The 71,300-nt window shown below is 43.9% G+C and overlaps 3 protein-coding genes, 1 long non-coding RNA gene and 1 pseudogene across 16 annotated transcripts; 1 reads left to right on the plus strand and 4 right to left on the minus strand.

The window, feature by feature from the left end:
* Positions 1-10,984: 10,984 nt before the first annotated feature.
* Positions 10,985-11,492, minus strand: LOC127298242 (uncharacterized). The gene is made up of 3 exons (XR_007849677.2): positions 11,337-11,492; positions 11,174-11,246; positions 10,985-11,073 (listed from the first exon to the last, which is right to left on the minus strand). It is a non-coding gene; the product is annotated as an uncharacterized lncRNA (long non-coding RNA).
* Positions 11,493-20,070: 8,578 nt separating this feature from the next.
* LOC127301985 (uncharacterized) lies at positions 20,071-32,066 on the plus strand. 13 transcript variants are annotated; one of them, XR_007852555.2, is made up of 25 exons: positions 20,080-20,296; positions 20,403-20,453; positions 20,566-20,619; positions 20,913-20,963; positions 21,034-21,084; positions 21,220-21,374; positions 21,685-21,798; positions 21,903-21,968; positions 22,523-22,606; positions 22,684-22,770; positions 23,186-23,277; positions 23,363-23,423; positions 23,754-23,810; positions 24,374-24,434; positions 24,669-24,776; positions 25,309-25,427; positions 25,640-25,711; positions 25,842-25,927; positions 26,019-26,115; positions 26,499-26,648; positions 26,769-26,830; positions 31,060-31,109; positions 31,187-31,291; positions 31,432-31,483; positions 31,760-32,066. XR_007852555.2 is itself a non-coding variant. In XM_051332309.2 (21 exons), the coding sequence occupies exons 1-20, from the start codon at positions 20,197-20,199 to the stop codon at positions 26,631-26,633; spliced, it is 1,701 nt and encodes a 566-aa protein (XP_051188269.1). In that variant the 5' UTR covers positions 20,080-20,196; the 3' UTR covers positions 26,634-26,648; positions 26,769-27,019. The 13 variants fall into 13 exon arrangements, 2 of the variants coding, with proteins under 2 accessions (XP_071676408.1, XP_051188269.1); XR_011745515.1 differs by adding an exon at positions 30,595-30,644 and having other exon boundaries at positions 31,187-32,066; XR_011745518.1 differs by having other exon boundaries at positions 31,060-31,257.
* Positions 30,587-32,746, minus strand: LOC127304110 (cellulose synthase-like protein E6; annotated as a pseudogene).
* A 1,610-nt stretch (positions 32,747-34,356) lies between these two features.
* LOC127301983 (cellulose synthase-like protein E6) lies at positions 34,357-40,538 on the minus strand. Its single transcript, XM_051332307.2, has 7 exons — positions 40,016-40,538; positions 37,390-37,704; positions 37,059-37,199; positions 36,820-36,951; positions 35,868-36,080; positions 35,192-35,764; positions 34,357-35,072 (listed from the first exon to the last, which is right to left on the minus strand). The coding sequence occupies exons 1-7, from the start codon at positions 40,286-40,288 to the stop codon at positions 34,515-34,517; spliced, it is 2,205 nt and encodes a 734-aa protein (XP_051188267.1). The 5' UTR covers positions 40,289-40,538; the 3' UTR covers positions 34,357-34,514.
* Positions 40,539-42,584: 2,046 nt separating this feature from the next.
* LOC127301984 (cellulose synthase-like protein E6) lies at positions 42,585-49,512 on the minus strand. The gene is made up of 7 exons (XM_051332308.2): positions 49,131-49,512; positions 45,425-45,743; positions 45,101-45,241; positions 44,886-45,017; positions 44,117-44,329; positions 43,460-44,035; positions 42,585-43,369 (listed from the first exon to the last, which is right to left on the minus strand). The coding sequence occupies exons 1-7, from the start codon at positions 49,391-49,393 to the stop codon at positions 42,812-42,814; spliced, it is 2,202 nt and encodes a 733-aa protein (XP_051188268.1). The 5' UTR covers positions 49,394-49,512; the 3' UTR covers positions 42,585-42,811.
* Between the last annotated feature and the right edge of the window lie 21,788 nt (positions 49,513-71,300).

A 71,300-nucleotide genomic window follows, 5' to 3' on the forward strand; every position in this document is an offset into this window, starting at 1 on the left:
GAACTCAACAACTTCAAGCGCAACAAAGTGTGGACCTTAGTAGAGAAGCCAAAGGAGTGCCGCAATGTTATTGGCACTAAATGGATATTCAAGAACAAGCAAGATGAGTTTGGCAATGTTGTGAGGAACAAGGCAAGATTGGTGGCTCAAGGGTTCTCTCAAGTTGAGGGAATTGACTTTGGAGAAACCTATGCTCCCGTGGCTCGCCTTGAGTCCATCCGTATCCTTCTTGCTTATGCATCGCATCATAACTTTAAGTTACAACAAATGGATGTGAAAAGTGCATTTCTTAATGGTCCTTTGCATGAAGAGGTTTATGTTAAGCAACCCCCGGGGTTCGAGGATCTCAACTTCCCTAACCATGTCTACAAGCTTGATAAAGCTCTTTATGGTCTCAAACAAGCTCCTAGAGCTTGGTATGAGCACCTTAAAGAATTATTGGTAGACCGTGGGTTTGATGTTGGGCTAATCGATCCCACTCTTTTTACTAAGAGGGTCAATGGGGAGCTTTTCGTTTGCCAATTATATGTTGATGATATTATCTTTGGCTCTACTAACAAAGCTTTCAATGATGAATTCTCAAAGCTTATGACCGAGTAGGTTTGAGATGTCTATGATGGGAGAGATGAAGTTCTTCCTTGGTTTTGAGATCAAGCAATTGAGAGGAGGAACCTTCATCAACCAAGCAAAATATCTCCAAGACATGCTCAAGAGGTTCAAGATGACCGAGATGAAAGGTGTTGCCACTACTATGGTTACCAAATGTCATGTTGCACTTGATCCCAATGGTAAAGAGGTGGATCAAAAGGTATATCGCTCCATGATTGGATCCTTGCTTTACCTTTGTGCATCTAGACCGGACATAGTGTTGAGTGTTGGTGTGTGTGCAAGGTATCAAGCTTCTCCTAAGGAGAGCCACATGATAGCTCTCAAGAGAATCTTTCGATATTTGGTTGATACCCCAAGATATGGTATTTGGTACCCCAAAGGCTCAAGTTTTATTCTCAATGGATACACCGATGCGGATTGGGCGGGAGACAAGGATGATAGGAAATCAACCTCCTGGGCTTGCCAATTTCTTGGTAGGTCCTTGGTGTGTTGGTCATCTAAGAAGCAAAATTGTATATCTCTCTCCACCGCCGAAGCCGAATATGTTGCCGCCGCAAGTGGATGCACTCAATTGTTATGGATGAGGCAAACTTTAAAGGAATACGGTGTCATTTGTGACAAAGTGCCTCTATTATGTGACAATGAAAGTGCTATCAAGATTGCCTATAATCCGGTGCAACATTCAAGAACGAAGCATATTGAGATCCGGAATCATTTCATTAGGGATCATGTTGCCCGGGGTGATATTGAGCTTATCTATGTTCCTACCAAAGATCAACTTACCGATATATTCACGAAGCCTCTTGATGAAGCAAGGTTCACTTATTTGAGGAATGAGCTAAATATCATTGATTCAAGGAGTATAGCTTGACCATCTTGCAAACACACCTTCGTCTCAAAACTTTATTTGGTTTAGATGTAGGCATGGAAATAGGGGGAGTGCGGTTTAAATTATTGAGCTATCCCTCCCCCCATAATGCCAACATTAAAGATTTCATTCTCGTTATATCATATGTTGATATGTGAGCTTAAATGATGAGTATTGGTTTGGACCCAAGATATATCTTCGCGGTGCCATACCTTAACACTCATATATGGTGGCCTAGGCCACCACACTCTTCTTTGTGAAGAGTTGTAGTAATTTGGATCTTCATTGGATTTTATTGACACCTCCTTGTTCTTATGGGAATTGGCTCAATGTTTGGCTTTCTCTTGTGTTGATCCTTGCAAACTTGAGTTCATAGTACCATTGACATAGGCATCCCAAATGGGCCTGCCAAAGATGGTACCCGGGGTTTACTGGAGGCCCAATACCCGAAGAATAAGAAGATTCGGGAGCCCAAGATTTACTAAGGAAAGATAGAGTTGTAATAGGAAGTGTTGTTTGTAATCTGGCGGGACGAGTTAGAAAACGTCCCGGACTCTGTAAACTTGTATAGCACGAATCCCTCGGCTTCACCTCATATATAAGGGGGAGTCGAGGGACAAAAGAATCAATCGAATCATTGTCTGCAAACCCTAGTTTTCATAGTCGTCGAGTACTTTTCGGCTGAAACCTTCGAGATCTACTTGCCCTCTACTTCTAACTAAACCCTAGCCTACAATCCATAGGCATTGACAAGTTAATCCCTTGTCAATTGGCGCCGTCTGTGGGAATTAGAGGCGTAAGGAGCTGATCTCGATGGCACGCTCAAGATCTTCGACATCGTCAACCGCAAGCAACACAATGGATCGAGGTAAACAGATCGCTACTGGTCTTGTCGATTTTGTTCCTCACCCACCCTCCCGTTTGGATGCATATGCGTATCTGGCGGAGCCCATGGAGATGACGTTCGGAAGGTTCCACTTTCGCGTCGAGAAGGAAGGATCGTATCGTGTCGAGATTCCGATTTCGTCGGGATCATCAGTGGCCGATTCCGATTTTTCAAGCTATGCATCGTCAAACGAGTCAGGAGAAGAAGAAACCTCGGCGACACGCTACGTCGCATCGAGCAAGAGAGAAACTCGCCAAGATCTTCAACGACATATCGTTTGAGTCATCTGCGGACTCGTATATAAGCGATGGCTCAAGCGATGTCGGCAGTCATGACTTCATCGACAAATCTCTCACAGTGGGCAAGGTCTTCATCAATCTCAACGATGATGTCACCAAACCCAACATAGATCTGAGTACAAGGTATCATCAGATTTACGCCATTGAAAATCAAGAGGAGACATCTGAGGCTTTCGACAGTTTGGGAAATCCATACGTCGATCCCTCCAATCTGCGACAAGGCTTGGGCAACAAATACGTCGGGCCGTAGCCGCGAGATAGAGTTCAACTTTCACAAGCAGCGTGGGACGAGCTGCGAGAGCTATGAACGGCACGAGAACCAATGGCTACCACAGCCACACCGGAAGAATTGCAAGCATATCAATATAGGCTCGCACGAGCTGCCAGGAATTGGAAAACAGACAATTGAGTTGAACAGGAGAAAGGAGGCAGCTTCGCATCCAGCAGGAGAAGGGCAGATTTAAGTCGACAATCTAGAACTACGGGTGATAGCCATCGGGAGGCGCGAACGAGCAAGATCAAGGCTGCAACACATACCCGAGGCAGAAAGAGAACACTTGGTTCAAAACCTCGACATGTCCTTTATGTCGATAGATACAAGAGGAAACATCATCCCTAAGACACCGGAGAGGCTGGGTATATGGCGACACACGCTTTTATCCTTGCATCTAAACCACCTCCGGGTGACCCAAGGGAAACACTGTACAATATGGCGGTAGCAGGAGTTGGAGCTATGGGGACAGCGTTTATATCAACGCCTCCCGAAGGAGTGGCAAGGCAAAATAGTCCGCGACCCGCAGCGGCAACAGCGGCAAAGACTCGAAGGGCCAAGTGGAGCAAGAGACACAGCAGCACAAGCAAGAGTCGACAGAGCGCGGCAAGCGAAGGGATCATCGGCAATCCCCGAGAACTTAACGACGAAGATATGTGCGGCTTACCATGCTTCACGAGGAGAGTCCGAAAACGCGAGTCCCCTCGGGATTCAAGTTACCCGATAATTTCAAGAAATTCGACGGCCTTCAAGATCCGGAGGATTGGCTAGTCGACTATCTGGAGACGGTGAAGGCGACGGGGAGGAACTAGGGCAACAGCCATGCAAAGCATCCAGGTGCACCCGAGTGGTGCCGCACGATCATGGATAAAGAAACTCGCTCCAGGATCCATCGACAGTGGGAAAGTTTCGAGGACGTGTTCGTCAAGAACTTCAGATCCACGTGCAAAAAACCCGCATCGTTAGAGGAGTTGAGAGCGTGTCGACAAAAGCCAGATGAGCCAATGAGAAAGTACATCCAGAGGTGGAATATCATCAAAAACTCGGCAGAAAACATATCTGACGAGAGAGCAATAGATGCGTTTGTCGCAGGAGTCAGGCGTGGAGACTTTGTCGAGGATTTGGGAAGGACCAATCCAAGGACAAGATCCGCGTTGATGGAGATAGCAAATAAATGGGCAGATGGAGAAGACGCTGTCCACAACAAACGACACGGGTCGCCGAGAGGAGGACCGTGGTCGAAACTATCAACCGAGGCGAAGATTTCCTCGGACGTACTCGTAACTACGACGCCCAGGGACAAATTTCGGCAGGTTTTCGGACAAATACAGGAGGCAACGAGAGATGATTACCGGAGAAGCGATGAACAGCGAGGTGATAATAGGGATGATTCACGCAACGGGCAAAATAGTGGGCCGAGGTTTCCAAGACCTTTCGTGTCCCCCGAGGAAATGCTGAACGGACCGTGCCGGATGCACTTCTTCCTCGACGAACGGGAAAAGACGGTCAGGGCACTGCCGCAGAAGACTGTCGAAATTTTCAGGCAATGTTCGGATACGCGAGAAAATGCTCACGCTCGAGCAGCACGGAGAAACCCTCGGGAGCCTAGGAGCGAGGTTCATCTACCGCCACCTCCCGCGATTACAGAGGACAATCGACACCAGCTAAGAATAGCGGCAGCACTGCACCACCACCCTATGTTGATCCTAACTCCAACGGAGCAAAGTTGTTGATGATTCGGAAGGGAAGGCCGTCCAATAGAGCTCAAAAAGTAATCTCACGACGGTGTTTATGGCAGAGAAAATGCCTCCACCAACGATTGAGTACCTTAATTGGTCGGGACAAGATATCGGCTTCACAATAGCAGATCATCCGCGACAAGTTCCTCGACCAGGGCGATCGGCACTTATTACGCGGCGGATTATCGCAGGATTTGATGTCTCTCGAGTGTTCATAGACGGCGGCAGCAGCTTGAACCTCATGTATGCAGATACATTGAGGAAGATGAACATATCCTTAGCAAACTTAAAACCAACAGACACAAGATTCCACGGCATCACACCAGAGAAACCAAGTTATCCATTGGGAAAAATCAATCTCGATGTTCAATTTGGGACCCGAGAAAATTATAGAATCGAGAAGCTCGAATTTGAAGTCGTGGATTTTCCATCACAATACCACGCTCCGTTGGGACGACCAGCATATGCTAGATTTATGGCAGTACCACACTATACATACCTGTTGTGGAGGTTGCCGGACCAAGAGGACCAATCACGGTCAAGGGAAGCTTTGCCTTAGCCGATAAGTGCGACAAGGATTTTCACAGGTTGGCAGAAACTTTTTGGGATGCAAGCCGAGTACTTGGCGTCAAAAAGCATGACTGATTACGACGTCTTGCGGACGCTGGAAGGGCAAATAAAGAATCAACTTTCAACACAGAGAAAAATTCTAAGGAGGTGCAGATTCACCCGACAGATCCAAAAGACGACATCTATCGCAAACGATATGGATATCGCATAGGAAAGCGCGCTCGTCAAGTTCCTCCGTGAGAACTGGAAAATCTTTGCATGGTGTCCAGTGACATGCCAGGAGTACCCAGGGAACTTGCCGAGCACCACCTAAATTTGGACCCAACAAATAAACCAATCGAGACAACCTTTGCGGCGTTTTTCGAACCAAACCGCAAAGCCATGCTTTCAGAAATAAATCGACTCGAAGAAGCTGGTTTTATCAGAGAAATATCTACGAAGCCACATGGGTAGCTAACCCGATGATGGTGCCGAAGAAAAACACGACAGTCCTTCGCATGTGCGTCGACTTTACGTGCCTCAATAAACATTGTCCTAAGGATCACTTTCCTCCCAAGGATCGATCAAATTATCGACTCCACGGCCGGTTGCGAACGTCTTTCCTTCTTGGATGCATACTCTGGTTATAACCAGATCAGATTAAAAGAAGATGATGAAGCCAAGACAGCGTTTATTACACCTTACGGCGTGTTTTGCTACAAGACAATGCCCTTTGGTCTAAAAAATGCGGGAGCAACATATCAGAGGATGATGCGAAGTGTTTAGCAACACAGATCGGGAAAACGTGCAAGTATACATCGATGATGTCGTCATAACATCAAAAAAGGGGACAACATTGATCGAGGATCTCAAAGAAACTTTTGACAACCTCGACAAATTCTGCCTCAAAGCGAACCCGACGAAGTGTTCTTTTGGCGTCCCAAATAGGAGAACTTCGGGGTTTCTAGTTTCGGCAAGAGGGATTGAAGCAAATCCCGAAAAAATACAAGCCATAGTAACAATGAGAAAGCCAACAAAGTTGAAAGAAATACAGCAGCTAACTGGGCGAGTCGCAGCTTTGAGCAGGTTCGTCGCCAGGTTAGGAGAAAAAGCGTTACCATTTTATGCGCTGATAAAACAAGGAGATAAATTCCGGTGGAACGAAGAGGCCGACAGAGCTTTCGAGGATCTGAAGCGAAAAATCTCGACACCACCAATCCTGGTGGCTCCAAAGGAAAAGGAACCTCTCCTCGCTATATATCGCAGCCACGCCCCAAGTGGTTAGCACGGTATTAGTTGTCGAAAGAGAAGAAGAAGGGAAAATCCATGGAGTGCAGCGCAAGATACTTCGTGAGCGAAGTCTTGTCACCTTCAAAACAAAGGTACCCTCGGTACCAAAAACTAGCATATGGAGTGTTCACGACAAAGACGAAAATTGCGCCACTATTTTTCGGCACACCCGATCATAGTGGTCAATGAAGCTCCCTTATCAAATATACCGAATAACCTGAAGCTACGGGTCGTGTCTCCCTTTGGGGAATAGAACTTTCCCCTCGGGACATCACGTATGAAAAAGAAAAGCAATAAAGTCGCAAATACCGCCGGACTTCATCGCAGAATGGATGGAGTTGCAAAATACGGGACCTCGGTTTATCGAGAACTTGGACCATGAACTTTGATGGGTCCAAGAGACTAGAAGGAGCTGGCGCAGGAGTAGTACTCATATCACCCGAAGGCGACAAATTGAAGTACATCCTCCGGATGACGTTCCTTAACGCATCTAACAATGAAGCAGAATATGAGGCTCTCATACACGGGATGAAGATGGCAAAAGCTCGGAGCAACTCGATTAAAAATCTTTGGCGACTCACAGTTGGTGGCTCAGCCAAGTTATGAACCAATGTGATGCAATCAATGATAGCATGATGGCATACAAGGAGGTGTACAACGAGCTTGAGAAGTTATTCGATGGATGCGAAGTAAATCATATTAGCAGGTTGAGCAACGACGAAGCCGACGTTCTTGCAAACATCGGGTCACAAAGGTGCCTTCCGGTCCCCGCCGTGTGTATTCGGGGAAGAGATAACAGAGAGATCCACTAAGCCAACAAAGTCAAAAAAGAAGGAGAAGAAACCCTCGGGAGCTGCCAAGGAAAAGCAACAGGACGAAGAAGAGGATCAGGACTTGGTCATGGTGATACAGATACCATGGATGCAGCCGTACATATCATACATCATGAGGAAAGAAATACCCGATGATCCAGTTGAAGCAAGGCGAGTAATTCGACGCTCCAAAGCTTTTACGGTGGTCAAGGGAGAATTGTATAAGCGAAGTATTTCAGGCGTTTTGCAAAGGTGCGTTACACCCGAAGAAGGAAGAATAATCTGAAGGATGTACACGAAGGAATATGTGGCCACCACGCAAGTAGTCGAGCTATCGCAGCCAAGGTTTTTCGGGCAGGATTCTACTGGTTGACAAGAATCGAGGACGCCAAGGACATAGTAAGAACTTGCGACGCATGTCAAAGGTTCGCCGCAAAACCTCACTCTCCAGCCAGAGCTAGCACCAATACCATTGTCTTGGCCCTTTGCTCAATGGGGACTTGATATGGTGGGTAAGTTACACAAATCCTGGCCAGGAGGAAAGGAGTACATGCTAGTAGTGTCGATAAGTTTACAAAGTGGATAGAAGCGAAGCCGATAAATTCACCAGATGGAGCATCCGCAGATAAAATTTGTAAAAGGCCTCGTCTTCAGATTTGGAGTGCCCCACAAAGATCGTCACAGACAACGGCAGCAACTTCACATCCCATGAATTCAAAGATTATTGCGAAGAGGTGGGTATTAAGCTGAACTTTGCGTCAGTTGCACATCCTTAAACCAATGGGCAAGTCGAGAAAGCCAATGGCATCATCTGCAATGGTATCAAGAAGCGCTTGTTAGGACCACTGGAAAAAGCTCGACATACCTGGCCAGAAGAACTACCAAGCGTGTTGTGGAGCATCCGAACAACACCAAACACAAAGAACGCAGAAACTCCGTTTTCCTGGTTCATGGAGCAGAGGCAAGACTACCAATCGAGATAGAGCACAACTCTCCACGTGTCGCTGAATATGATGAAGAAACGTCGAGAAGAGTGCTAGAAGACGACGTCGACGCACTTGATGAAGCTCGAGATGAAGTATTATCTCGGGTAACCAAATATCAACAGGACTTGAAGAATTACCACAGTCGACGTTTGCGGCCAAGATCTTTTCAGGTGGGAGACCTAGTTCTTCGGCTCACGCAAAAAAGTCATGAAAAACTCGAGTCACCATGGCTTGGCCCTTACATTGTCACGGAAGTAATTGGAGGAGGAGCATACAGAATAAAGGACAAGAAGACAGGGGTGGAGGAGCCAAACCCCTGGAACGTGGCGCAACTTAGGCGTTTTTACGCCTAGAGTCAAAATATAGTCTTTGTAAAGCTTCAATGTACTGAAACGCCCGCGAGTTTTCAGACGCACTCTTTTCCTTTTTCGGGGCACCGAGTGGGGCCGGAGAAGGTTTTTAATGAGGCGGGCTCGCGGTGCTGCAATATAATAAAGATAGTGACAATATAACTTTTCTTCTTTATCGACATAACCAAAGTCTTCGCTCCGACGAATTTCAATATAGTTCATCGACAAAAGGAAAAGCTTGCCTTGGTATTCAAATACCTCGTGAGTCAACAAAAATACAAAATAGTGCTCAATAAAAAGCTTGGGGGCTCATATTCGCCTTAAATATATAAATGCCTTGGTTCAAAACCTCGCAAGTATACAAATATAGTAAAGAGTCACCGAAACACTGGGGCTAAACAAACAGAGAAATATAATGATTGCTTTACAATATAGTCATGGATTACAAAGAAGAAATATCTACAAGAAGAAACTAACTAGTCTTGATTCAATATGTCATCAAGAGTAACCTGTTTTCCTCGGGAGCAGCACCAAGAAAATCGGCATAATGGCCATCGGCAAAAAGTCGGCATCCATCCGAAGTAGGTCCTCAATCATTTCTTCGGCTATAGGCGTAACCTTCGTGTTAATCCTGTCAACACCAACTCTCCGCCGTTTTACTTTTTGGTGAACCTTCTCGACAACCTGGGTAAGGTCAAGCTTCGAGTGGCAGATTTGGAGCATGATAAGAGCAAATCTGGCGCCAGCTACTAGTTGAGCTTTGACAAAATCATGGATCTGCGAGCATCCTTGAACCTTTCCATCAATTCAGGAAGAGTTTTTGGTTGGACGTTGCGAGGAAACATGGAGTTGTAAACCATGGACAAGGTCTTGGTACGAAGTCGAGGAAATCGCGAGTTTGAGAGGCGCGATCTTGAAATCGACAATTTGGCGGGTCCTTTCCGGGGTAGCCCAAAACAAAGAACCATGGTCCAAGGAGAGATTAACAAGGAGGGTTGTCCTAGCATTCACCCTTTCTTCCTCGGCAGCAGCATCGCAAAGGCACCTATCAAAACAAAAAAGCGGAAACCTTCAAAGAAACAATAGTATGCGAGATAAAGGATATCAGCGGATGAAACAGGCATACCCGACATATCTGCACTGGCTTCATTCATTAATTCGAGCATGAAATTTTCTCGAATAGTCGCCTTTTCAGCCTCGGAAGCAGCAATTTCCTTAGCAGCTACGGCCTCGCGAGCTTGTTGAAGAGCAATTTTTCGGCTTCGGATGACTTACGAGATTGCTCCATCATCACAAGTGTTTGCTTCTTCGCATACCGAAGTTGTTGCCGAAGTTCATCCAGTTCTTGCGACAAGGTATCGTCGAGGAGAGCGGTATCACCAAAAGCTTTCCTCGCGCGGGAAGAAGAAGGCGAAACATTGGAAGGAGCAGAAGATGCGGTATAGTTATCAAATATCAATCGAAAAATAAACAAGACAACATCAAATAACAAGCAAAGATAGAAGTCTTCATTAATCTCTTGGAATAATTACAAGGGCATTACAGTGGAGTTAAGAAAGTACGTGTCGCCAAATGACTACTTTGGCGACAGAAGCAAAAGAAACAGAAAGAAAAACAGAGGCATGCAACTAGACCTCCGGCCTCGAGGAGCTAGGAGTTGAAGTCGGCTTGACCCCAGATACGCCAAGATCTTCTTCGTGTTGGGCTTGGCCGCCTTGATCAGCGACCTCCATCTTGATCGCTCTATCTCGACCGGTGTCGCCAACCTTCATCCAATCAAGCGTCCGTTGGCTGTCAAGACAACCAGGGCAACAGTACTCTCGACAGCAACCTTCATATTCTCCTGACGCATCTTCAATCCCAGGTCTTCCGAAGCATTAAACATCTTGGCGAGGTTAAGGAAAGTTGCGGGTTCTTCTTTCTTCGGAAAGAAATAAGGGAACAACGCTGACAATCCTGCATTAGCATTTGCCACGCCTTCACGAATTTCGCGCCCGTGAAACTCCAGAAGAGAAAGTGCGTCAAGGAGAGGATCGTTGACAGGATTATCCAGATCAAAATCCTGGTTTGTTTGGGCTGCCACACGAGACAAGACATCAGTCAAACAACCAAGAAACAGGAAGTGCAGTAAAATAAAAGGGATTGATAATATTACTCGAGTACGTCGACTTTGCGACTTCAAACGCTTGAGGATTCCTTCGTCACGAGAAGCTTGTGCAGCTTTGAGCTCATCCAAGGCGATTGTCGCATCCTCAAGTTTCTTCTGCAGTTCCTCGACACCGCAGCTTTCGCCTTAGCTTCATCGGCTTCGACCTTGGCTTTGCTAGCGAGTTCGGCTTTCTTGCGAGCCGCCTCACTTTGCTCAAGTTTTTGAGCCAGTGCGTCGGCGCGTTCGTTAGCCTCTGCAAATTTCTCTGTCGAGATATGGAAAAAAGAGAGAAGAAAGATCAAAAAATCGCGGCAAGCAACAGGAGTGACAAATTAAGGAAAAACGACAAGTATGACAGTCGTTACCTTCGGCTCTATTAGCATATTCACGGTACCCAATAAATTGGGAACCGATGCGGAGAAGATCCTTGATCATAGGCTGTTCAACGTGAACACGAAGAGAAACATCGGCATAAAAAAGAGATGGGAAGAAATAAAATAAAGAAAATATAGATGTCGACAAACTTACATCATCTAGGAGCGGGGGCGACGAACTGCCCAACTGAGGGGCAGGATCAACAATCTTTTCAACCCGTGCCCTTTTTGGTGAAGGGGCACGGGGGCTCGAAGGAGTAGATGTATCAACATTTTGTTGAGGAGGCGACGATTCCTCCCCTTCAACTGGTTTTTCAAATTACTAAAGTATGTGATGTGCTCGTTCGAGCAGCCACATCTAAAGTTGGAGTTTCTTCATCATCACTGTGACAAAATAGTGGCAGCATAAAAAGCAAGGCAAAATAAAATTCTTCAAATAAAAAAGGAAAAGAGCAAGGAACCTACGAGCTGATGATACTCTCGATGTATGGATCATAAGCTGCTTTTCGAGGTGCAGGAGCAGTTTCTTCGGGTTTCGAGGTCCGGAATCTTCGGCATTGCTCCTTTTCCTTTTGCTCTTCGGAGAAACAGCAGGAGGAGGAGATTGTGCTGATGTTGTATCTTCAGAGGCAGCATCCTTCTCAGTAGATCCTGCAGATTTTCGAGAATCTGCGGGTTCATTCACAAAAGAGGGGTCTCCTGGTTGACATCATCGACAACGGCTCTTTCTTCGACCTCTCCATCCTCAGGAAGAGGAGGAAGGGAAGCCATAGTAGGATGATTCTACAAAGAAATAGTGACAAAAGAGAATAAGTGAGATACCACTGCAAATAAGATACGAGGAACAGTTCAAAACAAGATAAAACTTCGAGAAGACAAAATACCTCGGGAAGAGGATTGGAAGCACTTTGTATGGTTCCACTCGACAGAGGAGGGAATAGGATCCTTCTTGCCTAATCGAGAAATTCTTCGAACCAATTTTTCCAAGTCCTTTACAGAAAGATCACTTTGGAGATTCTGTTGGCGTCATTTTCACCGAATACGTCCAAAGGGGATTTTTGCGAGCACGAAGAGGCTGCACTCTAATCCTAAGGAAGTAGGCAAGATAATTTGAACACCGAGATAGCTCTTTGCCTCGAGTGTTTTGAAGATGACGGATACGAGCCATGAGCGCCTCTGTCGCTTTTTCTCTTCTTCGAAGCTTCGGCATCCCAGGAACGGCGACGCTGAATCTGGCACTTCCGTCGAAAGGAACTATGTTGTGCTCCACAGAATTGGCGCTTTCTTCGTGGATGTAGAGCCACTTTTGCGCCATCCTTGGACAGAATCGGGAAACTTGACGTCGAAATAATCGACATCAGTCCGAACACAGATAACAACGCCACCTATGTTATAAGTGACGTTGTGGGAGCCATTACGGCGGAGACAGAAAATGCGCTTCCACAGAGCCCAATTGGGAGTGATTCCGAGGAAGCATTCGCAAAGTGTGATAAAAATAGAAATGTGAAGGATGGAATTGGGAGTCAACTGGTGCAGTTGAATCCCATAAACAAAAAGAAGGCCGCGGAGGAAATCGTGGATTGGGGTTGAAAGGCCGCGGATCAGGTGATCAACAAAACTAACCCGATACTCCATTGGAGGCTTGGGGTAGCTTTCTTCGCTAGGAAAGCGGATGGCGTCCTCCTTCGTCATGAGGCCGAGCCTCTTCAGCGTGTTGATGTCTTGATTGGAGATTTTGGATCTCTCCCACTCAAGATCCTCGGCGGCCATCTTGGATTCCGGCGTGCTGTGGCGAGTCAGACGCGTGCGCGGTGGCATCAACGGCAGTGGGCAGAGCAATGTATGTACGTACGGAAGATTGGAGAGAGTTGGGCGCAGGGGAAGTTTTGCGAAGAGGAACAGGTGAGCGGCGCAAGCGAGGGGATGAACGAAGGTTGAAGAAGGGTTTATATAAGATTCGGGTGAAGCAGTGTGCCGTTGGATGAAGAAATCGTGTGGTGAGGATGGATCTTCTAGACACAAGGGCAAAAGAGTATTTTTACCGAAATAGGCGTTACCGTACGTGCGCCAGAAAGCGGAGGACGTGTGTCCACTACTTGCACGACGTGTCAACGTAGTCGAAGCAATGGACCCACAGGTCATAAAAATCACGACTATTCGAGGAGGATGAATTAAATTGGATTAAGGGAAGTATGTCGCCAAGCAAAACGGCGACAGAAAGAATTATTCAATACCTCGGGAACCTTTGGTCAAATACAAGTTTTTGCCCAAATGCTCGGGGGCTACTTCAGAAAAAAGTAAATTTTCGAGTATGATAAATATAGAAATTGCGGGAGCCTACAACCAAGCACAAGTCCTTGGCTGTAGCCTCGGGGGCTACTCCCATCGAGAACGCTGTTCGCGCACCCGAGAGATAAAAAAAAAAGAGAGAAGAAGAAAGAGATCATATTGGGAAGTAATGAAAATATAGCGACAAGGTGGACTAAAATGTTGAGCCTACAACCAAGCACAAGTTCTTGGTTGTAGCCTCGGGGGCTACTCCCATCGGGAACGCTGTTCGCGTGCCCGATGAAATTAACAAAAATAGAAAAACAAGAGAGTATATTTCGAGTTATAATTAACTCTACATATACTCCCATCGGGAAGAACAATATAAGTCATATATGACTCGATAAAATGTGCCATTCCAACAGCCGGAAAAGCACTCGACAATATATTCTCAGAACGCCGAAGTTGCGATCAATTTACTGAATGCCGCAAATTTGCGAAGGTAAGACCAGATCCGTTCTGCTGGGCGTGGCATCGCCAAAGACTGCGCTCTGCTACTTTTATCCGTATCAACGAGATACGAAGAAAAATCTAACGGACGCGTTAGGTACCGATAAATTTGTTCGGGACTCGACGAGAATGGTAAGACCTTAAGCGGCACTGTCGACGTTTACACCAGTATCCCGAGATCATGTCCGGGGACGTGATTTTGAAGTAGGTTTTGCGGATTGCCACTAGAGCAGTTAACTAGTACGATCCGTCGGATGAACTAGCCCCAATTACCGGTATCCTGTACAATATAGAATTTTATGTGAGGAAATATAAAAGGTTAAAGCTTTCGAGTAAAAATAAACAATGGAGATTTTCCCTGACTCTACGATTCAAGCAAAATCTCGGGGGCTACTGACATAGGCATCCCAAATGGGCCTGCCAAAGATGGTACCCGGGGTTTACTGGAGGCCCAATACCCGAAGAATAAGAAGATTCGGGAGCCCAAGATTTACTAAGGAAAGATAGAGTTGTAATAGGAAGTGTTGTTTGTAATCTGGCGGGACGAGTTAGAAAACGTCCGGACTACGTAAACTTGTATAGCACGAATCCCTCGGCTTCACCTCATATATAAGGGGGAGTCGAGGGACAAAAGAATCAATCGAATCATTGTCTGCAAACCCTAGTTTTCATAGTCGTCGAGTACTTTTCGGCTGAAACCTTCGAGATCTACTTGCCCTCTACTTCTAACTAAACCCTAGCCTACAATCCATAGGCATTGACAAGTTAATCCCTTGTCAACCATACCCCTCTTTGTGTCCATCCTATGCCATTCTCTCATCTCTAAAAACTTTCTATGTCTTGCACAAGCTCGTTTCAAACAAAAAAAAATTTGCATACCAAAACTCATGTTTATCATTGACCAAATTGTGTTTTTTTTAAAAAATAGGGGTGTTTAAAAAAAAGGAGGAGGCTGGCCGACCCGGGCCTAACCAGGCCGGTAGTACCGCCTGTGGCCTGGCCGGTACTACCGCCGGCCTCGGGCCGGTACCTCCAAGGAGGTCGGGTCGAGCCCCCGCTCCCCATCTCCTCCCCACTCGCCCTCCTCTCCAAACCGCCAGCCGCCCAACCGCCCCTGCCGCCCTGCCGCCTCCCCCGCTCCCCCGGCCACTCTCCGGCCCCCTCCGGCCGGATCGGCTCCGTGGGAGCCTTCCCCCACCCCTCCTCCTCCATGGCTCCCGGTATTAGCCTCTCCCTCCGTGTATTTTGCTCGTATTTTGGCTCACATGTTTGTTGGTTGTCGGTTCTACAAGCTTCGATTTTTGGCTAAATCTTACACTAAGAGGTTGTATCTATTGCTGATCTATGTCCTCTAGTATGTAGCACCGTTAATCTCTACTATGTAGCATTTTTTTTACCCATTGTGTGTGGCCATTTTTTTTCATCATGCATGTGTATTTTGGGTCAAAATTTTGTTTCATAGAGATGAGCTTGTGCCCTTATCCCCTATTTCCCTCGGCTCTGTTCGTCTATTTCACAGGTGCTAGTCGGAAGCGGCGAGGGGATCCGACCCTTGAGGATGATTTTGTTGAACAAGATGAAGTGTTACCCCGTGCCACTACTGCGCGTGGTGCTTCTTTGGCAAATAAAAAGAAAGGGAAAAAGGCTATTGAGTCCTATGGCAGCGTCCGCCTTCATGAATACATGGCTATTCGCACTGCTAACCCCTATTTGGGGCCTCGGTCTTCTCGCGCTCGCAACCGCCACTTCTACACCGAGGTTCAAGAGCGCATATTCAATGAAGTCTATCCTCCCAAGATGAAGGTTGTTGATCAACGGTATATCAACATTGACCATTTGAAGAAGAATGCCTACTTTCATGAAGCTCTTGGGATTTGCGAGGAGTTTGGTTTGCTTCCCATCATGACTTTCCAATGCAACTATGATCCGTACCTTGTGACTCAGTTCTTTGCCACAGTCTATTTTCATGAGGATAAAGCTCGCTCCATTACTTGGATGACTCGTGATGAGGTACTCACTACCACTTGGAGCAACTTTGGACGGATTCTTGGTTATCCTATTCCGAAAAATTGTGAAGATGACCGTTCTAGTGGTTGGAGGTTTCACGAGGAGTCTAATGCAAGCACCAAAGATGTTCTTGCGCCGCTCTATATGCCCGGTCGATGCAAGCTTGGATTCACTTCCGGTCTCCAACCCGTATATGATATTATGCTTCGTATCTACCGTGAGACCGTTGCCGTCAGAGTTGGTAATGTTGATGAGATCCATTCTTTTGTCATTGACTTGATGCTTCAAACTCATCTCCTGAAGGGCAAAGGTAAGAAAATGGATGTCATGGATTGCCTCTGGAACCAGATCTTCGGGCGTATGGTGGAGAAGAGGTCTCCTTCCTTTGCTCCTTTCATCATGAAGCTTATTTCTGAGGTGTGGCGTCAGAAATTTGAGGGCGCTATTCTGGAACCATACTCACCCCTCATTGAGCATCGTCGCAAGAACATTCTTATCAAAGATCATGGGCTCCCAGCTTCTACCTCAGCCCCTGCAGCTCCTTCTGCCTCAGCAGCTCATACCTCGGCGGCTCCTTGACGAGTCTGCAGATCCTTCCACTGATCGCCGGTTTGCTGGCCTCAGACTCATTGATGGTTTTACTCCTCATATGGCCCTTGGGGGGCCTCCGGCTCACTCCGCATATGATCCCATGCTCGAGCCCTCTTGGTACACCAAACTCAAGATCAAGGTAAAGAAGACCTTCTGCCTCCAGCTGGATATTCAGGAGCGTATGTATGACACCTATGTGGCAGAGAAGAAAGCTCGTCGCCGTCAGAAGAGCATCATGGCAAAGCTTGGTGTGGAAGTGTCTCCTCCAGGATCTGAAGAGAATATCCTTCTGAAGCCTCAGTGGATTTCTGCTCATAGCCAGTGGTCTGATGGCGAGGATGGACCCTCCTACGATGTCGACTCCGATATTGCCGGGGACTTCCTTGATGGCTAGGGACGATAGCATCGCTCTTCAACCTTTTTGGCATCTTGATGTCAAAGGGAGAGAAGAGTTCTATTAGGTTCGGGATTTGCATGGGAAGTCACAAGCTTGCGTTTTCTTTGACTCTTTATGCTTGTGACTTATGGTTATCTATTGTTGAGAACTACTTATTATGCTTTATGAACCTTATCTATGTGTGTGAGTCATAGGGGCTATCTATTTATGTATGAGACATTATCTATCTATCTATCTATGGTAAAGACTAAGTGAACTTCATGTGGTATGATCTCTAAACTCAACACTTGTCTTTACTCACATATGGTTGTCTCTTCTCTATACAAGTGATGAATTTATTTGCCTACTCGGTATCTTTGCACTTGTTGGTGAATCATATTTACTTGAGTATTTTGATCCTAGATTATGTGCCTTTTATTCAAATGTTAATTCTATTGGATGCACATGTCTAGGGGGAGCTTATTATATTGTCTTATATTTTCTTTGCTCAAATACTCACATCTTATGCAAATCTTATGTTGTCATCAAGAAACCAAAAAGGGGGAGATTGAAAGAACATATCTCATTTTATATATAGTTTTGGTGTTGATGACAATGATGATATATGAACATTCCAATATATAAGATTTGTAGGGTACTACATTCTCTAGATGCCCAAGGTGTGAAGAGCGTGCAAGATATCGGAAGAGAAAAGAAAGAAAAGAAGAAAGGAAGAAATAAGAAGAAGAAGAGAAAAACAAAGAGAAGAAGGAGCCGGAGGCTTGGGCGGTACCTCCGGCCTGGCCACGGCCGGAGGCTCCGGCCTTGGTACCGCCCAAGGTACCGGATGGGGCGGGGCGGCTCAGTATACAAGCCAGGGAGGTTGGAGCCCCGGCGGTACCTCGGCCGGTACCCCGGCCGGAGGCTCCGGCCTCCCCTCCCGGCCCGAGCTCCCCTGGCCACGTGGCCTCCTCCTGTTGGCCGCGCTCGTCGCCTAGGAGCGGTAGTACTGGCCCAACCTGGCCGGTACTATCGGCCACCCCTCTCCAACGGCTCCAACGGCTGCATCGGCAGCTTCTATTTAAAGTCTTCTTCTCCAAAGTGCTAGGGTTGCTCACTTTCTCCCCAAAAAGACATACACCATTGTTGAGCCACCAAGAACACCAAATCCATCGGATCTCCTCCCTCAACCACCCAAATCCCTTGTGCTTTGGAGAAACGAAGGAGAAGACCCCGATCTACATCTTCACCAAAGCAATTTGCATTTCCCCCTCATTTTGTTGAGGGCCCCCTTGCTAGTGTTCCTCTTTGGATCCCTAGTTGATTTGTGTTGATGTATTGTTGTTGATTGTTGTGTTGTAACAGATTTGGGAGCCTCCAATTCGGTTGTGGATGTGTGCCCCAAGAACCTTGTAAAGGCCCGGTTTCCGCCTCGAGGAAATCCCTTAGTGGAAGTGGGCTAGGCCTTCGTGGCGTTGCTCACCGGAGATCTGAGTGAAGCCTTCGTGGCTGTTGGTTTGGCTTTCGTAGCAACCACACTCCTCCAAACGTAGACGTACCTTCTTGCAAAGGAAGGGAACTACGGGAATCATCTCCGTGTCATCGCGTGCTCCACTCTCGGTTACCTCTATCCTATTCTATCTCCTATATTGCTTAGCTATATCTTGCTTAGTTGTTAGCCTTGTCATATAGGTAAATTCACTTAGTTGCATATCTAGAGAATTTACCTTTTGTGTCAAGCCTAAATTGAAAAAGAACTAAAAATTGGTTAGCACCTATTCACCCCCCCCTCTAGGTGCGGCATACGATCCTTTCAGGTGTGGCGAGACTCCAATCTCTCAACGTGGGAAGGCTCGCCGTTTCGTCTTTTAGATTTTTTCTATGTCTTCTTGGGAATGGTGAGGCAACAATGATATCCTGAAGTCAGAATAAGATCATGTCCTCTCTATCCTCGCTCTGGTGGTGCTCCTAGCACCGACGGAGGGTGAGTGGAGTTGTGTGTCCAACGGATCACCTAGGATCAAGTCAGTGTTTGTGTTCGTTGGTGTGGTTTTAGGTCAAGGTCTTTCGATCTACCATTTTTTATCATTGGATGGTTTTTGCTTTGATGCATTTGTCTATTGGGGTCTTGCACAAAGTGCTCCGTGCGGGGACTTTTTAAAGCATGTGTATTGCATACTTTTTTGGTGCACTTTTCTGTATGTGGTACTTTATTGTATGTGCATATGCACATGTACTTTACAGTGCACCGGGCGAAATAAGAGTACATATAAGTTAAAAGGAAACATGTTACAAGTACACTAGAAACCTGGCCAAGTATAGGTACAATAAAAACCGGAGCACAAGTATACATAAAAATCAATTATAGGTGTACTAGTTTAGAAGTACAAATACAAAATTTATCGAAACCTACCAATACAAGTTCTAATTTTAAAGATCCCTACGCGGGGAACGCAATGGTATAAATTGTTCTTAATTTGGACAAACAGTTCAAAATATATTTTCGTTTAAAATTTAGTAGCTACAAGAACCCCAAAATATGGGAATTCCCACTCTTCTGCCACCTACCTCCCTAATTATGCAACGTGTCATTACCAGATCAGCGGCATATTATCCATGCATAAGAGGAAGTACTCCCTCTCCCTCTGTCCAAAAATAAGTGTCTCAATTTTTTCTAGATACGGATGTATCTACGATTAAAATATGTTATTCGTATCTAGATAAAACTAAAACGCTTATTTTAGGATGAAGGTAGTACATTAAAAACCGGAGTACATATACACTTAGAACTGAGTACAAGCACACAAAAAACTGGAGAACAAAGGTACCTGATGTAGAAGTACTAATATGAATTTCATCGAAACCTATCGACGCAAGATCTATTTTTGAAATCTCGACGCGGGAAATGCAACGGTTGGAACCATTCTAAAGATATTTTATTTTGAAATTTTATATCTCGAAAATAAATGCAGGTGCAACCTGCCACCTTCCACGTGTCGCAATTATATAGAGAAAACAAACAAATCTTTGAAAAGACTGTTTTTCAGAAAAAAAGCTACCAACGTCTTAGAACAGTGTGCCACCAAACTATTCAGGGGCCATTTAAAGGAAAAAACTATTCAGGGCCTCCACGAAGACGAGCCCGGCCCAGGCCCATGCTCATATTATCCTCTTCTACTTCTACCGTCGCCTTCCTTCTTCCTCGTCGCCATCTCCTCTCTCACCCTCCACCACGCCCCGCTCCCTCCAAAACCCCAGCAGAATGGAGGGGAACGCGCTCGCCCTCTCGCAATTCCGCACGCGGCTCGGCTCGCCGCTCCACCTCTCCGCGGACGCCAGCTCCGTCGCGCGCAGCAGCTCAGGTGCGTGCGTCAGTCACTCCGCATTTTTCTTTTCCACGGGATTGCAGGTTCTTGTTTGCGTAGCTGCGGCTAATTGGGGGCTGTTTCGCTGTTTGTTTTTTGGAAGGGAGGAGCATGGCCTCGAGGTACGACACGGGAGCGCCTCCGAGCAGAGCAGGTACAATGGGGGAACTGATGTCGCAGCTTAATTTTGTGCTGCCTGATTGGTCAGTTACTACTCTGAATGCAGTTCATCTGATGAATACCTTTGAAACTTCCATTTTCTGTAGGGAGGGGCAGGGTTTGGAAGCGTGATGATCCGGAGTCCTCACCTCGCCGAGCAGGTGACACATGCTAATGCTACTAGGATGTATTCAGATTACTTTACATGTGCAACAGATTAGTATATAATGACTCAGAGTCTCAACCAATGCGGATTCTCATCTTATCCCTACTCAATGTACGCTTGACATATCTCTCCTTTTCTTTTCTCCTTTGGAGAATATCCAAAAGATGTGTGCATTGGCGCAGATCAAACAAACTACAATATCGATTCTGCCTAGTGCAAATGCAATATTATCTCACTTCATCTCTTTGTTGGTCTGATTGACCGATCCAAATATCTTACTCTATGCAGGGATTAGTGGAATTCCAAAGCTCGATCCCAAATTCTCTAATAAAGGAGCAGGTACATAGCACCGCTTGAAATACTATAGCTTATAGTTGCTCGCTTTTACCAATTATCCGTGTTCTCATAGGGACAAATAAGGCTCCAATTATTAATTTCGAGGTTTCGCATCACAGAGCAGGTAAAATGATAATGTTATGATTTTTCTGATGTTATTTGGTTTACTTGTATGAATCTCTACTGGCGAGCGATGATCTAATTTATTGGATTTTTTCTAATCGTTCATAATGTTTGTGCATTTGCCTCGCTGGAGCAGTTGCTGCGGTGAGGTTGCTAAGAGCTGACAAGGGGAAGGCGTTTGTTGATCTTTTAAATGAGAAAGCAAACGATTCTGCGGAGAATGAGATGGGCTATGTAGAAAGGACGTTAGGATTCAGTACACGGAATTTGGATGACAGGGATATAAGACTGGTAAACTTTACATATCGCACATGCTGAAATGGTTGTTCTGTTTATGACTTTCAATTTGTTCGGAGCCAACAATGTTGGGTTTTTGCTGGGAAATGTGATGGTGTGAGAAACACAACTCTTTTGTCGCGGTGGCATAATGGTGTTATTTTATTTGATGACCATTTAGCTAACTATCTTTCACCTTTGTTTCTTGATTTTCTCTACGAATGGCTCAGTAACACTATCACAGTATAACAAACCTAAGACCGCCTCTATATATATGCCTTCGTAGGAATTCAAACTTCTGACTCTCTTATGCTTGGATTGTTAGGTTACTGTCATAGTAGCTGGAACTGTACGTTGGAAACGCTACATCGATTTTCTTATCATGTCACTCTGTAGTGACGAGAAGGTGTTCAGCAAAATGGAACCACTGCTGCTGCAGGTTTGTCCTATACTTCTTATATAGCATATAATCTCATTGAATACCCATAATAAAAGTTAAGTCGTGCTTGTAATATATTTGAAGGTTAGCACTTCTGATTTCAGATACTGCGAATTGGCTTCTTTGAAATTCTCAAACTTAATGTACCAGCTTATGCAGTTGTTGATGAGGTATGCTGATACTACTTGACAATTTGACATGTACTGAAATTAAGTTACCCCTTTGTTTGGGTTTTAGTTGACCAGAACGTTAAATGCGGCAACGGGTATCTCTTAATTGAAGTGATCTCCTTCTGTTAAGTTCCAAAGAACAAGGAGATGTAATACGGAGCTAATAATGCAACTATTTTCTGATCATTCTATAACTTAGAAGTTTTGTTAAATGACGTAGATGGCTATGTTTCTGTTCTTTGTTAGTTATTTAGTATGTTAGATATAATTTATTATTATAAGAGCCAGTATGTTACATGCAAATCCCCCAAAAAGGATTATGTGGTTATATTCCTGTTTTAATTTTTTGAAGATCTACGTTGCATACTGATCTTCGTTATATGTTGATTCTGAAACTTGGTGTGTCTGTTATTTGAGGTTCACAACTTGACATGTACTATTACACCTTTGTTGTCAGCTCTATTGAAGTGTAGAGTTATATTACTAGACAACTTATTTGCGCATCTTCTTTTTTTTAAATTGACCTGATATTTGTCCTGCAAAACCAACTTTAGAATGTAAGACTTGCGAAAGTAGCTTTAAGGCCTGGTGCCGGGAACATGGTGAACGCAATTCTGCGCAAACTTCTATCACTGAAGGTAAAACCTGGTCTACTGAGACTAGTCAGTAGGATTTCTGTAAGCCTTTAACATCATTCTGTTGCTTTTATAATTAGGAGACGGACTCTCTTCCTCTTCCAAAGATAGAAGGTGATGATCGTGCCCAAGCTCGTGCACTTTCCATAATTTATTCTCATCCTGTTGTAAGTTTGCTTTACTTCCTATACTTTTGTTCTCATCCTGTTGTAAGTTTGCTTTATACTTCCTAAACTTTAGTTCTCATCCTGTTGTAAGTTTGCTTTACTTCCTAAACTTTAGTTCTCATCCTGTTGTAAGTTTGCTTTACTTCCTGAGTCTTAGTCGACTTCCTTTTCTTTGATCTAATGTGTCAAATTCTTTGACCGGGTAATCAATAAACTTACTGTACTGTTGATAACGTTCCACTTGAACTCATTCCCAATTCCCCATTGTCAACCAATGTCCTTGTTAACTAGGGTAATGCACCTATGGGCAGTTCAATGTACTTGCTCTGTCTGGCGATTCTTAAGAGCATAACATAGAATATTGGTAGCAAATACTGTATGTTTTGTAAACTGTACTTTGTTTTCTTCTTTGCAGTGGATGGTGAGAAGATGGATTCGATTTCTTGGAAAAGAAGAAGCTCTAAAATTGATGGATTGGAATAACAGTGACCCTTATTTCAGTCTAAGGTTTTAACTTATGCTCTTCCGCAAACTGCAAATTACCTGCCATGTTCATGCATGTGTTCCTGGTTGACTGATCTTTGTTCCATAGGGTGAACACAACAAATGGCTATACAAGGGATGACCTTATTAACCGATTGGACGATTTGCAGGTACTTCTGTTATTATTTTTAGTACCTTAGTTCAATCCTATTTATTTGTAAGGTTTGAGTATACTGTCTTGGGAACCATGCTCCATGAGTGTATATTGATGATAGAGACATGCCGGTTGCGATGTATTTGTTTGGGTGTGTTGGTATGGTCCGCAATTACAATCTGTAGACCCCTTTTGGACTGAGATGACATTAGTATTATATCCATGAATGCCAGAATGAGTAATATAAATCCATGCTATTTAGCTACATAGGAATTATCCATGTTGGGGTCGTACTCTGACTTGAGTATTTGCATTGAGTTCCATCACTCGATTTTCTTTTGTGTAGGTTCATTACGAAAAGTCAATTATGGATGAATTTGTCCGCATTCGTGAGGGCATGCAGGTGAGGAAACTGAATAGCTCCGTGTTCACTGCTTAACTGGTGTTTGCCAGACCAATGTGCTCTATTCATATCCTCTTAATTTCTCTTGAAACACCTTGTTTATATGCTTACACAAGGGCACTGTTTTGAAGCCTACTAAACTGAACATGGACAACAAGATACCAAGCTTACTTTCAGTCCAAGGAAGTGAGACACTAAGAGCTAATAAAAAATGGATGTTTAAGAAACAAACCTGAAATACTGCAGTTTGATGTTATTATTGTAGTAAGCAGGAAAGGATAACTCTGCATTTCTCATATCTTCAGATATTAGTTTGATGCTATTACTATGGAGCACTATTACCCACCATGCATTTCATTTTAGAAAATTTAGATGTATATATCATACAAGTTCATTTGTAATCAAGAAGTACCCTGTGCAGCACTTGTGGGTCTGCCGATTTCCCATTTTGCTTTCTAGCCATAAGAAACTCTGACTTTTTCTAATTGCATTAAGTGTACACTTCTTTTAATGCTTCTCGAGATACTGGCTGGTATCTTGATATCTTAATTTCTTCCATGCAGGCAGTCTTACAAGCTGGATTACTGAAAGAAGGCATGTGTGCTGTGCAGGATGAGAGCGCAGGCAAGTTACAAACGTTATTGCCACCAAGCATATCCTTTTATTTGTTTTAAATGGGATCATGACACTGAAACGGTTTTCACTGCAACTCCATGCTGTTGGCTCTCTTATGCTTTACACTCCATAAAGTTAAATATTTACCCTTTCCTTATATGGTTCCATGTCTTGGTAACAAGGGAAGTTTCATTGAAGAAAGTTTTTGACAGCTCTTACTAAGATTCACAGAACTTAGTGCAGGTCTTGTTGTGTCTGTGGTCGATCCACAACCTGGCGAAACAATCATGGATTGTTGTGCTGCACCTGGCGGCAAAACTTTGTTCATGGCATCCCGACTGGCAGGACAAGGTGAGTGAATGAGGGGGTTTGATTTTCTTTTGATATTGCAACTGGAGAACTGTAGGAGCTTCCTGTGCTAGTGTCTTATTTTTTCCTTTCTGGCCATGCATCTATCTTCTATAATGTGTTTTGTTAGCATGTTATGATTCTTTTAAAAACATGTGAGCAAATGCTCAAATGAATCACCTTTCACATGTTATTCTTAACAGCCTTATTGGGGTGCTGGGCTGCTGGCAAACATTGTTTGTTATGACCTAGTACCAGTGGCTATCATGGTCATCACTAACTTTATTTGTCAGATATAGATCAACCAATGTAGTATATCCATGTCCTTCAAATGTAGTATCTGATGGCTATTTAACAGTTAATTGGTTAGAAGAAATTTTTCATCCTTTCATCTCCACTTGAAGCTAGCATTTGTGAAGGCATATATTCAACACTGACAAGCAAATAATGCTCACAAGTCCAAAATAGTTTAGTTTTACCAGATCTGATCTTATTAACACTATTAGACTTCACATTATGATATACTCCGTTACAGGGAAGATATGGGCTCTTGACATAAACAAAGGTCGCTTGAGAATTCTCATGGAGGCAGCAAAGTGCCACAACCTTGATGATATAATCACTGATGTCCACGGTGATCTTCGACTATATGCTGTAAGATTTTAAGCAAGTTCATAGTTCCTAATCGATAAAAAGGTTGGAGAAGTAAGAGAAGGTCCCATATATCCAAGAATAATGCACCTCCAGTGAAATTATTTTATAGAAATATTTGATAGAAATACGGCTTTCGGCTGTTATGGACTCATGTGTAATGATTTATCTACACATGCTAAGGATGCTTACGCGCATATAGAATTATATTTCAGAAGGAAAGCACTGCCAAATATGACAAGGTATTGTTGGATGCTCCATGCTCTGGGCTGGGCGTCCTTTCCAAGGTAGCTCTCTTTATTAAGTTCACTTTTTCCAAAAATTTCATCGCCACTGAGCAATGTACTAAAATACGAATCTGGAATTACAAGTTGGCACATTTTGTGATGAACTAAAGTCACCCTTTTCTGCTCCCAGAGGGCAGACTTGCGTTGGAATCGACAATTTGAAGATCTGGAGGAGTTGATATGTTTGCAAGATGAGCTCCTTGATTCAGCGTCACTGTGAGATTCGTTCTGTTACAAGTTTAAAACTTTACGAAATCAAATTCATCTTGACAGCATCTAAGATTACTTTCAATGACTTCACTTACAGGTTGGTAAAGCCTGGTGGTGTACTAATCTACAGTACATGTTCCATTGATCATGAAGAAAACGAGAACCGGATTACTGCTTTTGTTCAGAGGCATCCGGTACTAGTTCATCTTTAAACTAAGAATTGATCCTCATTCCCAACTATATGTTAGCCTACTAGTGCAGGTTTAACAAATTGTATAGCTTTTCATGCACATTGAACTCTCCAAAAAGTTTACACATTTCACTCTCACATTGACCTCTCTAAAAAGTTCACATTTCACTCTCTGTAGCACTTGTTTTATTTTTGACTGAACAGCATGTATCATTTCTGCAACCTTGCCAGTTGGTTATGTTCACTAATCTTCAGATCAGTTATACAGATGTACAATCAAAAGAATCACAATGAAACGTTTTTGTTTATATTCTGTTGTTGCATTTTAGCCAACATTCGCAGATGGCTAATCATGTTGTATATTAATTCTACTGTGATATGCTACAGGAGTTTATCCCGCAGAGTGTACATGGATATGTTCCTGCAGAATTTATCACAGATGAAGGTTTCTATTCCTCAACTCCAACTAAACACACTCTGGATGGGGCATTTGCTGCTCGTCTTGTCCGGTCATTGCACTAGGACTCCTAGAACTAGGTGAGCATGTGATAAGCAGAACTAAAAGAACAAATATGTTCCTAACGTTTCTATGAACTGAATTGCCCCTTCAAGATGTTTACCTGACTCATGCTATATGATTTCTCTTGCCTCCTACAGTTTCTTAGAGGAGGATAACCTTATGCGCTCTGCGGTGCATATTGCTTCTTGGACTGCATTCAGTAAGTTGTATCGTAGACAAGATAATGCTGAGGCCGTCCTTATAGGCACACTATCATTTTGAAGTTGAGTGCCACAGTAATATGTGTTGTGAGCTAGATGTACCTGGAGTTGAGCCTGCCGGATACCTGAGCTTGTCTATTAGTTAGGCCCTGTAAAATTATCTGATAAAGTAAGTTTGTTATGCATTATGTCTCTTCTTGTGCAGTAACAAGCAATAATCTCAAGGTAGATGATCATACATAGAAGTACGTCTAGAAATTTATCAGATGGAGTGTATTTCAAGAGAAACACAATTCCATAAATATACTACTTCGTTAGACACTGATGCCTCTTGTGGGACCTTAAACTATTGGTATCAGGAGGGCCAACGTCGAAAAGCCAATAGAAGCTAATGTAATTGAGAATGGTATTCTGCCTTTGTCCTTCCTCATGAACATTGCTTCATAGAATGGAATATTGGTGACCACTAGCATTCCACATAGAATAAGCTGGGGGAAGAAGACATTCAAGAGTATAGTCCAGCCACCTGTGATGATTTGACTAAGCCCTCTGACCAAACAAATAAGGTTGAGTAATGCGGCAGTTACAATGATCACATATTCTGGACTTGCTGACCCAAATTCCATTATTTCTTGCTCGTACCTTTTAGATTCATCTTCTTCACTTACCTTGTAACTGCAAATGCCATCTTCGACAGTCCTAGTAACTTCCGGGCAGTTCCACCATTCCTTTAATGTGTCTCCACATGATAATGCCTCATATAGGCTGTACATGTTCTTCACACAGAAGACATACATGAAGGGCGTGATCCATGGACTCGTAATCTGAATGACACAGGAGCATCATGTTAGTTTTAATACAAAGCATAATAAACTAAAATGAGGCTTTTCTTACTAGTGTAGTAGTATGAATCATTTTACCTCTGGGAACAAGGAGGTGCCTTTGAGCAAGTGTTGTTGGAGCTACACCCAGAAATGCTGGCCTTGGAGGATTGTTATGGACTGACATCCATCCTCTGCAATGTATTGCCAATCCGGTGATTATATCCTCTGCTGGGTAACCATATTTCAACCCAATCTCATATCCCCACAGCGTTCCATGTTCATACATGCAGGCTGCCAAAGACTTCGCTTTCTCTTCAATCTCATCTATGCTCTCTTGTGTTTTGTCCATTGTTCCTCTCTTCCAGTCTTCTTGGTAGTCTTCGGTGAACCTCCTTCCACAAAGGATCTCCCTTCTGTGGAAACATCCAGTGCCAACATACATAGGGCCACCCACACTGTCCATACCACCCATCAACACCTTAAGATTGAGTAGTTATGTTAGTGTCAGAACATGCACAATGAACAAGCTGGATAATGGTTACTTATATCATGGAGAACAGAACTGGAGCTACAATTTAATACCACTGACCTGATTGGTGACTTGGTGGGAATTCCCGTATATGTTATTCTTGGTCAAATTGTTATAGTTCTGAGGGTATTTTTTTCGCGAAAACGCAAAAGCCTTGCGTTTCGATGCATTGATAGAAAAGAAGGTTATAATTACAAGTCCTCGAGAGGACACACCCCGCCATACAACTCGACCCAAGAAAGAGAGCCTATCCTAGGGGAGGAGTTGGCGAACACCTCGGGCCCCCGCGTCCGCCCATTGCCGCGCTTTAGAACAAATGTCGTTGAACAGGATGCCACTGACGGACGTGCGTTGTCAAAGACCGCAGCATTCCGGTGCTTCCATATCCACCACGCCGTGAGCATGATTATCAACGAGGTGCCTTTGCGCAGCTGGCGAGGGGCGGTCCGCACCACCAGCGACCACCACTCCGCGAAGTCGCCCTCAACTGTGGGAGGACCTGAGGTGGATCGAATCCACGAGAGGACCTCATACCAAATCGTCCTGGAGAAGGAGCACCCAGTGAGGAGGTGCGTCATGGTTTCCACCGACTGGTCACAGAGCGGACACCTAGGCGCATGTGGTAAACCACGTCGCGCCAGTCTCTCACCCGTCCAACATCTGTCTAGGCAAGCCAGCCATATGAAGAACTTCACCCGCGGCGGCGCCCAAGACTTCCAATTCAACCTCCAGGAACCTGAGATGATGGCCCCTTGGAAGAGGGTGTCATAAGAGGAACGAGAGGTGTATTGACCATCCCTCGTCCAGCGCCAAAGCAGCCGATCCTGGTCCGGAGACAGATGTATGTCTCTGAGCTTCCCCCATAGCTGCACGTACTGCCAAAGTGCGAGGGCGCTTGGCGCACCAGCAATATCGGGGATCCAGGCGCGATCCGCAAGCGCTTCCCGTGCTTCCCGTACCGTACGCGCCTTCCTGCGGCGTTTAGGTACTAGCGCGTACACCTCAGGCGCCATCTCCTTGATGGATCTGCCCTCCAGCCATCTGTCCTCCCAGAAGAGGGCGGATTCTCCATTGCCCACCACCATCGAGGTGGAGGCTGTGAAGGCATCCAGCTCCACCTTCGAGAACTGCATATTGAGCCCGCGCCATGGTCGCAAGGGATCTGTACGCATCCTCCAAATCCAACGCACCCTCAGGCTAATCGCGGTGCGCGCTAGATCGGGGATCCCCACCCCCCCAACCGCTGCGGCCGGCACACCCTTGCCCAGTTAACGTGGCAGTGGCCACCATTGGCGTCTGCCCTGCCAGCCCAAAGGAACCCGCGTAGGATCTTGTTAACTTGTTTTAGCGTTTTCTTGTCGAGGCCTAGCACCATCAGCTGGTGCAAAGGGATAGCAGCGAGAACCGCGCGTCTTAGCGCCAAGCGCCCTGCCCGCGGCATCATGGATGCCCGCCAGGTCGGAAGTTTGTCAGCTATTCTGTCCACCAAGGGCTATAGTTCTGAGGTTATTGCACAAATCCAATCTTGTGACTCATTTCTTCGTCAAGGAAGAAGCACAGTGCATCTTTGATCGTATTGCAATTGTTGGAATACATATCACAGTCCACATTCATGATGATAGGGCTGTTGCTTATCACCGATGATACTCTTATCTGCATTTCAATAAAAAAAATTACACATTTTAGAAATAAATTCATTATGGTCAACGAATTTCAACCTTTCATGGAACATTTTTAATTTAACTGGCGTGATGTTGAAAATGTTAGGAGTACCATAAAGACAGACGTGGTAGTTGGTACTAGTGTTTAGCAGTGGTGAATAAATATTTATATGCAAAACCAACATTTTTAAGCGTACATTCATTGCAGTTTTTCACAACATGCTGGAGAAGGGGAGATTTTGTATTTCCTCAACTCTGTTAACTGATGATCCAATGACACAAAGTGAATTATAAGGGAGTCAACTCTATGCTATGATTTTCTCAAAGGACAAGAAAGCACATTACATCATTTGTGTAGTTTGGTAACTCTTGTCTAACATAGGTCTTTACTGGAAATAAATTATGACTTCTAATATGGTGCAACCAGTACAATGCTAAGAATCAGTATAAGAGAATAGGCATTTACTAATCAAAACTACGAGCTTAACAGTAAATTGTATACTTAGTATAAGGGGCAAGGTTAGTGAGTGCACCAAAGCATTTATTGCCCCAGCTTTGAAGTTATGGTGGTACTGAGGTCGCTTCTCTCGGGACATGTACACAAGTGTTGGTAGCACATTTCCTTCACTATTAACTGCATTTCCGTTTATTCCATCTATCAGAAGCTAGCAAAAGAAAGAAGTTCAGAACTTAAAACTCCCAACCAGCATCTAAGTTATTTACTCCAGAATCATGAAATCTTTACTCAGATTTAGAGGGCAGGAAAGGTACCTGAACAGTTGGCTGGTGATTTTTGGAGGTAGTTTCTTGATTCCATTCGTGAAATCCTTTATGATTTGCTTTGATTTCTTCAGGAATTTTACCTGACATGGCAGCTGTATCTATTCGCTCAGTCATTTCTTCATACATGTCATGTCCAAAATATGAAAAAAGTATTTAATCTAGCTACATGTTTGCACCATGCCAAAAGTTGAAAACTATGGATAGGCTGTGTAACCTCCATAATATCATCATCTAATCTAGTTACCTGTGAGCGTCATGTCATTCCCTGTTAAATAGGCATTCGATTGCACATGTTTGAAATAAGAGGATGTTTGGGAAATCTGCTTACCCTGATAAATGACCATTCTTTTGGGGTGCACAAATCTTGATGCCTATCTGACTCTTAAAAGTAAGCAGCTGGTGACCTTGGCTCAATGTTATATCTCTTGCAGAATGTAGCCAATGCTTTGCAAACAAGGAAGCCTCCCAGAGGGCATGGAAAGTGAGTACTGAACCTCTGTCGTCAGAAAGATACACACTTATTTGCTCGGCTGGGTAATTATATGCCATGACCGATAGGACGGTGGAGATGACAAGACTCGGTGGCTCTGAATCTGGGTCTGCGGTGCATACAAAGATATCCACAGAAGGTAGCCTTTCTCCGTACCTTCCTCAAATGACATGGTAAGTGTGTTAATGCGCAGCTAGGGGGAAATGCATGCTTTAATGCTGGCGTATATGTCCGGAAACAGTAGGCCCATACACTTGAAAGCACCCTTCAACTATCAAAGCAGACCCCTACTTTTTTTTCTGTTTTCCGGCAGGTAGGACTGTGAACTGCCTGGTTTATCAGTTGAAGATTTATTCCAGAATCAGGTAAGAGTTGAGGTGTTAAAATGGACTTTTTCTTACAAGAAACGACCCCGCGATCTAGCCCCTACTTTTATCATCCATACACCTTTTGTTAGATATAAAAGGCCACTTGGACCGGCTTATTTATTTATTTATTTATTCATGTTCTAGGTTAGTGATCTCCAATCATTTGGAATTTATGACCTTTAGCCTTGATATTGCCTTATATTTTTGGTTAGTGACCTCCCACCAGTTTGAATTTTTCCCTTTGGCCTTAGTATTGCCTTCTATCTTTGACAGTCATTATTCGAACCAAAACCATTTTCTTTTGACGATTGCGTGTTCAATGGAGCTCAACCCTTCATCAGCACCGTCGTCAACAACATCAAGGAGGAGGCTGCCTTATGGGCAAGGGCAGGAGCGCAGGGGCTACGCCTGATCCTCCCTCAGACTTGGGATGTACACTAGTCCATCGCTTTTTGTTCCTTCTGTGTTGTATCGCCTCTTAGGGGGCATGTAACCGTAAACCTTCTATCTATCCAATGAAATGAAACACAAAGGCTTTTTGCGTTTTCTCGAAAAAAATAATAATAGAGACCCTTGTACAGTTGTACTGGACTCAAAGCTCAAAAGCATCAAACTTTTTGTTTAAATTGTTAACAGGAGATAGTTCTCTTTTTGGCCCGCACCACTTCAAAGGTAGCCTAAAATGTAGATTCGCAGTGCACTTAAGTATTATTGGGGTTTGAAACTCATTGGCTACCATCTTGTTGAAGTACAATATGAATAAAACTGATGGTAATTAGAAGTATATAGTACAGCATTCAGAAAATTAGAATAGAAAAACTCCTATCTATGCAAATAACTCGTTAGAGTGCTTCTTTTGTTAGATTTGACTATTTCTTTTCTTGAATGTGTGGTGTTGATGGGCTCATGTACCAAATCTGAGTCACACTCCCGACTTGCTAATTGCATTTGCTCTACTTTAAGATATCTCGTTGAATATATAACAGGCCAAATATGCATCACCATCAGCTCCATCGTTTTCACATGACTAACTTTGCATTAAAAGAAGATAAATTTAATTAATGCCACTTGTACAAAGTTTCCGGATTTTAAAACTAGGAAGCTCTGCAGTGGCAGATGTCCTTCGCCGGCGGCTGGCACAAACGTCGCCCGGTAGCAGAGCACCAGGAGTATCCCCGTGGCCATCGTGAAGGCGTGGAGTCTGTATACCGCCCTGCCACCCAAACTCTCCGTCACAGACAGCCGGCGGTCCGTCTCCATCTCACAGCCGGGCCTCTGTTTCTTCTCTCTCGTCAGTCCCAAACTGCTGGGCAGAATCGATCGTGACGGTGACGGTGTGGAGCCTGTACACCGCCCTTGCCGCCCACCCTCTCCGTCGCGAAGAGCTGCCTTCTCTCCATCGTCTCTCTCAAATTTCCCAGGCCTGGGGCCGCTGAACGAAAGCACACATTTTTTTGGAAGGCTCCCAGCCCCTGCTATGGTGCTACCCTACTAGATTCCCCTTGGAAATAAAAATTATGCGAAAGCAGGTGGAGCTCTCTCGAACGGCTCAACTCCGAGAGAGTTGACAAAACAATACACATTTCCCTTCCTAAAAGCACGTACTGCTTTGTCTTTGCTAAATTTTTTATTGACGAAAGGCAGCGATGCTTCTTTTGTTGCGATTAGAGTACAAAGAATAGAGTTACAGTAGGCTGGACAGAGCGTGTCTAAGAAAAAAACAGGTTAAAAAAACAAAGCGAGAACTACAGGCGTGAGGCTTTGATCATGTCGACAACACATCAGAGGTGGATTCTAGTCGTGAAGCGCCAGGTCAATCTTTTGAAGAAGGCTTGACCAGCCGTGAAGAGGTGGATTCCAGCAAATCTGCTAAGGATGTTGTAGAGGCATCAGGTGCAAACGAGCAGGGCAGTTCAATTCTGTCCAGCACTCGTAGCCAAAGCTACATGTTGGGACGGATAGAGTAATTTGTAGCAACTGAGGCCGCGTTTGGAACGCAGGATAGGAAAAATGTAGGAACTGGAAATATCCAGGAATTGAGATGTCATCATACCTCTCAAATCCTACAGGAACTCAAAACAGAGGAAAGATGCAAAGTAGCTGTTTGAATTGCAGGATAGGAAATGCATTGGAAAGCTTTTGAATTTCAAATCAATAATTGTTGATTCTTTTCTTGGTGAGGTGTTGTACTCAGGCCGAGCAAGTGTAGTATAGGCTATTCTGTTGCTCAGCAGGCAGGGTAAATCTTTGTAGCGCTGTGTAGAGCGAAATAAGCAGCGCTAGTAGGGGCTCGAAGTTCCAGTCTGTGCAGGAATTTTTCCATTGAGTCAGACTGGATGTTATTTTTCCTACGAAACTGTGAAGTGCTGGAAGTCTATCCCATGGGAATCCCTTTCCTGTTCCTGCGTTCCAAAGGGCTCAAAAGAAAACTTTCTCCAAAGTTTCGATCATGTGAAATCCCTGTAAAATTCCCGTGTTCCAAATGAGCCCTGGAGAAGATCAATAAGAAGATTGGAGAGAAGAGGAATAGTATGAATGAAAAATATTTCAACCATAAGGGCTAAGCCACAATCTTCTTCATTGTTCCTTGTTTGAGAGTGGGACACTCAAGTGAGCAAGGAAAGATGTGTGTGTTTTCTCCTGAAGAGGTTGACAGAAACAGTGGACCTGCGCCTCCGGGGTCGCGGCCCTAATATTTATTCTATTTTATGTTCGAGAAATTCCCTTTCCTCTATCAGTCTCTTAGAGGAGTTTGGTATTTGCGTTCTGCGATCTCTATATTGCTTCTTACACTGCATGCAGTAAGCTGTATCATAGAAAATGGTGCTGAGGTCGTCTTTGTGGGCAGACTACACCATAAAGATGCGGAGTAGCACAATATTATGTGGCTGCTTGACAACTGCCACATGATCATCTCAAGGTAGAGTATACATACATGTACACATGAAATTTATCAGATAAGTATTTCTCAAGAGAACCATGGATTATACCTAATACTTTATTAGAGACCAATGCCTCTTACAGGACCCTAAACTATTGGTACCAGAATCTCTATCAGACAGACCAACACCACAAAGCCAATAGAAGCTAATGTTACTGAGAATGGTATTCGACCCTTGTCCTTCCTTAGGAACATTGCTTCATAGAATGGGATATTGGTGATCACTAGCATCTCACAGAGAAAGATCTGGGCGGGAAGTACATTAAAGAGTACATTCCAGCCACCTGTCATGATGTGACGAAGCCCTCCAACCAGGCAAACGAGGTTGAGTAACGCGATAGTAGCAATGATCACATATTCTGGAGTTGGTGACCCGAATTCCATAATTTCCTGCTCATACCTCTTGGATACATCTTCATCACTTACCTTTGATGATACCGCAAACGTCATCTGTGACAGACCTAGTAACTTTCGGAGGGTGTCAATGACTCCATAGAGATACGAGCTTATTCTTTTGACTAACCACATTCTCTGTCCATTCCACCATCCTTTCAACGTTTCTCCACATGATAATGCCTCATATAGGCTGTACATGTTCTTCACGAAGAAGATATATAAGAAGGGTGCGATCCATGGACTTGTAATCTGAATGACAAATGAATACTTGTATTAGTTCTAATACAAACCATATTTAACCTGTTCTTGAGCCTCACAAAACATAGTTAACTCAGGTGTGGGTTTTCCACAGTATTATGAATCATTACCTGTGGGAAAAGAGGGGTGCCTTTCAGGAGGGCTAGTGAAGGGATGGTAACATAATATAGCGTAGCGAGTGAATTGGGTGCCCATAGTCCGTAGATACAGTAGGCCATTTGATGACTTAACTTGATTTTTCCATGCCCAAACAAGAAGGGGCAGTACTTTGAAAGAAAAATTGAGAAATTACCCTCGCTCCATCTCTTGTGTTGCAGGAGTGTCTGAGCAAGTGTTGTTGGACCTATGCCCAAAAACGCTGGTCTTGTAGGACTGTTGCACACTGATTCCCATCCTCTACAATGTATTGCCAATCCGGTGATTACATCCTCCACTGGGCAGCCGTATTTTAGCCCAATCTCATCTCCCCACTGTGTGTCTTGTTCATATGTGCAGGTTGCTAACAACTTCGCTTTCTCTTCAATGTCATATATGTTTTCTTGTATTTTGTCATTGATTCCTCGGTACCAGTCTTCCTTGTAGTCTTCTGTGAACCTCCTTCCGCAAAGGATCTCCCTTCTGTGGAAACATCCAGTGCCAATATACAGAGGGCCACCTACACTATCGAAACCACGCAGCTCCACCTTTAGATTGAGTAGATATGTTAGTTCCAGAACATGCATAATCATTCTCCATATTATAGAAAACATGAGAGTGGCACTGAAAGTGCAATTTGATAATGCTGACCTTACTGATGACTAGCATGGAGTTCCCATATGTATCATTCTTGGTCATATTGTTATAGCTCTGAGGGTGCTGCACAAATCCGATCTTGTGGCCCATTTCTTCGTCAAGGAAGAAGCACAGTGCATCTCTGATCGTATCTTTGTTGTTGGAATACATGTCACAGTCCACATTCATGATGATTGGGCTGTTGCTTATCACTGATGATACTCTTATCTGCATTTCAATAGAAAAATTAGCACACTTGGTAGAATTCTATTATGATGAAAGCATTCTAACCTTTCATGGAATAAAATTTACTTGGTTAGCAAGTAAATGGTACCAGTATCTGACAGTCATGAATAAGTTATTGTCTATATGTAAAACTGATGTATTTTAAATACGATTTTACCACATTTCTTTCACAAAAGACTGGGTAAATGAAAATTCATACATTTTCTCAACTGTCAGATAATTGGAAATTTCTGATGGGAACTGATGATACAAGGACATGAAACGGATCATTAGGGTGTCAACTGTATACAATGATTTTCTCAAAAGAAAATAAAGCACATCATAACATTTTGGTTAGATTTCCATCAATGTTGTTTATTGGTGGGAAAAGTTTGTTTTTAGCACACTAGTTTTTGACCATTTTGCTTTTGGCACTCTAAATCTTGTCATTTTGCTTTTGCCACTGCAGTTCTTTGTAATACTTGATTTATTACAAAGAACTGCAGTGGCAAAAGCAAAATGGCAAGGTTTAGAGTGGCAAGAGCAAGAATGGGCAAAAACTACAGTAGTGGAAACAAAAAAATTCCTTCATTAGAAACTTCAAAATTATGAATTAGAATATGGTGTAACTAGTATGTCGCGAAGAATCGGAATAAGGAAATGAGTATATTACTAATGGAAACAATGATTATTTATAATAAACTGTCTACTTTGTATTATGGGGCTAGGTTAGTGAGTGCACCAGAGCATTCATCGCCCCAGCTTTAAAGTTGTGGTGGTGCTGAGGCCTCTTCTCGCGCGCCATGTACACAAGTGTTGGTAGCACATTTCCTTCATTATCAACTGCATTCTGATCTTTGCCATCTATCAGAATCTAGCAAAAGAAATAACTTCAGAACTTCAAACTTCCAAATAACACGCAAGTGTTTTACTCCAGAATCATGCAAACCTTTACTCCAATTTAGAGGACAAGGAAGATACCTGAACAATTGGCTGGTGATTTCTGGAGGTAATTTCTGGATTCCATTCGCAAAATCCTTTATGATTTGCTTTGATTTCCTCAGGAATTTTGTCTGACATGACAGCTGTATCGATTCGCTCAGTCATTTCATCATACATGTCCTGCCCAAAAGATGGAACACCATTTTCTTTATCAGTTGCATTGCCAAAATTTGAGCACTTTGGATCGGTTGCACATTCTTAATATTGAATTATCAATATCTAATGTAGCCACATATGTGCCAATTCATTCCCTGTTCAATAGCCATTTGATTACAGGTGTCCAAAACATATGTTTGGACTATGTGCTTACCTTGATAAGTGACCATTCTTTTGGGGTGCACAAATCTTGACGCCCATCTGACTCTGAGAAGTAAGCAGCTGGTGACCTTGGATCAATGTTATATCTCTTGCAGAATGGTATCCAGTGCTTTGCAAATGAGGAGGCCTCCCACATAGCATAGAAAGTGAGAACCGATCCTCCGTCGTCAGAAAGATAAACACTTAATTTTTCAGCTGGGTAATCATATGCCATGAGCGATAGGATGGTGGAGATGACAAGACTTGGTGGCTCTGATTGTGGGTCTGCAGTGCATACGAAGATATCCACGCAAGGTAGCCTTTCCCCGTACCTTGCAAATGACATACTAGCCGTGTTAATGCTCGGTGTGCGAAATATATGTTTGAATATTTGCATATATGTCCAAAAATAAAAGAATCTCTTAAAAAAATAGAAGCTGGCATTATACACTCTTCAGTTCTAAAATTTAGGTCCCTGGTTTCTTATTCAGTTTTGACCGTTACAGTAAAGTTTACCATGTAGGGTTGATTCTGGAGTCAGGCAAGGCTTGAGGTGTTAAAATGGAGTTGTTACAACAAACGATCACGTGATTTAGTCTAACTGAACTGGGTCCACTTTTCTTGTTTGTTTACCTTGTAAGTTAGCGACCGCCTATCATTTTGGAATCAATGCCCTTTGGCCTTTCATATTATCTTCAAGGCGATCTTCATTTCTAACAATCTGACTATTTTTCTTTGAGTAGTATTTTAGAGAAGAGGAGCTTTTTTTTGCTGTATTTTAATTTCAAAAGCATCAAAGTTGTGTGAAATGTGCGGAAAGAAAGATAGTTCTTTCTTTGGCCCGCTCCACTCAATGCTAGCTAGCCACAGAAATTGCTGGATCTTGTTGTTTATGTAGATTCTGAGGTCAGTAGCACCAAACATCTCTGTTAAAAGAGAGATAGCTCTCTTAACCTTATGACAGGTCAACAATATGTGGTTCACTTTTTGACGATGGGATCAATCAACCTACTGAAGTATAAATTCTGCTAGTTGATGTTGATCTGCTGGGTTGATGTGCGCCATATAGTCATACTCCAGACTTGTTAAATGCATTTCTCTATAATACTACTTGCTCCGATAATTAAATAAGAAGATAGCCAGGGTAGAACATCGGTATCAGCAGACACCAACGCTATCTTCGATGAGCACATTATGGTAGATTACTGGTACTGCGTTTTGTGATGCGTGATGACACCACTGATCATTATAGTGGACGTCACCATCGACTCCATTTTCTCATGATTGATTATATGTTTGAGGCAACCTTTGTCACCAACGAATACACACACATGAACCGGTACGTGGGAAGACAACAGGAGGCGGCGGCGGAAAAAGCCACTAAACCCATCTAGGGTTCCGTCCTCCTCGCCGGCGATACCGCCGGTCCGTTCCGCCTCCGGTGGCCTTGGGGCCTTGGAGGTGTGGCGGACCACGGTTCCTCGCCGGCGGGGAGTTTCTGTTCTTAATTTAGTTTGCTTTTCAGTCTCTTCTTTGGGATGGTGAGGCGACGGCTACATCCTGAATTCAGAATAAGGTCCTCCCCGTCCTATCCCCGCTCCGGTGGTGCATCTAGCGCTGATGGAGGGCGCGTGAAGTTGTGTGCCCGTCGGATCTCCTGGGATCCGGTCGGTTTTCGTGTTTGTTGGTGTGGTTTCATGTCAGTCTCTTCTGATCTACACGGTTGTCATCATTGGCGATGGTTGCTGCTCTGGTGCGCTGGTCCTTTGGGATCTTAGCACGACGACTTCCCGTCTGTCTACTACAACAAGCTCTACTACGACAAGCTTTGACTGACTCCGGCGATGGAGGGGCGAGGACAGCGGCGCGCCTTCGGCTCGTGCTAGTGTCTGTAGTCGTCGCTAGGTGGTCCGAGTACCAATTTGTAATTTTCTTTACTTTTTGGGCTATTTGTACTACCATTGATGATTATTAATAGGTGGATTTCTCGCGGAAAAAAAAAGAAACGAATACACACACATGGATCCGAAAAATCGGGAATAACCAAAAGGAAATTGTCGCCGTGTTGATATTGTGTGTTTGTGCAGGACCACACATCAGAGGGAGTACTTGTGCTGCTAGGCCAGGGGTTATCATTTAATTTTCGTCTATATATATCTGCCATGTTACTAATTAAGGTTTGTTTCTTCCTTGGCGGCTGGAAGCTATCCAGCACAAGCAAGCACTGCTGGTGTTGGTAGCAACAAAGACGAGTGCTTGTTGGCCACCATAGCTGTACGTGATTAATTTTGTTTGGCTGGTGCTGCTGCTGCAGATTTTGAATAGGTCGCTGGACTTACTAGCTGACCGCTGCCATGCACGTGGCTAAGGTTTGTTTCTTTCTTCCTCGGCTGATCTTACTGTACTATAGAACTCGTTTATGCTAATCAGAGAGTAAAAATAGATCTCGAAAAGAATGAAAGGAAGGACATGAAAAAAGGTTGATCACGGGCAAGCGTTGTGGGGACTTGGTGAGACCGAGAGGTTTCTTCATGCGCCGCTGCACAAAAGAAGCAGCACGTACGTGCAACGCAGAACTCTGCAAGGCACGCCGGCCGCCGGCGGCCGGTCATCGGGTACACACACTAGAGGCGAGAAAGGTACCTGGCGGCGAGCCTTTCGCGGAAGGGGCGGCGCTGGACAGGGTTCCACCGCACCGACTGCGTGATGACCCAGTAGGCCGAGTACCAGAGCTCCGCCGCGAGCATGCCCAGCCACGCCACCCTCCCCTCGCCGGCGGCCGGCACGTGCGTGGCCCGGTAGTAGAGCACCAGGAGTATCCCGGCGAACACCGTGACGGCGTGGAGCCTGTACACCGCCCTGCCACCGAGGGTCTCCGTCGCGAACAGCCGCCTCTCCGACTCGGTCTCCATCTCGCTAGCGTATGTTTCTTCTCTCTTGTGTAGCAGCTACCTCAAACTTTCCTGGAGGCTGGACAGGGCAGTGCTTGCTCGTGTATATAGTGGCAAGGCAGGCAAGGCAGGCAAGAAGGGGACGCTCGAGTCAGCTAGCTACAGTCCAGCTCCAGTGCTGCTAGGCTGCTACCTCGCGTCGTCTTGCCTTGCCCAGCCCGGAACTCCGGATACTGCCTACCTCCCGTAGGATTGGCTCTCCGGTCTGCCATCTAGCTAGAGCTTGGAGCCGCAGTGATTCCTTCGGTTCGATCGATTCGAGCCAATCATATACAGGCGCACAGTGTGGATGATGCATTATTGACCTGTGCATGTCAGCATGCAGTACGCCGCACACCAAGCACGCGCGCGTGGTCGAAGTGGGAGTACGATTTTCCTGTCGGACATCCATGTAAAAAAAGGGATACGTATACGTATCACGTAGCACGGGTGCTACTAGCTAATGGTCAAGCGGTTGGGTCCGCCCACGCAAGATTGATTCGCCGATCGTCGCCTAGCGGTGGACGAACGGGAGGGAACCATATCGTTTCCTTTGCGTGACGTAGGCGCCGCCGTCACGGCCGGGCCGATAATTGAGTGACCACGTACTGTACTCAGTCATCTCGCCGGGGCCAACACGACACTCCCTCCCTCTGCGTCAAAACCCTCTGTCGTAAGTTACTACTCCACTGCCACTGTTACATTGCATACTAATGCGCAGTTCACTGTCACTGTCTTGCCCACCCTAAAAATCTTTCGAAAAAACATTTTATATTTAGTTATTGGGGTAAATTTTTATCACATATTTGAGTAGTGAAAAATAAAAAAAAATAGGGAGGTGCCCACGTACCCTGCAGTATTTTTGTGAGTTCACTACCGTCTCAGGTCCTGACTTCTGCATCGCGCGCGGCTGGCCGGGCAACGTGATTAAGCAGGTGTTGTTAGCAGCCGTGGGGCCGGCCTGGGAGACTTGAGTAGTGTCGTATAATCTAATTGGTCTGAGCATAGTTTCTTTTGAAATGGTATAATAAGCATGCGTATCAAGCTTCTCTGTCGCCTCAAACGATCGAGATAGAGATTAGATGCTTGATTGCCACGATCCCGGAAGCAGTAGTCAAAGTAATCAACTTCTCTTGGTAGATAGGATAATATACTGCCAGTACGGTGGAAACGAATAGTAGGAAAAAGAACCCCAGCTTGCCCATCTGTTACCACCTCTCCAGGTGTTGCTAGCAGCCGCGGGGCCGGCATGGAGAGTTGCGTATCCATGAAAGTTGTCTAAGATTTATTAAAATTTAGATATATTTACACCTAACATTTAAAAAAAATGGTAAGTAGGAGTATCAAATTGTTTGTCGCCTTAATGATCGAGATGTATTAGATGCTCAATGGCTATTGGTAGGCTATATAATTAACTATAGTACGGTGGAAGACGTAGAAAAGAGACCCACACTGCCAATTTGCTTCACTTGTTATTACCAACCTGTTTGAGAACTCAAACTTGAGAGGAATCAAGTGTTTGTATTGATGGTTGAGTTGGGCATTTATGTCTTCCACCAGATGTATACATAGCTTTGACGCGTTGGGTAACTAATGATAAGGCTCTGTGCGGATGCGGGATGACCAAACGATCATGCACGTTGCTAAGAGACCAATGGATGAGCCCGGAAAACAAATGAGGGAGGGGGCGGGGGTGGCAAATCGAACAAAGCTATAGGGGAACAAAATTGGGGGAAGGCCTCGATGGTAAAATACATTGTTTTCAAGGCATTTCAGCTTTAAAAAGCAGGGGTATAAATCAAAAAATTAGTAACACGAACTTCTTTTCAAGCCTAGGTATAACGCTAACCATTCATCTGACACCCCTCCATGTACAACTGTTCCATTTGTTGAATTCATCATCTTGAAGTTTTTCAGGTAATCTTGAGTCCCGGAGAGTGCTTGTATGATCTTGCTAGTCTTTGATCTTGATATCTTGAGAAGCTTGATGTAAAAATAACGAGAAAACCCTCACAAATAAGTTTAGATAAAAAGAAATACGGCACTATAAAATGTCATTAAACGATGTCCCAATAAATGTTGTGGACTCCATCCCCGGGGGGATGGATGATGCTACGTTCACCGCCAAAACATAAATATGTACCTTGCATTGTTCCGCATGGAGAATTGAGCGTGCCTATTTTTAGGCGTTGTCTAATGAATTGTGCGCCTTTTTTGTGAGTTGCCACATGATCATCTTAATGTAAACTATGCAACCTTTCTTTGAAAGAAATGTAGATTCTTTTTTGAGAGTACGCCGAAGGCGTACCATATCTTTGTAGAAGGCAGAATTTTGAATACAAGATGACTACAACTTGCTGCAGACAACAAACGTAGTTCGAACTCCAGTCCACACCGGGCTAAGTTTCATACACTCAATCCACGTGTAAGTTTCTCTCAAAGGGGAGAAAAAACCATGAATTGTACATACTACTTATATTAGACATCAACACCTCTTGAAGAGTCCTAAACTATTGGTACCAGAATCTCTACCAGAAAGGCCAACACCACAAAGCCAATAGAAGCTAATGTTACCGAGGATGGTATTCGGCCATTGTCCTTCCTGAAGAACATTGCTTCATAGAATGGGATATTGGTGATCACTAGCATCTCACAGAGAAAGATTTGGATGGGAAGTACACTAAAGAGTACATTCCACCCACCTGTCATGATGTGACGAAGCCCTCCCACAAGGCAAACAAGGTTGAGTAACGCGATAGTTGCAATGATCACATATTCTGGAGTCGGCGACCCGAATTCCATAATTTCTTGCTCATACCTCTTGGATGCATCTTCATCGCTTACTTTAGATGAAATTACAAACGTCATTTGTGAGATTCCTAGCAACTTCCGGAGGGTGTCAATGACTCCAAATAGGTACGAGGTTATTCTTTTCACGAACCACATTCTTTGTCCATTCCACCATCCTTTCAAAGTGTCTCCACATGATAATGCCTCGTATAGGCTGTACATGTTCTTCACACAGAAGACATATATGAAGGGTGCGATCCATGGACTAGTAATCTGAACGACACATGAATATTTGCATTAGTTTTAATACAGAATACACCTAGCGGAGGCGAGGGTTTGCCATATAGTATTATGTATCATTACCTCTGGGAAAAGTGGGGTGCCTTTGAGGAGGGCTAGTGAAGGGATGGTAACATAATATAGTGTTGCAAGTGAATTGGGCGCCCATAGTCCGTATATACAGTATCCCATTTGATGTCGTAATCCTATTTTTCCATGCCCAAACAAGAAGGGACAGTACTTTGAAAGAAAAATCGAGAAATTACCCTCGCTCCATCTCTTGTGTTGCAGGAGTGTCTGATCAAGTGTTGTTGGACCTAGGCCCAAAAACGCTGGTCTTGTAGGACTGTTGCACACTGACTCCCATCCTCTACAATGTATTGCCAATCCGGTGATTACATCCTCCACTGGGCAACCATATTTTACCCCAATCTCATCTCCCCACTGTGTGTCATTTTCATATGTGCAGGTTGCTAACGACTTTGCTTTTTCTTCAATTTCATATACTATGTTTTCTTGTATTTTGTCCTTGATTCCCCCATTCCAGTCTTCCTTGTAGTCTATTGTGAATCTCCTGCCGCAAAGGATCTCCCTTCTGTGAAAACACCCAGTGCCAATATATAGAGGACCACCCACACTATCCAAACCGCGCAGCTCCACCTTTAGATTGAGTAGCTATGTTAGTTCCAGAACATGCATAATGATTGCTTATATTATAGAGAACATGAGAGCAGTACTGACCTTATTAAGGACTTCGAGGGAGTTCCCGTATATATTGTTCTTGGTCATGTTGTTGTAATTCTGAGGGTACTGTACAAATCCGATCTTGTGACCCATTTCTTCGTCAAGGAAGAAGCACAGTGAATCTCTGATCGTATCTTTGTTGTTGGAATACATGTCGCAGTCCACATTCATGATGATAGGGCTGTTGCTTATCACTGATGATACCCTTATCTGCATTTTAATAGAACATTCAACACACATTAGAGAAGTCCATTCTGATGAAAGCATTACAAGCTTTAATGAGATATATTTTTAAATTTAGTTTGCAAGATGTTATTGGGAATTTCCAGACTGTTATAGAGACATACCTGATAAACAGTACCAGTATCTAACAGTCGGGAATAGAACAGATATATTTTAAACAAAAGTTTTTGGCATTTCTTTCAGAAGGCTGTACAAATAGAAATTCATACATTTTCTTAACTCTTAAATAATTGAGGAATTATAATTTGGGTTGATTAAGGAATGACGTGAAATGGATTATTAGGGAATGCTATGATTTACATGAAGAAAATAAAGCACAGTGTAACGTTTTGGTTACTCTTGGGATGCTATGATTTACATGAAGGAAAAGAAAGCACAGAGTAAAATTATGAAAAGAATAGTGTAACTAGTATGTCACTAAGAATCAGTATGATAAAATATGAATATTTGCTAATGAAAACTATGAAGTTGATAATAACTTGTCTAATTAGTATATATGACGGGGCAAGGTTAGTGAGTGCACCAGGGCATTCATTGCCCCAGCTTTGAAGTTATGGTGGTGTTGAGGCCTCTTCTCCCGCGCCATGTACACAAGTGTTGGTAGTACATTTCCTTCATTATCAACTGCATTTTGATCCTTGCCATCTATCAGTATCTAGAAAGAGAAAGAAGTTTAGAACTTCATACACCCAAGTATCATGCAAGCATTTACTCCAGTTTGAATGTTAGGAAAGTTACCTGAACAATTGGCTGGTGATCTTTTGAGCTAATTTCTAAATTCCATTCATCAAATCCCTTATGGTTTTCTTTGATTTCTTCAGGAATTTTGCCTGACATAACAGCTGTATCAATTCGCACAGTCATTTCGTCATACATGTCCTGCCGAAAAAATGGAACCACATCATCAGTTGCAATGCCACATCTTGAGCACTTTGAATAGGTTGTGCACCCTAAATATTGGATTATTAATATATAATTTAGCCATGTGTTCCCAATCCATGCCTGTTCAGTAGCCATTTGATTACATATGTTAACAAAAAGATGTTTGGAATACATGTTTACCTTGATAAATGACCATTCTTTTGGAGTGCACAAATCCTGAAGCCCATCCGAATCTGAGAAGTAAGCAGCTGGTGACCTAGGCTCAATGTTATATCTCTTGCAAAATGGTATCCAATGCTTTGCAAATGACGAGGCCTCCCACATAGCATAGAAAGTGAGTATTGAGCCTCCGTCGTCAGAAAGGTACACACTTAATTTTTCAGCTGGGTAATCGTATGCCATGAGCGACAGGGTGGTGGAGATGACAAGACTTGGTGGCTCTGAGTGTGGATCAGCAGTGCATACGAAGATATCCACGCAGGGTAGCTTTTCTCCGTACCTTCCAAATGACATAATAACTGTGTTAATGTTCAATATATGTTTGGATGTTATGTTAGTGCATATGTCTAAACATAAGACAATCTCATAAAAAAGAATAGAAGTTGGCATTCTACAATTCAAACTCTGCAACTGTAAAAACTTCTTCCCTGTTGTTTTATTCAGTTTTGACAGTTAGGTAAAGTGCCTGGTTTGTGGGTTGAGGGTTCGTTCCAGTCAGCAAGGGTTGAGGTTGTATAATGGGCTTACTCTTTAAAAGAGCGATCCTTAGATTTAGACTGGTTCACAAGAAAACATCCATCAGAAACTGCCCTTCTCCAAGTTGGATCTGATAGACTGGTTCATTTATAAATTATAATCCTATTACAGGTCGACAATGCGTGTTTCACTATTTTGACGATGGGATCATGTGCATCTGTGTAAGTCCCTGAGCTTCTACAAAATCAATCGACATACTGAAATATAAATTCTTCGTCGCGCTCTTCGTTGATGTTGACCTGCTGGGTAGTATGCGCCATATAGTCATACTCCTGACTTGCTAACATTGACATTGCACTCTAACAGGAAGATAATTATGCAAGTTAAATAGGTCATGGCGGAGCCAGGGTAGAACCATCGGTGTCAGCTGACACCAAAGCTTTCTTCCGGTGCTCTTAGAAAATGTCCATGGGTGACGACATGATGTCAATTCTTTCTTGTGATGTATGATGACCCCACTGATATTTTTAACTTGCTCTAGGCGTCACTATCCACTCCATCGTTTTCACATGATTGATTTTGTGTTTAAGAACATCTTCGTCACCAACAAATACACATAGCGCCCCCTAACCTAGCGCACCCTAACCTAGCACCCCCAAGGACCCCCCTCCCACTCCCCCGCATCGCCGCCGCCGGAGGGGGCGCCGGCGAAGCCGGGCGCGCCTCAAGGATGGTGGTGGCGGGGCGGTTTCTTCTCCGCCTCCAAGATCTTCCCCTCGCGTTTCCCGGCGCAGGGGAGCTGCAGGCGGCAGCGGCGGCCACGGGCGGGCGCGCGGCGGCCACGGGCGGGCACGCCGCCAAGCCCAAGGCTTGACCCGGCGAAGATGCCTCGGGTGGCCGCGGCGGTGGAGACTGTCAGGGGCGCGGCGGCTGTCAGCGTCGGGGCGGGTCCTTCCCTGCATCGTCTTGGCGCAGGGGCGCACGGGGCTGGCCTTGGTGCTAGATGCCGGCGGTTGGACGACGGTGGCACGGTGAACTGGTGGCGGCACGGGTACAATCTGGGGCTACAGGGCCTGGTCGCTGCTTTGCCTTCTATGGCCTGCTGCGAGGACGGCCTTGGCCGTGTCGTTCGGGCGACCATGGGTAGCGCCGCTGGATTCCTGGCCGGGGTACGCAACTGCTGTCGAGTCTTCTTCTCTGCGGCCGCCATGGGCTTGGCGGTGACGACTTAGCGAGGCGATGATCGATTTCTGAACCTCCTTCATCATCGTCGGGCGGCGGATGGCGGCGTGGGGGCCATTTCGTCCGCGTCGAAGAATAAAGGTGGTGGTTCTAGGATTTTTCTCGCACCAAGTTTGAAGATCTGTTGGATGCTTTTTCCCACCAGTCTGGGTGAATTGTCGGGTTTCGAAAAGGCCCTGCCGGCAAAATTCATTGAGCGATAAATGCCTGAAGATTGCTCGATTGGGTGGTTTCGATTGTGCGCATCCATGTTTTTTATCTGACCGTTTGGTTTCAGAGGGAGCGCTTCCAAGCTCTGCTGGCTGTTAATATCATGGAGTTCGTTTTCTTTCCATGGTGCTAGCGGAGAAGGTCATCAAGCCAAGATCGGTGGAATAGCTATATGATGGTCGGATCTTGGTGGGGAGGTGGAATTGGTTTGGTGCTTCGTGACTTGAAACAGCAGCTGCTATGTGGGGGCGACTGCATAGGAGAAGTTAAGAGTCTTATCTTTCAGGGTGGAAGTCCAAGGTCTGGCCTTAATTGGTTATGTCTGGCAATGTTCTTGTTGAATGCATTGTTTTGAGAGAGATGATTTTCTTTAAAGTGAAACCTAAGATCTATGATCCCGACGATACGTTTGTGCACTGTTTCCTTCTTGGAGGCGTCGCTTATGGCGAAGCTGATCTTTTGGTGTTGTCTTGATGGTGTTAGTGTTGTTGTTGTTTCAAGTTATGGATCTCTATAGCGGGACCTTTCTTTTTTGTAATTGTTTTCTCTTTTTGGCTATGTGCATCCTTTATACCATTAGGGTATGATGTTGTTGCGGAGCTGGGTGTAATTGGTATCTCCGCGATATTAATATATGTTTTTTATCGAAAAACAAATACACATAGAAATAACCAAAAGGAAATTTGCCGTGTGGAAATTTTCGGTTTGGTTGTACCATATGCGCCAGTGTGTTTCTCTTCTTGTACTACTAGCCAGGAGTTATAATCTTTTTTTTGTCTATCGGAAAGCAAGTCCCCTACGTACCTAGCTATCTCACCAACTGTACCCTCGTGCATGATTTGTAAAATGCTTCTAATCTAAATCCATCCAAATTAGGTCCCCACCAATTAAACCAGCTATATTCTTGAATCGTGATCCCAAATATACTAGAAAATGGAGGACATGTCATATTCAGGTGGATGTCGTGTCGGTATATATAATTATGTTGGATTTGGATGTGTCCGACTATACGGGCCGTGCGCAACTGGTGAACTCGCAGTGCCATGGACCATGGTGGCACAACAGCCAGTTAGTGCATATTCCTGGATAAAAAATCACTATAGAGCTCGGGCAAATCGCCCGCTACATGTAACACTTTACTTTGAGCTTTCGAAAACCTCATCTTGAAGTTTCAAGGGTGTAGCCAATGATCTATATTACAAGCGTGTAAAATTCTTCGTATTCTATAGACTACACAAAAATAATAAAATCTAACAAACTTTAGAGATTTGAAAACATGCACTGCTGAAATCCATATTTTCGTTATTTTTGTGTAGCCTGCAATACAAAGAAATCTGCGCTTGTAGTTTACTTTGGTGGCTACATCCAGGAGCTTTTCATGATTTTTAGAATTTTCGAAATGTGATTTTTGAAATTTTCAAAACAAAGGGCTTTGCTATGACAGATGTTGAAAAAATAGGACTTGAGAGGCAAAGGGAGGGTGCCGTATTGGCAGCTGACCGCTGCCGTGTTGCTAACTATGTTGCCGGTTAAAGACATGGACGACAGGCAAAGGGAGGGTGCAGGTGATCTCTTCAGGCGAAGGATCGGTCGGAGAAGGGTTCTGAGACGCATGGAAGGTCAAGTAACTCTGCCTCCCTAGCTGGCTAGCAAGGTAGCTGCATGGTACTATCTCATACAGCAGCCGTACGTCGCAATCGCACGTCGGTTAACCTAAGCATGAGATGGACAAACGAACCTGGCGGCGAGCCTGTCCCTGAAGGGGCGGCGGCTGACGGGGCTCCAGCGCACGGACTGCGTGATGACCCAGTACGCCGAGTACCAGAGCTCGGCCGCGAGCATGCCCAGCCACGCCGCCCTGCCCTCGCCGCCGGCCGGCACGTGGGTGGCCCGGTAGTAGAGCACCAGGAGTATACCGGCGGCCACCGTGACGGCGTGGAGCCGGTACACCGCCCTGCCCCCGATACTCTCCGTCGCGAACAGCCGCATATCCGTCTCCATCTCGCTGCCGGGCCTCTGTTTCTCCCTTGCGAGTCTCAAATTTCTCTGGAGAGATTGACAGGGCAGTCCTCAACCCCGGTGCTCACATATATAGTGGCAAACTGGCAACTGGCAATGGCGGAAAATGCAGTTCTAGTGGCGCCCGCTGGTCTACCGTTTAAAACATCCATTGTCGAAAAACGATGTGATGCGTGCAGTTTTTTTTTTTTTCCGAATAGGACTTGGCAAACATTTAAGTTTCATACTTTGTACCCACGTGGCTGCTGCATCAATTGCCTTAATTTTTTAAATTCTAAATATACGATTTTCGTGTGCCATAAACTAATGCACCTTTTCCTGTGGTGCGAATTAATAACGGAAAAAATACTCCCTATGTTCATGAAAGGTGACACATCCTTTTAGAAACAAAGGGAGGAGATGGTAAGGCTAATTAAGGTCACCGGCTCAGAGTCTCAGACCCTCCAGCTCCCCGTTGCCCGCTAGGGTGTCAAGGTGGGATTTCACTTATAGTGTATTTTAACTTTTCTAGTTTAAATTCTAGTGTCAAAATTTATACTTTTATAAAAAATAAAATGCATTACAAGTGAGACTTAAGTGGAATCCCACTTAATTAACACCCTAATGCCCGTCAGCTACTAGACCTAGCTACCTTGTCGTTTGGATCGATCGGTCGAGCCGTGTTGCAAGCCCCGACCCGGATGTGTGGGCGTTTGGCGATAGAATGTGTGCGGCACGTATGTAGTCGCGCTACAGCCACTACACAAGTCCTCTACTACCAGCTCATCCATCCGTGTCCAAATCGAGACAAACAAACAAACAAATAAAAATGATACGTATCACGTAGCACAAGACCTGATCGTCAAGCGCTAGCTTGGCTCCGTCCACGTACGGTGCGGTGGACGAAGCGAGCATACTATTTTTTTTAGCAACCGGCAGGAGCTCTGCCACTAGTAGAAAAAGAGGCTTCCATCCAACCTCATTAGTCCCTAAAATATAGGAACCGTGATTAAAGGGGTCTTTAGTCGCGGTTCGGGAGGCGAACCGCGACTAAAGACCTGGGCCTAGCGCGCTCGGTGGCCAGCTGGTGGACGGGAGGAGCTTTAGTCGCGGTTGGCCAGGCTGTAATGTCCCAGGTTTAGAGACGATCGAGGGGTAGATTTTAGAAAGGGATGTGCATTGCATCGGAAATTCTGGGGAAATTTCGCGCTTTTAAAACAAAACTGCATCGAAGGGGGACAAGTTTCTCTCTCGACACCTTACAGGGTTAGGGTTTCGAGAGTGCGACAAACTTGCTCTTATTCAACTAAACTAGGGTTTTGGAGAAGAGAGAAGGGATATTGCATCACAAACTTAAGTTGCATGATTGAATTCAAAATTAAGTTGCATGATTGAACTCAAACCTAAAGTTGATTTTGAATTTCAAATTCAAACATCAAATAGATATCTCATAATTCAAACTTGAGATAATTCAATAAACAATTATAAATAATACACAAACTAAAGAATACAAATAATAAGTAAAGCTCATTAGAGAAAACCTTGAGCTTTATTGATTATCACACAAGATACATTGTCTTTACAATATTCCAAATTGAAATAAAGAAATAATACAACACATTACAAAAATTGGCAAAGTAGAAAAAGAAAATAAAAGAAAAGTACAATGTCAGATTCTATCCTAAACACTACAAATTAATCTTCATTTAGTCTTGGACTTGATGATCTTCATGTCCATTTGATCATCATCTTGATCCCTGCATAAATCACAACAAATACAAGTTATGCCAAGTGGCATAGCCACTTGGCAGGTTAGAAAGAAATGGAAATGGTGGATAATACCAAGCTCTGCCGAGCTGATCCACTCTCAGCCAAGTGCAAAGCATCAGGCACACACACACACACAGCTCACCAGGCAGTGTGCATGCACAACAGCAACACACACAGGGAGAGTCACCAAGTAGTGACATGCCTTGTTGTCGACCAGGGAAACAAAGCAGGGAGGTATAAAACCTTTTACACAGTAAACCCTAGCTTCATTCATCGACAAGCAGCAGAGTAAGTCACCAGATAGCAAGAACATCTCAAGAACACCAAGAACAGGTGAACAGCCAGAGCTGTCTCACCTATTCCAGAATCACCAAAAGTTAATCAAGCATCACCAGCAAGCCAGGAGGAGCAGGGCAAGCTCATAAATCCAACCAGAAGCAAATCCTCTACACCAACACCCATTTCTAGGAGCTGGAGTGAGGTATACCAAATAAACATGAGCAAACCATGGTTTTGCTCATAAATAAGCATACTATGCATCACAGGAGCACAGAAGGGTAGAATACCCTGTTTGTGTCATCATCTGGCAATTGTGTCAGTTGGTGCAAGCAAACATGGATGAATCAAACAGGAAATCACCAAGGGAACACTGGTTAACCAAACCAGTGGTTTAACCAGAGAAATCCATCAAGGAATGACTCTATCTGTTCAACCAAAAATCACCTAGCACCTAAAGCCCAGCTAGCCATCAGACAGATAGACAGATTGTGTCTATGTTTGTTTGTCAACAGTAAAGCTCACTGGAAATCCAACAAGGGATTGTCTAGTGATGTATTCATCAAGCCACAGCTAGCCAACAAGGGTGGGAGCTACCTTAACAGCAAAGAATTGCTGTCAAGGCCACCTCAACCACTTAACCAATCCTCACAGAGAAGCCATGCACAGATATCATCACCCTGTAGGATTCAAAAGGAGGGCTAGGGTACACAACCAAGTGTTGGCATCCATCTAGCCCTACCAAACTCAATAAAATGATCATAACTGCAGAGCAGTTCACATCAATTATCCATATGATCAAGCCAAACTAGATAGATAATTGAAATCCACAAGCAACCAAAGAGACAGACATTTGCAGTTGATCCAATGGATCACTGCAAGCAACAGCAACTACTTGAGCCAACAACAGCACACACCAGCACTTGTTTGTGACCCACACACATCTCAAATTGAGCACTAGTAAGGCACAAGATGGAGCACAACAACTTTTACAAGCAACTGATGATCTCAAGATCATCAGAAGCTTGCTAGAGCCTATTAAGGCATGCTAGAATCAATTCTGGCATCAATACATGAACCATATAAATAGCCACAGTTAAGCAACAGTTATATCACAGATAATCACATAATTAATTCATGATTGTATCCAGTAGCACATCAACTGATTGATGAACCACTGGATCATGTTACACAAGCAAGGCACACATCAATTCATTACTGAATAACACTGTTAAGCCCACAGTAATGCTCAATTGAGCATAATCATAAATTTGAGCACCATAATCAGCCACAATTGTTCTGGCACTTGCAAATATGCAAGAATTGCACACTGTAATCAAGCCATAGCAATTGAAATGAACACACTTGAGTGTCTGGCAAGCATAATAACATGAACAAAAGCACAGAGCAAGAATCTAGCAAGAATGGCAAGCAGCTATAGGATTAATAGCATGCACAACAGCATGGATGCACAGTTACTGCAAGCCAGGGTAGATAGCAAGTAACAGCAGGTAGGGATGTAAACGGATCGGATCGGATCGGATATTGCTCTTACCATATCCTTTACCATATTTTTGTAACGGATTCGGATCGGAGCGGATAATGGTCGGATGCGGATTCGGATACGGATTATATCGGATTACGGATATGGAGCGGATTCGGACCGGACTCGGATCGGAAGCGGATTATTAAGAAAATATACACATAAAAAATAGAAGTATGTTTTCTTACGTAAAATAAGTTTGTAATTATAGACTATAGTTAAATGTACACACGTATTCGTACAAAAAAGCAAATTGCGTCCTAATAGCATACATATTTTGGCCGATGAACTAACTATATTGTCTAAATATTTAGCGTTGGGCTAATTTTCTCGGATTATCCTCTTTGTGGACCTCGGATAATCCGCAAAAAATGGCGGATAATCCGTATCCGTCGGATAGTATCAATACCATATCCTCTACCATATCCGCCGGATATCCTCTTGATCACTATCCGCATCCGTATCCATATCCGGCGGATTTCTAAAAATGCATACCATATCCTCAAAAACGGATACGGATGCGGATTCGGACCGGAAATTATCCGTATCATTTACATCGCTAACAGCAGGGCATGAAAGAGAGCAGTAGAGTAGGATCCAGGGTAGCAGCACAGCATCGCAGCATACACGCAAGCTAGCAAAGCACAGCAACAGCATCACGGCAGTGCCAGCATCTCCATGAGGAGAGGCAGGCCAGTAACTAGAGCATGGCACAGAGGAGGAGGAAGAAAGGGATAAGATGGAGGCGCACTAACCTGGAGCAGCGCCACGGCTTCACCATGGCGGTACGGCGGCACAGCCTGGCCACGGCAGCGCCAAGCCATGGCCAAGCCAGGCGGTCGCCGAAGCGCGGAAGCTCCAGCGCAGGCACGGCGAGGCCTACGGCCGAGCCATAGCACCAGGCGCACCGGCGGCGACGAGATCGTCACGGCACACCACGGCCGTGTCGCAGATGCGTTGGGGGCGAACGATGGCGGCGGCGAAACACGGATCGACGCGGATCAATGGGCGCGCCATCGAGCGGCCGTTCTTTTGCGACTGATCTCGCCGGCGGGGGCGGCCGGAGATGGCCGGAACAATTCAGCGAGCACAGCGGCGACGCAGGGATCGCCAGAGCTCGGGGATTAGGGTTCGCGAGGGAGAGAGAGGAGGAAGTGAGGGCGACCGAGTGGGCCGGACCAGGCCAACGGGGTTGAGCCCAACGCACTCGGGTTCACCCTGACAGGTGGGCCCGAGGGCATTTTGGACATTTCCAAAATAACCAATTAAGTGAGAATTTCAAAGAATTTTATAAAATAGAATATTGCTCTAAAAAAATAATTAAAAATATGAAAACTGATCAGCATAAAATTCTCTACCTGAATAAAATATCAAAGGGAATTTTTGAAGACAACTAAGAATAAGTCTTAACTTGATGATTATAATAATCATTTAAATCACACCTTATATTTTCAATAACGAAAATAAGTCCATTAATGCTTTTGGACTTTAAAAACACCTTGACAACATTTCAAGGTTGTATTTTACCCTAAACAGAGTATCCCTAAATTATTCTTAGTATTAACCTCTCACATGAATTGATAAAACATCGGAAGGGGGGAACAAACCCTAAAACTGGAATCATGCATCAATGCTTCTTTAACCATTGCCCTTATCGGACAATGATGCTATTTTTCAGAAACAGAGGACAAGGGTCAGTCCACACCATCCAACTGCAACACTTTGCAGTGTTCAGGCAAGTTCATCACTTGCTCATGTCATTCGAGTATTTTTACCAAATTACTTGCAAAGTACTATGTTTATCACTATTGCATAAAAACCAAAACCACTATTTTCATAACTATGAATATGACTATGTGGTGGGCAATGGAACCATGGATTGTGTTGATATGGTGGAGGTTCCATTGCAAGGGTTTATATCCATCTAGGATTAAACAACAAATGTCGTCCAGTGATTCTTGTGCCGTAATACCCGTGTTAATGATGGCGTGTAACTCACACGTTCGTTGGGAACCCCAAGAGGAAGGTATGATGCGCACAGCAGCAAGTTTTCCCTCAGAAAGAAACCAAGGTTTATCGAACCAGGAGGAGCCAAGAAGCACGTTGAAGGTTGATGGCGGCGGGATGTAGTGCGGCGCAACACCAGGGATTCCGGCGCCAACGTGGAACCTGCACAACACAACCAAAGTACTTTGCCCCAACGAAACAGTGAGGTTGTCAATCTCACCGGCTTGCTGTAACAAAGGATTAACCGTATTGTGTGGAAGATGATTGTTTGCGAAAACGATGAGAACAAGTATTGCAAAGAGATTGTATTTGATAAAGAGAATTGGACCGGGGTCCACAGTTCACTAGAGGTGTCTCTCCCATAAGATAAACAGCATGTTGGGTGAACAAATTACAGTTGGGCAATTGACAAATAAAGAGAGCATGACCATGCACATACATATCATGATGAGTATAGTGAGATTTAATTGGGCATTACGACAAAGTACATAGACCGCCATCCAACTGCATCTATGCCTAAAAAGTCCACCTTCAGGTTATCATCCGAACCCCCTCCAGTATTAAGTTGCAAAGCAACAGACAATTGCATTAAGTATGGTGCGTAATGTAATCAACAACTACATCCTTAGACATAGCATCAATGTTTTATCCCTAGTGGCAATGACACAACACAACCATAGAACTTTACATCACTTGTCCCGGTGTCAATGCAGGCATGAACCCATTATCGAGCATAAATACTCCCTCTTGGAGTTACAAGCATCTACTTGGCCAGAGCATCTACTAGTAACGGAGAGCATGCAAGATCATAAACAACACATAGATATAACTTTGATAATCAACATAACAAGTATTCTCTATTCATCGGATCCCAACAAACGCAACATATAGAATTACAGATAGATGATCTTGATCATGTTAGGCAGCTCACAAGATCCGACAATGAAGCACAATGGGGAGAAGACAACCATCTAGCTACTGCTATGGACCCATAGTCCAGGGGTAGACTACTCACACATCACACCGGAGGCGACCATGGCGGCGTAGAGTCCTCCGAGAGATGATTCCCCTCTCCGGCAGGGTGCCGGAGGCGATCTCCTGGATCCCCCGAGATGGGATCGGCGTTGGCGGCGTCTCTGGAAGGTTTTCCGTATCGTGGCTCTCGCACCGGGGGTTTCGTCACGGAGGCTTTAAGTAGGCGGAAGGGCAAGTCGGGGGGCACAGGGGCCCCACACCATAGGCCGGCGCGGCCGGGGGGGCCGCGCCGCCCTAGGGTTTGGGCACCACTGTGGCCCCACTTCGCTTCGTCTTCGGACTTCTGGAAGCTTCGTGGAAAAATAGGCCCCCGGGCGTTGATTTCGTCCAATTCCGAGAATATTTCCTTACTAGGATTTACGAAACCAAAAACAGAAACAAAGAATCGGCACTTCGGCATCTTGTTAATAGGTTAGTTCCATAAAATGCACGAATATGACATAAAGTGTGCATAAAACATGTAGATAACATCAATAATGTGGCATGGAACATAAGAAATTATCGATACGTCGGAGACGTATCAGTTAACCATAAGATCCGGAGTGGGACGGAGTAGTGAAAAGTGTTTCCACCTCTCGTTCATCAACAGATGCTCATTACTGGGTGCACATGATCTCGAGAGACATGATGCAGGGGTGGGAACCCGTAGAAGTCCCAACGGTAATGAGGTCTATGATGGGTTGCAACGGCCGGCGTAGGAATGTATGGTAGAGCCCTGCATTGACGTCGTGGTCGGGGTCCACCCTGAAATATATGGGAATAATGGGACCGGCGTGGACCCAGGGTCGGAGTTTGCAGCAACGGGTGGGTGTTCGAGGTAGCAGAGGAACATGATTGGCTAGACCTTATACCGGGCCTCACACCATAGGAAGTGTGGACGGGAAAGCTGCCCGGTTGGCACCAAGGTTAAGATCTCTTATGGGTAAAGCAACACACCTCTGCAGAGTGTAAAGAACCGTGACCTGTCACTCCCTGTTCCGGGATATGGAACTGCGAACGCGGCCGGAAAGGAGCTCCATGAAGTTCTAGTAAACCGGTGAAGGCTGACGGACATAGTTCTTTAAAATAAAAGCAACCTCTTGAAGAAATGTTTATCAAAACCTGCATTGGTATTAGACTTTCTGGTCTAATATCGTAGCTAGTGCATCAAACACCTCTTTTCTATAATGAACTTGTTGAGTACGCTCGTACTCATCCCACTCTTAAATCCTCGCTAGATTGTCCGAACCATCCTGGAGGAGGACAACGACAACCCTGAAGGAGCCGAGATCATCGGCTATGAAGAACCAGACCTCTCTGGAGGTGTCGAAGGTGTAGACTACCTTATAGTCTACGGAGCCGGGGAGGGTTCCGGAGGAGAGCACGTGTAGACCTACCTAGTAGTACAAGTATCCGAGCAGTACGAACTCTTAGTTCTTAACTGCTCGAGGGAATAAATGTATAATCTAGTGAGACTTCTATATTGTAAGTTAAGTTGGGTTCGCCTCGAACCCAGGAGTATTCCTCTTAGGACCCAAGAGGAGCTCCGAGATGATATGTACATTATGCTTGTAATAATTAATGAATGAGATATGGACCTGCTATGTTATAACTGTACTACTACGAGGGATGTAATATTTGCGGAATGGTACTTCGTGAATGTTATATCAACGGCGGCATACTACAACATGCGGTGGTATGCAGGGTCACCACAGTTGGTATCAGAGCAAAAGCTTTGACCTTAGGTTGGAACCTAGTAAATGGGACCGAACGTTAGGAGTCAAATAGGATTAGTAAAGAATTCTCTAAAAATATGGTGTATATTCAATTGAGAATACAACAATCATATCTTTTAGTGCGATAATTCTTTATTATCTCTATTATGATGCATTATTACTAATCTTATATTCTTTCTATTTCTACAACCAACTATGGCAAGTTCACGTCCGGGATGAAACGTGAAAGTGATGGATTCAACACTGAGTGAATATGAAGGAGGACTCGCAGATATTTTACGTGCCATGTTACTTGAATTTGGGTGTGATCCATAGATCCAAGTAAAGAAATACATGTACTTCGTTTCATCTTCGGACTTCTGGACTTCTGGACCCTGTGGCCCCACTTCGTTTCGTCTTCGGACTTCTGGAAGCTTCGTGGAAAAATAGGCCCCTGGGCGTTGATTTCGTCCAATTCCGAGAATATTTCCTTACTAGGATTTCTGAAACCAAAAACAGCAGAAACAAAGAATCGGCACTTCGGCATCTTGTTAATAGGTTAGTTCCAGAAAATGCACGAATATGACATAAAGTGTGCATAAAACATGTAGATAACATCAATAATGTGGCATGGAACATAAGAAATTATCGATACGTCGGAGACGTATCAGCATCCCCAAGCTTAGTTCTGCTTGTCCCGAGCAGGTAAAACGATAACACAGATAATTTCTGGAGTGACATGCCATCATAACCTTGATCATACTATTTGTAAAGCATATGTAGTGAATGCAGCGATCAAAACAATGTATATGACATGAGTAAACAAGTGAATCATAAAGCAAAGACTTTTCATGAATAGCACTTCAAGACAAGCATCAATTAAGTCTTGCATAAGAGTTAACTCATAAAGCAATAATTCAAAGTAAAAGCATTGAAGCAACACAAAAGAAGATTAAGTTTCAGCGGTTGCTTTCAACTTGTAACATGTATATCTCATGGATATTGTCAACATAGAGTAATATAATAAGTGCAATAAGCAAGTATGTAGGAATCAATGCACAGTTCACACAAGTGTTTGCTTCTTGAGGTGGAGAGAAATAGGTGAACTGACTCAACATTGAAAGTAAAAGAATGGTCCTCCATAGAGGAAAAGCATCGATTGCTATATTTGTGCTAGAGCTTTGATTTTGAAAACATGAAACAATTTTGTCAACGGTAGTAATAAAGCATATGTATCATGTAAATTATATCTTACAAGTTGCAAGCCTCATGCATAGTGTACTAATAGTGCCCGCACCTTGTCCTAATTAGCTTGGACTACCGGATCATCACAATGCACATGTTTTGACCAAGTGTCACAAAGGGGTACCTCTATGCCGCCTGTACAAAGGTCTAAGGAGAAAGCTCGCATTGGATTTCTCGCTATTGATTATTCTTCAACTTAGACATCCATACCGGGACAACATAGACAACGAGATAATGGACTCCTCTTTTATGCATAAGCATGTAACAACAATTAATAATTTTCTCATTTGAGATTGAGGATATATGTCCAAAACTGAAACTTCCACCATGGATCATGGCTTTAGTTAGCGGCCCAATGTTCTTCTCTAACAATATGCATGCTTAACCATAAGGTGGTAGATCGCTCTTACTTCAGACAAGACAGACATGCATAGCAACTCACATGAAATTCAACAATGAATAGTTGATGGCGTCCCCAGTGAACATGGTTATCGCACAACAAGCAACTTAATAAGAGATAAAGTGCATAATTACATATTCAATACCACAATAGTTTTTAAGCTATTTGTCCCATGAGCTATATATTGCAAAGGTGAATGATGGAATTTTAAAGGTAGCACTCAAGAAATTTACTTTGGAATGGCGGAAAATACCATGTAGTAGGTAGGTATGGTGGACACAAATGGCATAGTGGTTGGCTCAAGTATTTTGGATGCATGAGAAGTATTCCCTCTCGATACAAGGTTTAGGCTAGCAAGGCTTATTTGAAACAAACACAAGGATGAACCGGTGCAGCAAAACTCACATAAAAGACGTATTGAAAACATTATAAGACTCTACACCGTCTTCCTTGTTGTTCAAACTCAATACTAGAAATTATCTAGACCTTAGAGAAACCAAATATGCAAACCAAATTTTAGCATGCTCTATGTATTTCTTCATTAATGGGTGCAAAGCATATGATGCAAGAGCTTAATCATGAGCACAACAATTGCCAAGTATCACATTACCCAAGACATTAATAGCAATTACTACATGTATCATTTTCCAATTCCAACCATATAACAATTTAACGAAGGAGAAACTTCGCCATGAATACTATGAGTAGAAACCAAGGACATACTTGTCCATATGCTACAGCGGAGCGTGTCTCTCTCCCATAAAGTGAATGCTAGGATCCATTTTATTCAAACAAAACAAAAAACAAAAACAAACCGACGCTCCAAGAAAAAGCACATAAGATGTGATGGAATAAAAATATAGTTTCAGGGGAGGAACCTGATAATGTTGTCGATGAAGAAGGGGATGCCTTGGGCATCCCCAAGCTTAGACGCTTGAGTCTTCTTAATATATGCAGGGGTGAACCACCGGGGCATCCCCAAGCTTAGAGCTTTCACTCTCCTTGATCATGTTGCATCATACTCCTCTCTTGATCCTTGAAAACTTCCTCCACACCAAACTCGAAACAACTCATTAGAGGGTTAGTGCACAATAAAAATTAACATATTCAGAGGTGACACAATCATTCTTAACACTTCTGGACATTGCATAATGCTACTGGACATTAGTGGATCAAAAAAATTCATCCAACATAGCAAAAGAGGCAATGCGAAATAAAAGACAGAATCTGTCAAAACAGAACAGTTCGTATTGACGAATTTTAAAATGGCACCAGACTTGCTCAAATGAAAATGCTCAAATTGAATGAAAGTTGCGTACATATCTGAGAATCATGCACGTAAATTGGCTTAATTTTCTGAGCTACCTACAGGGAGGTGGACCCAGATTCGTGACAGCAAAGAAATCTGGAACTGCGCAGTAATCCAAATCTAGTACTTACTTTTCTATCAACGGCTTAACTTGGCACAACAAAACACTAAACTAAGATAAGGAGAGGTTGCTACAGTAGTAAACAACTTCCAAGACACAAAATAAAAACAAAGTACTGTAGGTAAAAACATGGGTTGTCTCCCATAAGCGCTTTTCTTTAACGCCTTTCAGCTAGGCGCAGAAAGTGTGTATCAAGTATTATCAAGAGACGGCGCATTCTCAGCGGGGTGCGGAGTGTTCTCAACTATGCATATTATCTTTTCTATGTGAGTTTCAGAGGCTCCCTTTTCATTAGTCTTGGGCTTGCTACTCTCATCAAACAAATCTTCAGGAACAATCCAATCAAAATTCTTTTCTAGTGCCTCACACATTCCCAAGAGCTTGCAAGGTATTGATGTTTTAATATCCCCCTCATAATTAACTTTATTAGTGTACTTTTGTCTATCCTTTTCCATCTTCTCAAGGGTACTGGCAAAGTTGGTATAAGAACCTAGCATATTATATTTAGTGAAAACTTTTCTAGCTTCTCTCGCTATTCCCCCAAATTCTTTAAGAAGGGTTTCTAATACAAAATCTTTCTTTTCTCCTTCTTCCATATCACTTAGTGTAAGAAACATATGTTGAATCACAGGATTAAGATTAACAAATCTAGCTTCTAATGCGTGTACTAAAGAAGCAACAGCAATTTCATAAGTGGGGGCAAGTTCTGCCAAGTGTCTATCTTCAAAATCTTCGACCGTACTAATATGAGTGAAAAAATCTTCTATATTGTCTTTCCCAAGGATAGACCCTTGACCTACCGGTACATCTTTAAGAACAAACTTAGGAGGAAACATTATGAAATAAGTAAAGTAAATGCAAGTAACTAATTTTTTGTGTTTTTGATATAGCAAACAAGATAGCAAATAAAATAAAACTAGCAACTAATTTTTTTGTATTTTGATTTAGTGCAGCAAACAAAGTAGTAAATAAAACTAAGCAAGACAAAAACAAAGTAAAGAGATTGAGAAGTGGAGACTCCCCTTGCAGCGTGTCTGGATCTCCCAGCAACGGCGCCACAAAAAGAGCTTGATGGCGTGTAACTCACACGTTCGTTGGGAACCCCAAGAGGAAGGTATGATGCGCACAGCAGCAAGTTTTCCCTCAGAAAGAAACCAAGGTTTATCGAACCAGGAGGAGCCAAGAAGCACGTTGAAGGTTGATGGCGGCGGGATGTAGTGCGGCGCAACACCAGGGATTCCGGCGCCAACGTGGAACCTGCACAACACAACCAAAGTACTTTGCCCCAACGAAACAGTGAGGTTGTCAATCTCACCGGCTTGCTGTAACAAAGGATTAACCGTATTGTGTGGAAGATGATTGTTTGCAGAAAACAGTAGAACAAGTATTGCAGTAGATTATATTTCAGTAAAGAGAATTGGACCGGGGTTCACAGTTCACTAGAGGTGTCTCTCCCATAAGATAAACAGCATGTTGGGTGAACAAATTACAGTTGGGCAATTGACAAATAAAGAGAGCATGACCATGCACATACATATCATGATGAGTATAGTGAGATTTAATTGGGCATTACGACAAAGTACATAGACCGCCATCCAACTGCATCTATGCCTAAAAAGTCCACCTTCAGGTTATCATCCGAACCCCCTCCAGTATTAAGTTGCAAAGCAACAGACAATTGCATTAAGTATGGTGCGTAATGTAATCAACAACTACATCCTTAGACATAGCATCAATGTTTTATCCCTAGTGGCAATAGCACAACACAACCTTAGAACTTTCTCACATCGTCCCGGTGTCAATGCAGGCATGAACCCACTATCGAGCATAAATACTCCCTCTTGGAGTTACAAGCATCTACTTGGCCAGAGCATCTACTAGTAACGGAGAGCATGCAAGATCATAAACAACACATAGATATAACTTTGATAATCAACATAACAAGTATTCTCTATTCATCGGATCCCAACAAACGCAACATATAGAATTACAGATAGATGATCTTGATCATGTTAGGCAGCTCACAAGATCCGACAATGAAGCACAATGGGGAGAAGACAACCATCTAGCTACTGCTATGGACCCATAGTCCAGGGGTAGACTACTCACACATCACACCGGAGGCGACCATGGCGGCGTAGAGTCCTCCGAGAGATGATTCCCCTCTCCGGCAAGGGTGCCGGAGGCGATCTCCTGGATCCCCCGAGATGGGATCGGCGTTGGCGGCGTCTCTGGAAGGTTTTCCGTATCGTGGCTCTCGGTACTGGGGGTTTCATCACGGAGGCTTTAAGTAGGCGGAAGGGCAAGTCAGGAGGGGGCACAGGGGCCCCACACCATAGGCCGGCGCGGCCAGGGGGGGCCGCGCCGCCCTAGGGTTTGGGCACCACTGTGGCCCCACTTCGCTTCGTCTTCGGACTTCGGAAGCTTCGTGGAAAAATAGGCCCCCGGGCGTTGATTTCGTCCAATTCCGAGAATATTTCCTTACTAGGATTGGAAACCAAAAACAGCAGAAACAAAGAATCGGCACTTCGGCATCTTGTTAATAGGTTAGTTCCATAAAATGCACGAATATGACATAAAGTGTGCATAAAACATGTAGATAACATCAATAATGTGGCATGGAACATAAGAAATTATCGATACGTCAGAGACGTATCAGTTAACCATAAGATCCGGAGTGGGACGGAGTAGTCAAAAGTGTTTCCACCTCTCGTTCATCAACAGATGCTCATTACTGGGTGCACATGATCTCGAGAGACATGATGCAGGGGTGGGAACCCGTAGAAGTCCCAACGGTAATGAGGTCTATGATGGGTTGCAACTGCCGGCGTAGGAATGTATGGTAGAGCCCTGCATTGACGTCGTGGTCGGGGTCCACCCTGAAATATATGGGAATAATGGGACCGGCGTGGACCCAGGGTCGGAGTTTGCAGCAACGGGTGGGTGTTCGAGGTAGCAGAGGAACATGATTGGCTAGACCTTATACCGGGCCTCACACCATAGGAAGTGTGGACGGGAAAGCTGCCCGGTTGGCACCAAGGTTAAGATCTCTTATGGGTAAAGCAACACACCTCTGCAGAGTGTAAAGAACCGTGACCTGTCACTCCCTGTTCCGGGATATGGAACTGCGAACGCGGCCGGAAAGGAGCTCCATGAAGTTCTAGTAAACCGGTGAAGGCTGACGGACATAGTTCTTTAAAATAAAAGCAACCTCTTGAAGAAATGTTTATCAAAACCTGCATTGGTATTAGACTTTCTGGTCTAATATCGTAGCTAGTGCATCAAACACCTCTTTTCTATAATGAACTTGTTGAGTACGCTCGTACTCATCCCACTCTTAAATCCCCTGCTTAGATTGTCTGAACCATCTGGAGGAGGACAACGACAACCCTGAAGGAGCCGAGATCATCGGCTATGAAGAACCAGACCTCTCTGGAGGTGTCGAAGGTGTAGACTACCTTATAGTCTACGGAGCCGGGGAGGGTTCCGGAGGAGAGCACGTGTAGACCTACCTAGTAGTACAAGTATCCGAGCAGTACGAACTCTTAGTTCTTAACTGCTCGAGGGAATAAATGTATAATCTAGTGAGACTTCTATATTGTAAGTTAAGTTGGGTTCGCCTCGAACCCAGGAGTATTCCTCTTAGGACCCAAGAGGAGCTCCGAGATGATATGTACATTATGCTTGTAATAATTAATGAATGAGATATGGACCTGCTATGTTCTGCTGTACTACTCTGAGGGATGTAATATTTGCGGAATGGTACTTCGTGAATGTTATATCAACGACTGGCATACTACAACATGCAGTGGTATGCAGGGTCACCACAGTTGGTATCAGAGCAAAAGCTTTGACCTTAGGTTGGAACCTAGTAAATGGGACCGAACGTTAGGAGTCAAATAGGATTAGTAAAGAATTCTCTAAAAATATGGTGTATATTCAATTGAGAATACAACAATCATATCTTTTAGTGCGATAATTCTTTATTATCTCTATTATGATGCATTATTACTAATCTTATATTCTTTCTATTTCTACAACCAACTATGGCAAGTTCACGTCCGGGATGAAACGTGAAAGTGATGGATTCAACACTGAGTGAATATGAAGGAGGACTCGCAGATATTTTACGTGCCATGTTACTTGAATTTGGGTGTGATCCATAGATCCAAGTAAAGAAATACATGTACTTCGTTTCGTCTTCGGACTTCTGGACTTCTGGACCCTGTGGCCCCACTTCGTTTCGTCTTCGGACTTCTGGAAGCTTCGTGGAAAAATAGGCCCCTGGGCGTTGATTTCGTCCAATTCCGAGAATATTTCCTTACTAGGATTTCTGAAACCAAAAACAGCAGAAAACAAGAATCGGCACTTCGGCATCTTGTTAATAGGTTAGTTCCAGAAAATGCACGAATATGACATAAAGTGTGCATAAAACATGTAGATAACATCAATAATGTGGCATGGAACATAAGAAATTATCGATACGTCGGAGACGTATCAGCATCCCCAAGCTTAGTTCTGCTTGTCCCGAGCAGGTAAAACGATAACACAGATAATTTCTGGAGTGACATGCCATCATAACCTTGATCATACTATTTGTAAAGCATATGTAGTGAATGCAGCGATCAAAACAATGTATATGACATGAGTAAACAAGTGAATCATAAAGCAAAGACTTTTCATGAATAGCACTTCAAGACAAGCATCAATTAAGTCTTGCATAAGAGTTAACTCATAAAGCAATAATTCAAAGTAAAAGCATTGAAGCAACACAAAAGAAGATTAAGTTTCAGCGGTTGCTTTCAACTTGTAACATGTATATCTCATGGATATTGTCAACATAGATTAATATAATAAGTGCAATAAGCAAGTATGTAGGAATCAATGCACAGTTCACACAAGTGTTTGCTTCTTGAGGTGGAGAGAAATAGGTGAAGTGACTCAACATTGAAAGTAAAAGAATGGTCCTCCATAGAGGAAAAGCATCGATTGCTATATTTGTGCTAGAGCTTTGATTTTGAAAACATGAAACAATTTTGTCAACGGTAGTAATAAAGCATATGTATCATGTAAATTATATCTTACAAGTTGCAAGCCTCATGCATAGTGTACTAATAGTGCCCGCACCTTGTCCTAATTAGCTTGGACTACCGGATCATCACAATGCACATGTTTTGACCAAGTGTCACAAAGGGGTACCTCTATGCCGCCTGTACAAAGGTCTAAGGAGAAAGCTCGCATTGGATTTCTCGCTATTGATTATTCTTCAACTTAGACATCCATACCGGGACAACATAGACAACAGATAATGGACTCCTCTTTTATGCATAAGCATGTAACAACAATTAATAATTTTCTCATTTGAGATTGAGGATATATGTCCAAAACTGAAACTTCCACCATGGATCATGGCTTTAGTTAGCGGCCCAATGTTCTTCTCTAACAATATGCATGCTTAACCATAAGGTGGTAGATCGCTCTTACTTCAGACAAGACAGACATGCATAGCAACTCACATGAAATTCAACAATGAATAGTTGATGGCGTCCCCAGTGAACATGGTTATCGCACAACAAGCAACTTAATAAGAGATAAAGTGCATAATTACATATTCAATACCACAATAGTTTTTAAGCTATTTGTCCCATGAGCTATATATTGCAAAGGTGAATGATGGAATTTTAAAGGTAGCACTCAAGAAATTTACTTTGGAATGGCGGAAAATACCATGTAGTAGGTAGGTATGGTGGACACAAATGGCATAGTGGTTGGCTCAAGTATTTTGGATGCATGAGAAGTATTCCCTCTAGATACAAGGTTTAGGCTAGCAAGGCTTATTTGAAACAAACACAAGGATGAACCGGTGCAGCAAAACTCACATAAAAGATGTATTGAAAACATTATAAGACTCTACACCGTCTTCCTTGTTGTTCAAACTCAATACTAGAAATTATCTAGACCTTAGAGAAACCAAATATGCAAACCAAATTTTAGCATGCTCTATGTATTTCTTCATTAATGGGTGCAAAGCATATGATGCAAGAGCTTAATCATGAGCACAACAATTGCCAAGTATCACATTACCCAAGACATTAATAGCAATTACTACATGTATCATTTTCCAATTCCAACCATATAACAATTTAACGAAGGAGAAACTTCGCCATGAATACTATGAGTAGAAACCAAGGACATACTTGTCCATATGCTACAGCGGAGCGTGTCTCTCTCCCATAAAGTGAATGCTAGGATCCATTTTATTCAAACAAAACAAAAAACAAAAACAAACCGACGCTCCAAGAAAAAGCACATAAGATGTGATGGAATAAAAATATAGTTTCGGGGAGGAACCCGATAATGTTGTCGATGAAGAAGGGGATGCCTTGGGCATCCCCAAGCTTAGACGCTTGAGTCTTCTTAATATATGCAGGGGTGAACCACCGGGGCATCCCCAAGCTTAGAGCTTTCACTCTCCTTGATCATGTTGCATCATACTCCTCTCTTGATCCTTGAAAACTTCCTCCACACCAAACTCGAAACAACTCATTAGAGGGTTAGTGCACAATAAAAATTAACATATTCAGAGGTGACACAATCATTCTTAACACTTCTGGACATTGCATAATGCTACTGGACATTAGTGGATCAAAAAAATTCATCCAACATAGCAAAAGAGGCAATGCGAAATAAAAGACAGAATCTGTCAAAACAGAACAGTTCGTATTGACGAATTTTAAAATGGCACCAGACTTGCTCAAATGAAAATGCTCAAATTGAATGAAAGTTGCGTACATATCTGAGAATCATGCACGTAAATTGGCTTAATTTTCTGAGCTACCTACAGGGAGGTGGACCCAGATTCGTGACAGCAAAGAAATCTGGAACTGCGCAGTAATCCAAATCTAGTACTTACTTTTCTATCAACGGCTTAACTTGGCACAACAAAACACTAAACTAAGATAAGGAGAGGTTGCTACAGTAGTAAACAACTTCCAAGACACAAAATAAAAACAAAGTACTGTAGGTAAAAACATGGGTTGTCTCCCATAAGCGCTTTTCTTTAACGCCTTTCAGCTAGGCGCAGAAAGTGTGTATCAAGTATTATCAAGAGACGGCGCATTCTCAGCGGGGTGCGGAGTGTTCTCAACTATGCATATTATCTTTTCTATGTGAGTTTCAGAGGCTCCCTTTTCATTAGTCTTGGGCTTGCTACTCTCATCAAACAAATCTTCAGGAACAATCCAATCAAAATTCTTTTCTAGTGCCTCACACATTCCCAAGAGCTTGCAAGGTATTGATGTTTTAATATCCCCCTCATAATTAACTTTATTAGTGTACTTTTGTCTATCCTTTTCCATCTTCTCAAGGGTACTGGCAAAGTTGGTATAAGAACCTAGCATATTATATTTAGTGAAAACTTTTCTAGCTTCTCTCGCTATTCCCCCAAATTCTTTAAGAAGGGTTTCTAATACAAAATCTTTCTTTTCTCCTTCTTCCATATCACTTAGTGTAAGAAACATATGTTGAATCACAGGATTAAGATTAACAAATCTAGCTTCTAATGCGTGTACTAAAGAAGCAACAGCAATTTCATAAGTGGGGGCAAGTTCTGCCAAGTGTCTATCTTCAAAATCTTCGACCGTACTAATATGAGTGAAAAAATCTTCTATATTGTCTTTCCCAAGGATAGACCCTTGACCTACCGGTACATCTTTAAGAACAAACTTAGGAGGAAACATTATGAAATAAGTAAAGTAAATGCAAGTAACTAATTTTTTGTGTTTTTGATATAGCAAACAAGATAGCAAATAAAATAAAACTAGCAACTAATTTTTTTGTATTTTGATTTAGTGCAGCAAACAAAGTAGTAAATAAAACTAAGCAAGACAAGAACAAAGTAAAGAGATTGAGAAGTGGAGACTCCCCTTGCAGCGTGTCTTGATCTCCCCGGCAACGGCGCCACAAAAAGAGCTTGATGGCGTGTAACTCACACGTTCGTTGGGAACCCCAAGAGGAAGGTATGATGCGCACAGCAGCAAGTTTTCCCTCAGAAAGAAACCAAGGTTTATCGAACCAGGAGGAGCCAAGAAGCACGTTGAAGGTTGATGGCGGCGGGATGTAGTGCGGCGCAACACCAGGGATTCCGGCGCCAACGTGGAACCTGCACAACACAACCAAAGTACTTTGCCCCAACGAAACAGTGAGGTTGTCAATCTCACCGGCTTGCTGTAACAAAGGATTAACCGTATTGTGTGGAAGATGATTGTTTGCAAAAACAAGAGAACAAGTATTGGCAAGAGATTATATTTCAGTAAAGAGAATTGGACCGGGGTTCACAGTTCACTAGAGGTGTCTCTCCCATAAGATAAACAGCATGTTGGGTGAACAAATTACAGTTGGGCAATTGACAAATAAAGAGAGCATGACCATGCACATATATATCATGATGAGTATAGTGAGATTTAATTGGGCATTACGACAAAGTACATAGACCGCCATCCAACTGCATCTATGCCTAAAAAGTCCACCTTCAGGTTATCATCCGAACCCCCTCCAGTATTAAGTTGCAAAGCAACAGACAATTGCATTAAGTATGGTGCGTAATGTAATCAACAACTACATCCTTAGACATAGCATCAATGTTTTATCCCTAGTGGCAATAGCACAACACAACCTTAGAACTTTCTGCCATCCTGTCCCAGTGTCAATGCGGGCATGAACCCACTATCGAGCATAAATACTCCCTCTTGGAGTTACAAGCATCTACTTGGCCAGAGCATCTACTAGTAACGGAGAGCATGCAAGATCATAAACAACACATAGATATAACTTTGATAATCAACATAACAAGTATTCTCTATTCATCGGATCCCAACAAACGCAACATATAGAATTACAGATAGATGATCTTGATCATGTTAGGCAGCTCACAAGATCCGACAATGAAGCACAATGGGGAGAAGACAACCATCTAGCTACTGCTATGGACCCATAGTCCAGGGGTAGACTACTCACACATCACACCGGAGGCGACCATGGCGGCGTAGAGTCCTCCGAGAGATGATTCCCCTCTCCGGCAGGGTGCCGGAGGCGATCTCTGGATCCCCGAGATGGGATCGGCGTTGGCGGCGTCTCCGGAAGGTTTTCCGTATCGTGGCTCTCGTGCCGGGGGTTTCGTCACGGAGGCTTTAAGTAGGCGGAAGGGCAAGTCAGAGGGGGCACAGTGGGCCCCACACCATAGGCCGGCGCGGCCGTGGGGCCGCGCCGCCCTAGGGTTTGGGCACCCTGTGGCCCCACTTCGTTTCGTCTTCGGACTTGGAAGCTTCGTGGAAAAATAGGCCCCCGGGCGTTGATTTCGTCCAATTCCGAGAATATTTCCTTACTAGGATTTCTGAAACCAAAAACAGCAAACAAAGAATCGGCACTTCGGCATCTTGTTAATAGGTTAGTTCCATAAAATGCACGAATATGACATAAAGTGTGCATAAAACATGTAGATAACATCAATAATGTGGCATGGAACATAAGAAATTATCGATACGTCGGAGACGTATCAGTTAACCATAAGATCCGGAGTGGGACGGAGTAGTCAAAAGTGTTTCCACCTCTCGTTCATCAACAGATGCTCATTACTGGGTGCACATGATCTCGAGAGACATGATGCAGGGGTGGGAACCCGTAGAAGTCCCAACGGTAATGAGGTCTATGATGGGTTGCAACTGCCGGCGTAGGAATGTATGGTAGAGCCCTGCATTGACGTCGTGGTCGGGGTCCACCCTGAAATATATGGGAATAATGGGACCGGCGTGGACCCAGGGTCGGAGTTTGCAGCAACGGGTGGGTGTTCGAGGTAGCAGAGGAACATGATTGGCTAGACCTTATACCGGGCCTCACACCATAGGAAGTGTGGACGGGAAAGCTGCCCGGTTGGCACCAAGGTTAAGATCTCTTATGGGTAAAGCAACACACCTCTCGCAGAGTGTAAAGAACCGTGACTGTCACTCCTCGTTCCGGATATGGAACTGCGAACGCGGCCGGAAAGGAGCTCCATGAAGTTCTAGTAAACTGGTGAAGGCTGACGGACATAGTTCTTTAAAATAAAAGCAACCTCTTGAAGAAATGTTTATCAAAACCTGCATTGGTATTAGACTTTCTGGTCTAATATCGTAGCTAGTGCATCAAACACCTCTTTTCTATAATGAACTTGTTGAGTACGCTCGTACTCATCCCACTCTTAAATCCCCTGCTTAGATTGTCTGAACCATCTGGAGGAGGACAACGACAACTCGAAGGAGCCGAGATCATCGGCGATGACGAACCCGACCTCTCGGAGGTGTCGAAGGTGTAGACTACCTTATAGTCTACGGAGCCGGGAGGGTTCCGGGAGGAGAGCACGTGTAGACCTACCTAGTAGTACAAGTATCCGAGCAGTACGAACTCTTAGTTCTTAACTGCTCGAGGGAATAAATGTATAATCTAGTGAGACTTCTATATTGTAAGTTAAGTTGGG

This window comes from Lolium perenne, chromosome 5, assembly GCF_019359855.2.
Source record: "Lolium perenne isolate Kyuss_39 chromosome 5, Kyuss_2.0, whole genome shotgun sequence".
NCBI lineage: Eukaryota > Viridiplantae > Streptophyta > Magnoliopsida > Poales > Poaceae > Lolium > Lolium perenne.

What these genes read in the sequence shown, in the direction of transcription:
- LOC127301985 (XM_051332309.2), top strand. Translation starts at nt 20,197, where the DNA reads ATGGAGGGGAACGCGCTCGCCCTCTCGCAATTCCGCACGCGGCTCGGC. An exon ending in TGGAACCACTGCTGCTGCAG is followed by an intron (nt 21,799 to 21,902) that starts GTTTGTCCTATA and finishes TTCTGATTTCAG; the next exon opens with ATACTGCGAATTGGCTTCTT. An exon ending in CTCCTTGATTCAGCGTCACT is followed by an intron (nt 25,928 to 26,018) that starts GTGAGATTCGTT and finishes CTTCACTTACAG; the next exon opens with GTTGGTAAAGCCTGGTGGTG.
- LOC127301983 (XM_051332307.2), bottom strand. Translation starts at nt 40,288, where the DNA reads ATGGAGACCGAGTCGGAGAGGCGGCTGTTCGCGACGGAGACCCTCGGT. An exon ending in CTGGGGCGATGAATGCTCTG is followed by an intron (nt 36,081 to 36,819) that starts GTGCACTCACTA and finishes ATTGAAATGCAG; the next exon opens with ATAAGAGTATCATCAGTGAT. An exon ending in GCACCCCTCTTTTCCCACAG is followed by an intron (nt 35,073 to 35,191) that starts GTAATGATTCAT and finishes TTTGTCATTCAG; the next exon opens with ATTACAAGTCCATGGATCGC.
- LOC127301984 (XM_051332308.2), bottom strand. Translation starts at nt 49,393, where the DNA reads ATGGAGACGGATATGCGGCTGTTCGCGACGGAGAGTATCGGGGGCAGG. An exon ending in CTGGGGCAATGAATGCCCTG is followed by an intron (nt 44,330 to 44,885) that starts GTGCACTCACTA and finishes ATTAAAATGCAG; the next exon opens with ATAAGGGTATCATCAGTGAT. An exon ending in CCCTCGAAGTCCTTAATAAG is followed by an intron (nt 44,036 to 44,116) that starts GTCAGTACTGCT and finishes CTCAATCTAAAG; the next exon opens with GTGGAGCTGCGCGGTTTGGA.